At 40.6% G+C, this 72089-nt stretch overlaps 4 protein-coding genes across 19 annotated transcripts in view; 2 read left to right on the plus strand and 2 right to left on the minus strand.

The window, feature by feature from the left end:
- The window catches only part of Mondo (MLX interacting protein mondo), a 174964-nt gene extending 162371 nt beyond the window's left edge, over positions 1–12593 (plus strand). For all 5 annotated transcript variants that reach the window (XM_076202282.1, XM_076202284.1, XM_076202285.1 and 2 more), the window contains 3 exons: positions 1687–1814; positions 3536–3789; positions 3940–12593. In XM_076202282.1, the coding sequence (XP_076058397.1) occupies positions 1687–1814; positions 3536–3789; positions 3940–4103 (546 nt within the window). In that variant the 3' untranslated portion in view covers positions 4104–12593. The remainder of the gene's footprint in view (positions 1–1686; positions 1815–3535; positions 3790–3939) is intronic.
- A 14039-nt stretch (positions 12594–26632) lies between these two features.
- On the plus strand, positions 26633–41803 carry Art8 (Arginine methyltransferase 8). 6 transcript variants are annotated; one of them, XM_076202291.1, is made up of 4 exons: positions 26633–26713; positions 29452–29578; positions 38273–38387; positions 40499–41803. In XM_076202291.1, exons 1-4 carry the CDS (start codon positions 26691–26693, stop codon positions 41557–41559), a joined length of 1326 nt encoding a protein of 441 aa, XP_076058406.1. In that variant the 5' UTR covers positions 26633–26690; the 3' UTR covers positions 41560–41803. The 6 variants fall into 6 exon arrangements, with proteins under 6 accessions (XP_076058406.1, XP_076058409.1, XP_076058408.1 ...); XM_076202294.1 differs by having other exon boundaries at positions 26676–26704; XM_076202293.1 differs by lacking the exon at positions 26633–26713 and adding an exon at positions 27009–27040.
- On the minus strand, positions 41617–55772 carry Arpc3A (Actin-related protein 2/3 complex, subunit 3A). Its single transcript, XM_076202298.1, has 4 exons — positions 55626–55772; positions 53390–53566; positions 42156–42351; positions 41617–42036 (listed from the first exon to the last, which is right to left on the minus strand). The coding sequence occupies exons 1-4, from the start codon at positions 55629–55631 to the stop codon at positions 41879–41881; spliced, it is 537 nt and encodes a 178-aa protein (XP_076058413.1). The 5' UTR covers positions 55632–55772; the 3' UTR covers positions 41617–41878.
- A 14159-nt stretch (positions 55773–69931) lies between these two features.
- LOC143035337 (BUB3-interacting and GLEBS motif-containing protein ZNF207-like) overlaps positions 69932–72089 on the minus strand; it is a 62905-nt gene continuing 60747 nt past the window's right edge. For all 7 annotated transcript variants that reach the window (XM_076202303.1, XM_076202305.1, XM_076202304.1 and 4 more), the window contains one exon: positions 69932–72089. This exon is cut by the window's right edge and continues 519 nt beyond it. The gene's annotated coding sequence lies outside the window, so the exon portion shown is untranslated.

Genomic DNA, 72089 nt, shown 5'->3' on the forward strand with positions numbered 1-72089 from the left:
TCGCTCTTTTCAGTCTTTGTTCTTCTCTCATTTTTTTCATTAGCTTCATTTTTTAGTGTCTTTTCTCTTTCCTCGTCGCTCATTTCCTTTTTTATCCATAGATTTTTGTAGTTTTCACTTTTTGCCAACTTTGCTGTTTTTACTACTACTGCTATTATTTGTGACCCTAGTTTAATTTTTAGAGATCTATTCCTTTCTTTAAAGTATTGTCCCATTCTATACAATTCAATTTCTTTTTCCATCTCTTGCCCCTTTTCTTGTACCTCGTACAGAATTTCTTTTCCTATTTCTTTCTCCTCTCTCTTAAGTACCTAGCTACGTTGTGCTTTTCTTTAGTACTATATACCACTATGCACTTTTTATCTACTGTGTCCCTGACCCAATTTTCTTTCTCTTTGAGTACTTTAATAACTGTTTCCTTTGCATTTTCTTCCACTTTTACAATTTCTTTAAAAGCTTTTTTCTCTTCCTGATCTAATTTTCATTGGTTTTTGGTTTCTTGAAGATCTGTCAACTTTATGCTATCTTCAGCTTTCTTGGTCACCACTTTAATTTATTCTTTTACTTCTCTTTTCAAAGGCTCATTTTTCTTAGTATCTTCATTTTTCAATGTTTCATTTTAATTTTTTACTAAGCTCTCTTTTGGTTTCTGCATTTTTGTCGTTTCAACTTGTTTTTCTATACATTGCCCTGCATTCTGCTCTTAGATCTAGAATATCTTTCTCTAACTGTGTAATCTCTTGATTCCATGAAATTTTTACACTTCATCTCCCTTTCTAAATCTGTACCTTGCCTGGTCTTTACCTTCTCTTGCAAAGCCGGAAAATCCTAAATTTTCATCTTCATACCTTTGGTTTCATTGTGGCATCTCAATATTACAGCTTTTTGGGGGGATAATACCTAATGGCAATTCAACCTTGCTCACATCTGATCTTAGTTGGTTTGCCATATTTTTGTCTGCCTTCGCCATCCTCCGTATTTGTTTATATTTTACCCACTAGATTCACTCTATTAATTCATTTTGGGCACTTGTTAATCTTCCCTTTCCCATATAAATACCACACCAGGTGTTCGTTTCCTCCAACTTAATAAAAAAGTGATACTCTAGAGCTCGTTCTAGATGTCTGTTCCATTTGGGGTTCATCGGGATGTATATTATGTGCTAACAGTGGTCCTGAAAGATGGACAGTAGTAAGAATTGTCTCCTTACCATCTGTCTTCAAACCGCATACCATCTGGAGATACAGCCCAAAGGGACTAGACCCAAGATATCTCTAACAACTCAAGTTGTATTTCCTCAACCATTTCATATAAAGAGGGCTGACAGGTACCAGTTGCTGCTCACATCATAGCGTAAGTTGGTGACAGAGAAACAGCCCCACTCTTAAATAACATAGACAACAGTCTAGAGTTTCTTCCCAGAGAAATCTACAGGAGACACAGAGAAGCACTGTGAGCATATGTTGGACTACAAGTTTCCAGTCAGTGAAACTTAAGGCAACAATTATTATAATTATTGTTATTATTATTATAAAAGGGATTATTTTTGTTTAACTTAAAATCTATCCACATGTATGCATTTCCTACGGCTTCAGTGTAGCCAGTGATGGATGTACCAGATATTCCTGTATAATCTTTCATTCTTAGTAGAAGCACTGTGACTTCAAGTAAATATTTCTGTTGCAGATAAGCAAAGCTGCTATGTTGCAAAAGGGGGCTGAATATATTCACCAGCTGAAACAGGAGCGTCAGCAGCTGACAGAGCAGGCAGATAAATTAAAATCTCAAATTGAGTACCTGGGCCATGAAATAAGGTAAATCATTTACTTCTATTATCTCATCCTTGTGGGTAAAAGTAAGGTGATGAGATGTACAAGGGAAGAGAATGGCAGTAAATTGGAAGTGAGTATTAAGGGAGAGAGGCTGGAGGAAGTGGATAGCTTTAGATATTTGGAGGCAAATGTGGTGGGAAGTGGAAGAGTGGAGGTGGAATGTACAGTAGATTGAGAGAAGCAAGTAAATGCCTTGGGGAATTAAAAAGTGTCATGAGAAATAGACATATGGGAATGGATGCTAAGAGGAGATTGTATGAAGGGGTGACTGTGCTGACAGCACTGTATGGGGCAGAAACGTGGAACATACAAGAGGAAGAAAGAGTTTAAATGTGTTTGAGATGAAATGTCTTACAAGTATGGTGGGAGAAACCAGCCTGGATAGAGTGAGAAACAAGGAGGTAAGGAGGAGAGCGGGGATGGAAAAGGAGTTGAGAGATAGGGTTGATGGAGTATTGGGATGGTTTGGACACATGGAAAGAATGAGTGAGGAAAGATAAGTGAAAGAGGTGTGGAAGGCAGAGGTGGAGGGAGTGAACATGAGTGGGCAACCAATGAAATGGATGGATAGGGTAAAAGGGGCAATGGGAAAGAGGGGAATGTCTGTTGAGAAAGGAAGGGAGAAGACAGAAGATAGGGGTGAATGGAGAATGGTTGTGTATGGAAATAGTTGGTGGGTGATGGGGGGGGGGGGGTAGGGAGTATATGTGAGTGATATTTTAAAGCAGCCCAAAGGAATTTCTACCTGTCTTCTCTTTTTCTGCATGAGAGGACACAGATTGTGGGGGGGTTGCTAGCAAGACACAGTTTGTAAAGGGGAAAAAGCCCTTGGTATATATATGTATCTCATCCTAAGTCTTTACTCCTCCAAGTTGGTATTATATGTCATAGAATGTGGTCCAGTTAATGCCAAAGATAATTTTGTTTATCTAGCTGAAAGAATGTGGACTGAATGGGGTATTTATTTATTGGGTATTTCAAGAGGCCATCACACAGTAGTTGTTTGGTATTTATTTGAACTAGCTCTTTGATTTAAAGGAATGGAAAAAATATTGAATAGTTGGAATTATTCATATACTCTATTCTAACTGGGTAGATTTTCTTCACTAGTCGAGTTGATTTATTTTAGTTATTATATATATATATATATATATATTTTTTTTTTTGGGGGGGGGGTTTACAGAGAGTAGGATGTTTAGTCCTATCCCTGTCCTTCTTTTTTTTTTTTTTTTTTCCCACCTTTTATGAGTATTGTCCCCTACCACAGGGTATGGCAAAAGAGGAAATGAATATTCAGAGAAGAGGTACGGGGAACAGAATAATGGAGGGACAATCTCAAGTATAATAAAGTATCATCATGTCTCTATGAATAGAGATTTCTTTTATCACAAACAAAATGATGTGTGGCTATGATCCATTGGGGTACCCCATATAGACCTTAAAGTATCAGCTGCATGTTGCTGGGCAGCTTTTAACCCCACAGTAACATTCAGCCAATATCCTCGATGGGGTAACAATATATGATATTAAGTGAATCACATTTTTTCATAATTTTGTGTTCTCTTCATAATTGTCTTCACTTCACCAAGCGTGTTACTTTAATGGCAAAATTTTTAATTTGTTTAATGAATAGACTGTGCAACATGGTGTATCATTCATTCTGATATTTATTTATTTATTTGTTTTTTCCCGTTCCTAAACAGCAATGCACAAGCCCTCCTACCTGCCACAGGTGTGCCAATGAGTCAGTCTCGCCACAGTAAACTGCGTGAGATGTTTGATGCCTATGTACGGGACAGAACACTCACCAATTGGAAGTTCTGGATCTTTTCCCTTATCATAGAGTCCTTGTTAGAATCGTATACCACAAGTGTGTCAACGAGTAATGTGGAGGACTTGTGTCGTACTTGTTTTGCTTGGTTGGATCAACACTGTTCGCTCAACATTCTTCGCCCAGGTTGGTAGAAGCACATCTATCCCCTATGGTTGTATGTACAGTACTGTGGAGAAAAGTAGAAATGAGGGGGAAAGCAGCTTTTAGTATGTATATATTATCATTATACCTGTCTTCATTTTTAAACACTTTTATTTATTTGTTCAATTTCAGTTGTATCCACTTCTATGCGCAAACTAAGCACAACAACCAATGTGCTATCAGACCCCAAGGGACTTCCTGAGGAAATACACATGCGAGTCACTAAGCAAGAGCATGAAAATAGACACCTTCAACGCCACCACCATCACCACCAGCAGCACCAACACCCGCGGTGATGATGGTCTAGTCATGGGTCCTGATGAGTAAGCTCTTGGTACAGCCTTCACAGGGATTTGGCTCGGTGAACAGTGGCCAGACCAAGTTACCCATAAGTACCCAGTAATGGCACCGGTAACGATTAGCCAGCAGGGTGGGAATTATCGATAGTAATAGATACAATGTCGATTCTACGTCCTCTTGCAGAAGAATGTTCATGGTTCAGTTAGTACATAGCTTGTGTGGGCCTGTCATAATAAATTCCATATATCAAGTCCCTAAAGATAATGGTGAATTACCGTACAAGGTAGCCCTGCAAGTTCAGTCAACAATATAGATATAATTTTTCTAGTTTCTCTCTCCTCTCTCTCTCTCTCTCTCTCTCTCTCTCTCTCTCTCTCTCTCTCTCACTTTCTTGGTTACTGTCTTTCCATGTGTAAATCCATTAAGCAAAAATGTACATTCACTGGAAATGCAATGTCAAAGCATATATGCATAATTTATGGAATCATTTGCTTTCAATTTTTATTTGCTAGTATATGTATTGGGTTGACACAAAAGTAAAGCCTATATTTCAGTCAATGAATGGGGCCCAACAACAGCAACAATAATAATATTAGTAATTGTTGCTCCAAGTTTCACTGATTGGAAATGACAGAATGGCTGACAGTGGTCCTCTGGTCCTCCTGTAGATCTCTTCAGGAAAAAAAGTTGGACTGTTATATGTGTTGTGTTAGTGTGGCACTGTTTCTATGTTACCAGCTGCAAGCAGTAGAAGGAAGGGAGCAGTCGACAGTTGTCAACTCTCTTTATGTGAGAAGGGGAAGGAAATAGACTTGAACTTGTGTGAAAGAGATCTTGGGCGTGGTCCAGAGACTAAGTGTTAGCTTCATTGATCTTCACCTCCAGATGGAGGTAAGGGAATTAACGAGTTTTGAAAATGGGTGGCAGGGAAATGATTCTTTCTGCCCTCTGTCTTCCATCATTGCAAGTACCCATCACTGGTCCCTATGGGGCTGAAATAGATGAGAAAGTATGCAGGTGTGTGTGTGGATGGATAATAAGATATGTTTATTCATTTATACTGTTATGTACATAAATATAATGAGAGACAAATAACAGATGAATATTGTTTATGTAAAGATATATGTGTTGGATGATATGAATAATTGATATTGAGAATATATACATAAATGACTACATATAATCATTCATATATTTTCATGGAAATTATATGAATGTATATATATAAATGTACAGTAGATCTACTTTAATTCATGGTTAAGTTTGTATGACTTTCGCTATGAATCAGTGAACTTTGATTTAAGATTTTATTCATATAAATGTAATTGTTATAATTGGTTCTGTTTCTAGGTTACATGGCACATATTTATATATTCCTTGAATGGTATTAATTTCATGACAAATATCACATTTAATCATAATAATAAGAGATAAAACATGGGGTACTCCTTGTTTAAGGAAGTTTGAATGGAGTTAAAAGGACTGAACACTGAAAAGTAGCATGTGTCGAGTTTTGCATGTTTTAATGCATTATTTGATTGGTAAGATTAAAATTCAACTCTGTGCTATTCTGGATGAAAATATACTGTGTCAGTTTATTCATATTATTATTGATTTCTACCATGCTTTGCCATCTGTTTGAAATAATGTTTCCAGCCAGGTGCTGTAATGAACAATCATGTTAGAAATTATCATTATAGGCACCAACTAGCATTGTACAGTACTATCAATGCTTTTTCATTTTCTGAAGATCAAATAATACCTAATACACATCTGTCACCTAAGAGTGATATAGCCGAATTCAAACAAGGAAATGAGGGTAAGCTGTTGATTTAAGAAATTTTAATAATTAAAAAAATGAATTAAAGGGAGTCCACTGATTTTATGTGTATATATAATGGGTAGCAGTAAATGAGTGTGGAAATGTACCTATGACAGTTACAAGTGGGATGAATGGATGGGTTCTGATCCTGTATCTGGCATCAAGTGACATGGTCACAGTTTACAAGCAATGAGGAGTGAGTGATTGAATCCAGAACATATGTACAGTTCTTTGTGTGCTTTACCAAAGATTATATTTGCAAAGAGACTAGTTCCAGCTAACTATATCCCTGTGAGCAGTAAAAAGCAATTCGCCTTTAAGGGGATGTGAGTGGGAAGAGGAAATACAGGAGTCTTAGTCTGAGTTTATTCTTGACTAGTTTTGCATTGAGAAAGCTTATTGTGAAGCTAGTTGGGAATACATACATATACTGAGGGCATTTTCCCTCTTACAAGGATGGTAGCCAAAGTCTAAAAGCATAAATCTACTACCATTTCATCCCCACATACTCCATTCCCATTCAACACCCCTCCCTCCCTCTTTTCCTGGCTCCTGGATGATGGGTCATCCCTGCATCTTAATCACAGTGGTCAGGAATAAACTCTGATTAAAGCTATTGTGTTTCCTATGTGCATCTACATCAAATTCATGTCACAACATTATATATATATATAGTGAGGGATCCTCAGTTATAACAGATCTTCGGATATAGCAACAGACCCCTGTCCCCAGATTATCCATTATATCGAGGGTTTACTGTAATTTCTAATCCTACTAATTTCTAATACTGGACAAACTTTATGATATAACAGATCTGTCTGGTATTTCCATCGGATATAACAGATCCTCAGTTATAACGGATTTTTGGATATAACAGTAGACCTCTGTCCCCATATCGTCCATTATATTGAGGGTTTACTGTATACAGGCACTCCTCCAGTCCTCCGTCACTCTACCCTCTCTCCAGCAAACATTAAATAACCTCACCAGCCAGTCCACCATCACTGTACCTCCATTTTCAGACATTCTGCATGACATCTATCCAACCCAGGTGCCTTACCTGCTCTCATCATCATAACAACTGCCTTCATTTCATCTTTCCTTGTTTCTCCTCCATTTTCCTCATTCATCACTCATTTTCTTAGCGCTTCCCACTGCAACTACCTTTCCCTCCCTATCCTTCTTCACATTTAGCAACTACCTAAAATACTCTGCCCATCTTCCTCTTACAGCTGTCTCTTTCATTATCATCTCTCCACCTGCACCCTTTACCTTTTCTTCTTCATGTATATATAGGGTGGCCACTGAAAGACTGAATGATAAAAAACAAGAATAATTTTTACAAACACTTTATATATAATAATGTGTTTTTTTTGTGAGCAGGAAAATAGTGATCATTTGAGTGTTCTTTTTCACACATACTGAAACAAAAAATTATATTAAAAAAGCTTAAAGGTTATTTTTCTTTTACATCATCTTTCAGTGGCTACCCTCTCTCTCTCTCTCTCTCTCTCTCTCTCTCTCTCTATATATATATATATATATATATATATATATATATATATATAAAACACACTCATCCCATGTAAGCACTATCAGCTAATGGAAAAAAACAGTATATTATTCAAGCAGATACAACCACCTATCACAATACATCCCCTCAAAAACACATCATCACCTGGACCACCAAACAAGCCCACCAAAACAGACCACCAAACTCAGTATTCCACCAACAACCCCCAGACATCAGCCCCACAGAAAAATTCTTCTCAAAAGAAGTAAGAATCAAATTGGTACACATGAATTCAGGACACAGTTGAGCATTAAAACAATATTAACACAGAATCACACAAAAGACACAGAATACCTCGTCCTACAGTACCCCACAGTAAAAATTCATAGAAGTTACACAATATCAATTCTCTGAGTAAATTATAGGCCTGCCCAGTGGCTGTAACCAATTGCCTGGAAAATGTGGGTCTTCTGCAGAAGAGACCTGGAGCAACATACATACATACATTCTATCTTTATACCAAAAGGTTTCTTCCTCTAATAAGGGAGGTAGCCAGCCAAGGCATGTACCCATCCCCCACTCACCCAATACATATTTGTTTTCCATTTATCTTAGTTACTTGTGGATGAAGAATCATCCCTGCCTCTCACCCAGTGCTCAGGTTAGAAGCAGTGCACTAGAACACATACATATATACACATATGTCCATGCATATGCCAAGGGCTTTTCCCCCTTAAAAGAGAGGTAGCCAAGTCATATACAGGGGATCCTCAAATTACAAAGGAGTTCTGTTTCTATGCAACATCGTAAACCAAATTTTGGCATAGGTTGGAACCGGCCTAGGTAAGGACCTTCCATGGTGATTGTTTTCTTTTTCTTCAGTGCACTGCCATCAGAAGAGTAATTTATGCTCAGGAGCCATAATGAAGGGCAAACAGCCACCCACCCCTAAAAAAAAAAAAAAAGGCTAATGATGAAAAGTATCCAAAATTGTGCTTCCTTCCTTGGTCTATCATCACACATTGATTTATGCCTCCTCTGTACATACCAACTAAATCTTTGTTTTATAAAAGTAAAAGCATTAGCAAAAGGTAATGCACTGGGACAAGCATTCCCAGTGTTGTAACCATGAAACAGCAGAAGTCAAGACCGTCATAAACTGAGGACTCCCAGTACATATATATATATATATTATACACATATATCTATCTACCAATATAACAAGGGCTCTTTCCCCCTTACAAGGGAGGAAGGCAAGTATCCACTCCCACCCATTTCACTCCTATCCATGACTTTTCCTCCCTCTCATCTTAGATCCTCATAGATAATGGATCATCCTTGTATTATGCCCACTGCCCTGGGTCAGAAATAGTGTGGCAAGACACGGCACATCCACAGCAAGGCCTCTTCGCTTAATTGGTGACCCCTCTCCTCACTTTTTCCTCAGAGAAGACAGGAAGAAATCCCTTCAGGCTGCATCAAAATATTCATGTGTAACCATTCCCTACGCCACAACCCCTCCCTTCCTTGCATTACTTCATCATCTATACACAGCCATTCTCCACTCACCCCTATCTCTTGCCATCTCCTTTCCTTGCTCAACAGACATTCCCCTCTTTCCCAATGCCCCTTTCACCCCATCCATCCACCTCATCCTCAGTTGTCCCCCTCAATTTCACCCCATCTACCTTTGCCTTCCACACCTCTTTTACTAATCTTTCTTCACTCATTTTTTCCATGTGTCTAAATTATCCCAATACTCCTTCATCAGCCCTATCTGCCATCTCCTTTTCCTCCCCAACTCTCCTCCTCACCTCATTTCTCACTCAATCCAACCTTGTAATCCATACCACACTTCTCAGACATTTCAACTCAAGCATATTTAAACTCCTCCTCCCTGCCCCATACAGTGCCATCAGCACAATCACCTCTTCATATAGTCTCCTCTTTGCATCCATTACAAAGTGCCTAATTCTCATGACACTTTTTAATCCCCTGAGGCATGTGAGTAAACACATATATTTTAAAAACAGAAATCACATTATGTCAAAACTAACAAATTCACCGTTTTTCTTTCAATTAGACATCCAGATTCACCTTGTTGATGTCAGTACAAGTTGTATATTGAGTGCTACCTGAAACTTCATAAGGCAGGGAGGCCCCTCCCATTTTAACATGCAAGTACCACAGATGGAACACCAATTCAGTTAAAAGACTTATGCTCTTTGCCCTACTGCCCTTCTCCTCAGTTGAAAAGTCAACAGTGAAGCCTCACTTAGTCCTAGACCCTCTTATGCCTTTACTTTTTTTAGGAATGTCCCCAGTGGGGCTACAGGGAGAAGGATGCCTAGTCCCAATCCCTGTCCCATTTTTCTCACCTCTTACGATCCAAGTGGGAGTACTTGGTGGCAGCATTCTTTTCCCCCACCAAAGGGTAGACGAAATAAGGAAATGAATATTCAGGGAAATGATACAGGACAGCAACAAGGGGTTGGGGGACAGCATAATGGAGGGACAGTAGCAGTATAATAAAGGTGTCATCATTTCTCTGTGAGCAGAGTCCTCCTCTATCACAGGAAATGGCCAAATTGAGGGCAATGCAGTACAGCACATTGTTTCCACAGCAGGGTTCAAAAACCTGAATTGATTTATTTCCAAAACGTTATTGTATGACAACCCCACCTCCAACCTTACCTTATCCATTCAAAATTATTTATGGAGCTGAAGAAGACCGTCTTTTTGTTCATACCATCCTTTTATCTATTTATAATGTTCTCCATATGTGGTTATTCATGAATACATTGAGACAAGTAATGCACTGAAAATTTTTAAGGGAGATGTTAGTACAAGTTTATTAATTTACTCCTACATAAACTCTCAATGTGTCTACCTTAAACATCATATATATATGACCCAGGGCAGTGGACAGGATGCAGGGATGACCCGTCATCCAGGAGGTGCCAAGATAGGAAGGAGGGTGGAGGGGAGTGGAATATATGGGAAATGAAATGGGTGGGAGTGATTTATATTCTTTTTAGGCTACTCCCCCCATGTAAGGGGGAAAAAGCCTTTGATATATGTATGTGTGTGTATATATATATATACATATATATATATACATACATATATATATATATATACATATCTATATAAAAACCAGCCCTATGTAGTTCAATCCATGAGTCACTCAAAAAAAATAATAATAACTGGAGTGAGTGGTGAGCAGCACAGTATATTGTGTGTAAGTTGCATTTAGGACCCTTGGTATTTGTTGCAAGTTGATACTCTTTCAATGGAGATTGGTGACCTGAATGTAGGCATGCCAGTTTAATGTTTGTTTGGTTTGGGAATGATTTCTCTGCTGGGGAGATTGGTGGTATGTTAAGGAGTGTTTGTTTTGTGATCTGTGTGTGTATGATGATTTTGTATGGAAGTTTTGTGAGGTACTGGGGATGGGTCAGAGTGAAATGATGCTCACGTTGCTTTCCATCTTGTATTTGATTGGCAGTTTGTGTGATGTGATGTAAGATATGGGCATGTTTCAGGGCTCTTCTATAGAATGGTGTGTCTACAGTTCACATGTGCTACTCCATGTGGAAGAGAAGATTTTGATTGTGCATGTGTGTATGTGTGTGTATTTACTGAATTATATTTACCTGATTGTAGTATACAGGAAAGGAGCAGTACTGAAGTGGTCATGTCTTGTACTCTCCAGTTATCATACATAGATTTTTGTGTGCATTCACTGTGTGTGCACACATATCTATACATCTCGTATGTAAATCTTTATTGATTTATGTATATACAGTATGAATTGTGAGTGCATGCATCAAATGACATGCTCATACCTACAGGCAGGTTTACAATCATACTTGCAGGGACAGAAGAATACTAATATATCTTTACTTTTGCTTTATATACTTCCCACTTCATTTTTGTGGCTATAACATGACTTGTTTGCCCATCCATTTAGGGGCTTTGGGGTTTTCTCACACATTGCAGACAAATTTAGCATTTTATATTCTCCAATCATTTAATAGCAGTTGAATGAGAGAAGACATGTACATAGGAACCACTTTTTGTTATTCAAGATTAAAATGTATATTTACTTTTTTAAGTTTATGAATGTATGGATGGTTTCATTATTTATTATCAATATGTTTCTTTTATAGAATAGGTTTTATAAAAATTTGTCAGAATGTACCTGTAAATTAATGCTTAGGACTACAAATTTTGTTGTTCTGAAAAGTACGATAATGTTATAATTGATGATGATGATGACAATGATGATGACAGCCAAATATTGTGCCATGAAGACAGGAGGAATAACACATATTGTATATGTGACAAAACTTGCTTTTTTCCAACTGTTGTGGCGCAGATCTACATGATGGCACATACCATCACAGTCCAACTGTAGATATGTGAAACCTCACAGTGGCATGTTGCAGGGAGACTTGTCACACATGCAGATGGTGGTGTTTGCAACTGGGAGACAAATGTACATAGCAGTATTGATACACACCGCAAGTTTTGTTGCAGGCAAGGCTTGTGCTATTTTTGTATATCAAATGGACAGTTGGTTTGCAGATTTGCTACTTGGTATTCAGCTGCTCTTTTCCATCAAGGGTTTGCTCAACTTAGAACAGTTTTAATCCAATGCTGTCCTGTTATATCCCAGCCATCCGGAGGTGACATGGAACCTCACTGCATGCGTGTGTGTTGACTTTCCACTACCTGTGAAATGTTTCCCCTCCTGAGAAATACAAAGACACACAGAATGCGCACCCCCTTCCCACCCAACCCTCGTACCATCCCATTGGCATCGGAGTAGGGAAGGTTTTACATAACATGGACATTCTTCCAACCTGTAGTATGACACTTTCTTATCCCATGTAACCTGTTTATCATCTTAAACACATCTGTTTGTCATCATCCTCTCTTCAACATTTTTTTTTCTTGATATCACCTACTTGCGATGTTCATGGGCCTCTTGTGCTGAGGGTAAGTGGGGAAGAGCATTGGTAGGTGGGTGAAGGGAAGAACCGAGATGTTCTCCTTCAGAATTTCTCAGTTACAAGAATTTGATGATGATACTGAATGTTTGTGATGGTATTTCCTGTTTGACTTTGAATGAAATATACCCTTACATTTCTCATCTTTTATTTACCTAGGGGAAAGAGAATTTGATTACAATAAAAATTTGAGGAATCAAAGCCATTTCTGTATCATTTATACAACAGAAGTTTTATATATTGTGATTATCCAATGAAGAATTGTAAGTTTTAACCATATGATGTATATTTACCCCTTTTGTGTATTTTGGGCTATGCTCTGTCATTTAATGAAACACCGGTTAGTAGACTATTAATTTCTGTGCTTTGGATCTGATGCACCAGGAAAAGTTAAAAGTGTTTAAACTCATTACCTTTTGGTATTACGGAAAAGAAGAGCATCATGATGAGGTGTATTCAGGATAACACTAGATCTTTAAATTCACCAAACCAATAATGATGACTTTTACTGTTGTATGGATAAATAAGTTCATCAGAATGATGTTTAGAACTATTTGATCAATTTTTGTACAGATTTAAGTTTCCTTAATAACCCTAGCATTCAAAAACTTTGAGTATTTGAGTACATCCAAGGAAAAACAGGGGAAAGAGGAACACATACAGCTTGAGCATAAGGTCTTTCTCCAATTATAAAAAATCATATCTCCAAGACCATTCTAAATAGAATCATGAATACTGTAGTATGACCAAAAAAAAAACCAAATGGTACCCATGGATTTTGCCGAAAATAAGGTTGATTTGGCCCAGACTTGCCTCAGAGAAGTCATGCACAAGTTACATATGAGGAATCTGGAACCAAGGGCATATGCATGGAGACCATCCAAAGTTTAGCCCTTTTTTCTGCATTTTCAGATTTCCTCCTCTGGCGCACGCACCTTTGGGCTGAATGGTGTCCAAATGAAATTTTCAGGCAGCCTGGTGAACCACGACCTGTTGGTGAGGTGGTGGCCCAATCTGAGAGAGTAACCAAAATTACCCCTCTCCCTAAAAAGAAGAGTGGGTGGGGTCAACCCATGGATTTTGCCAAAAATCGTCATGTTTTGGCCCAAATTTGCCCTGTAGCTTGACTCAGGCAGTGATTCTCAGAGGGTTAACTGAGGCACATGGTAATAATTGGAGAGATGTTTTATTCTCAAGCTTGTCGGAAGCAGTCGTCACCAAAATTTGCGAGGAAATGCGACCAGTTAACTGAAATATTCAATAAATCGGTAGACACTGGTTCTGTTCCTACTGCTTGGAGGCAGGCAAACGTTGTTCCTGTTTTTAAGAAGGGAGATAGATCGTCTATATGCAACTACAGGCCAATCAGTTTGACATCGGTTATAGGAAAAATGCTTGAATCAATAATAGTAAATAGACTCGGAGAACACATTGAAGGGCATAATTTAATTCGTGTTTCACAGCATAGTTTCTCCAAGGGTAAGTCATGTGTGACTAATCTTCTATCCCTTTACACTAAGGTATATAAGGCAGCAGACAACAATGAAAATTATGATGTTATTTACCTTGACTTTAGCAAAGCGTTCGACAAAGTGCCACACCAGAGACTACTAAATAAAATCAAAGCCCATGGCATAGGAGGAAAAGTGTTAGAATGGATTAGAGCTTGGATTAGTAATAGAAAACAGCGGGTCACCATAAATGGAATAAAATCTAGGTGGGGCAATGTTACTAGCGGGGTCCCCCAGGGCTCGGTTTTGGGTCCCTTGTTGTTCATTATGTATATAAACGACTTAGACGAAGGGTTAAATAGTGATGTTAGTAAATTTGCGGACGACACTAAAATAGGACGCCTAATTAGGTCAGGAGACGACGCCCAGATTCTGCAGGATGACCTAAATAAGCTGTTAACATGGTCGGTGAAATGGCAAATGAACTTCAATATCTCTAAGTGTAGCGTGTTAAACGTAGGGCTACACAACCCCGAAAATAGATACAACTTAGATAACACATTTTTAGAAAAATCTGAGTGCGAGAGGGACTTGGGAGTTCTGGTGAGTCCGGACCTTAAAACCAGGAAGCAGTGTATTAGCGCCAGAAATAAAGCTAACAGAGCATTAGGCTTCATTGCTAGGACGGTAACGAATAGAAGTGCAGAGGTAATTATTAAACTCTATCTAGCGATAGTTAGACCCATCCTTGACTATGCGGTACAGTTTTGGTCTCCGTCCTACAGAATGGACGTAAATTCACTAGAATCAGTACAGAGAAGAATTACCAAAATGATACAAGTACTCGGAAATTTGCCTTACGAAGAGAGGCTTAGGCACCTAAACTTACACTCTCTGGAAAGACGCAGAGTGCGGGGTGATCTAATAGAAGTGTTCAAGTGGATCAAAGGCTATAACAAGGGTGATGCAAACAAGGTCATCATAATAAAACAACAGGGCAGGACTCGCAGTAATGGGTATAAACTGGACAAATTTAGATTTAAGAAGGAAATAGGCAAGAATTGGTTTACTAATAGGGTGGTCGATGAATGGAATAAACTTAGTAACCATGTAGTAAGCGCTGAAACTATCAGTTGTTTTAAAAAACGATTAGACAACTTTATGGATGGGGATGACAGGTGGTGATGGATACAGAGCTGCCTAGTGTAGGCCTTATGGTCTTTTGCAGTCTCCTTTATTTCTTATGTTCTTCTTATGACGTGGGCGAGGATCAGGTGCAATGATCTGGCTGGGGAGTGACACTACGGTTGCATTCCTCTCGTTGATTTTTTTTTTTTTCTTTACCTCAACTTCTTTGCCATTGTCAATGCAGCTGCTGTCTGCCAGCACTCCTCACTTTCTTCATGGGGTTGTCTAATTCCACCCTGTTGCAGACATTTAATTAGAATATTAGTGGGCACTTGTATCGGCTCCGGGCACGCCCAGTGGTCACATCTCACGGGATAGGACATTCTCTCCACAGTCATCATGGGGGTTAAGGCAGACCTTGGCCACAATGACCTCGACAGCAAAGGAACCAATACCCTGATCAACAATGTCATGCAAGTAATCCACTGCCGACGGGCGCAGCACACACATGCGCGAGCAAGCTCACCCCCCTCTACCCAACAGCACAAAACAAAATCACGAAAACCCCGACAGCGCGATAACCTTACCTCGGCCCGCTCCGACAACCCTGCCACCGCCTCACCCACCGAGATGCTCGCTGCTGACCCTGCTGAGCTTTCCCTCCCCCCCCCCTCCATGGGAAGACCGACGACGACAGCTGTCTCCTCGGCCTCAACCACTTCCGGTGCCACTTCCGGGGCGACGGAAGTGACACAGAGGTTACCGATGCTGCCTCCCTTCAATAAGACGGAACTTCGCATTCTCCACTAGAACATCAACGGGCTCCTCAGTAAGAGATCGTATCCCCTGGCTATCGTTCAGCAATACGATTTCGATATAATTCTTCTACAGGGAGCTCTACTAAGGGAGGAGGTGCGATTCCCGGATCATCGCACTTTCTCCTTACCGCGCAGTGACACCACGAGAGGCTGCATGGCCCTCGTCAAGGACAGCCTACCCTGCAGCGAAGACACCAACCCCATATAATGGTGATGGCGTGGAGGCTCATGCGGTTCTCGTACAACGAGGCCACGAGACCTTCGCCATCTACAACTTGTACAGGGGCCGTCACGCGGCCCTGGACCTTGGAGAAGTGAACACCCTTGCTGGGGACAGACTCATCATCATCGAAGGGGATTTGAACGCTCACCACCCATCTCTGTCATCCACACAAGGCCCCAATGCTGCTGGGAATCATCTACACCTCACATTGAACTCCTCCCCCGACGTCGGCCTCCTGAACGACGGGTCTCCGACCCACGTGCGGACAGACAGGCTCGACTTAACCCTTGTGACTGCCACTCCCTCCTCCCGCGCGAGATGGGAGATACATCCCGTTGCCGCTAATGATTACTTTGCCGGGCAACGCTGAGATCTAGTAAACAATTTAGCATCGGAGACAGTATTTGTCACCTCTCGGCCCAAGCAAGGAATAGCGAGGAAATTACAACCTCTGCACCACGACCTGTACAGGGTGATCAAAAGGATTAGTGACATGGTATGCAAAAATTCACACCCACACGGATAGGATAAGACACGAAGGATCTATCAGCATGCGAGAACAAGGTAAGCTGGCCAGTCCCCAACCACGAGGAAGAAGTCGCAGATATACTGGACGTCGGACGAACAGGTGAGGCGACAGGAATTAACTAAGTGACAAGACATGTTATGTGCATGGTAAATTATTGTTTAGCCACATGCTAATTTTAGAACTAATTCTCCCAGCTCAGGTTAAGGTTCTTTTGGATAAGTAAGGCATGCGAGGGTTAACAAACAAAGAGCACATTTTTTTTTAACTTGTGTATATAGATGCTGCAGCTGCATCCCTATGCTTTCCAGTTTGGTCTTTCACCCATGACTGGATCATGATCTGTCGGGCCGGCAGCAGCGTCGATGTGATCAGAAGCAGGATTGGCAACACTATCAACATCAATAATGAGAAAATATTGTGTTGTTTATTTTGTCTCTCTCTCTCTCTCTCTCTTTTTTTTTTCCTCTCCATAACGGAATACCTGTATTGGTGAGGGGGACAAAGTCGCTGGTCTGGCCACTTCCCACATGAGAACCCAATTTTTTTCCTTTCTATGGGATGCAGTCTTCAAATACGAGAGGGAGGGGTATGGTGACACGGCGCTGGGGATGGGGTGACGCGGGTTTGTTGCCGCGTCTTTTTTTTTTTTTTTTTTTTTTTTTTTGGGGGGGGGGGGTTAAATGTCACTGCCACGGGCTTTGTTTGAGCCCGTGCGGTGGTGTTTATGGAAGACACACCTTGCAGAGATAAAGTGGGATGGTGTAGCATGGAGGGGGGGCAATGGAATAGAGAGGCTACAGCTGTTAGAGCGGCGGCGGACACTACTAGCTGACGGAGCTCATAGGGGATTTAAAGGCGGCAGAGGCGGCTCACAAGACCTTCAGGGGGCGTCTGTGGTCCCCGTCTGAGGAAAGAGGTGGCGGGGCAGTCACTTAGGTCCTGCAGGAGGTCGGCATTTTTGGCACGGTAGTGGTTGCACCGGCGGTCCTCCTCGGTGCACCGGGGATTCAGTTGCCAGAAGCACCGATTCTCGAGACGCAGCCTGAAGATTAGCTTTTCTACCCGCCTGGGAGTGGAGCGGGGGTGCACTAGGGGTTCATATGCTGTCACCCTCTTGTACCACCTCGCCCGTTGTGAAACCTCTGCCCCCAGACTGTGTTGGAGGTGCCACTGCGTGCATGCTAATTCCCTAGTTTGGAGTTTGAGCTGGCTTCTGCTGGGGGGACCTAGATGTCGACCCTGGGGTACTGGCGAGCAACCGCGGCTGCCGCGTCAGCGAGGTCGTTGCCATGGATACCGACGTGAATTGGCACCCAGTTGATAATGACGTGCCGTCCTTCACGGTGTAATTTGTACAGGAGCGCAAGGATATTGGTGAGAAGGTGGACATTGTCTCCGGGCTCTGCGTGTTGTAAGCAGTTCATCAGGTTCAGAGAATCGGTGTGGATAACCACGGAATTGGAGTAGGATACGAGGGCGTGTTCTAGGGCACCCTGCATCGCCTCGGCTTGGAAAGAGGACTGACTCTCCTACTAAAGATGCATCCATCAGTTACGAAGGCAGCTCCGGCTGCGTGTGGGCTGTTGGTTTCCACCAATCCGTCAGGTCACGTCAGTGCTCGGATTCCGTTGTCTGCCGACACTCGTGCACTGTCTAGATGGCATGCGCCCTTCTTCCCTGTTGTAACATCGCTGCCTCCCAGCAATGTTTCGCCCAGTGTTTCATATTCGTTTTCCATGTTTAACAGGTTTGAGAAATATTTCTGCTATCTATATAAGAATGTCTCCGTTTTGGTCTTTTATCATTGCTAACTCACCAACATCTTTCCTTGTTTCATTTCTTGCCTTCGCTACTCTGTATATAATCTTCTCTCCTTCTGGTGTCTCCAGTTTCTCATACCAATCTCTGTACGCACTTCTCTTTGCTATGGGAACTGGTCTTTTTGTCTTCTTTTTGGCTTGTCTGTAGTTTTCTTTCGTATTGTCATTCTCGTTGTCTTTCATCTGTTTCAGTGCTAGTTTCTTAGCTTTTATTGCACTTTGAACCTCTTCATTCCACCACCATGTATCTTTCTCTACTTTTGGTTTTCCACTAGTTTTTCCACAGACTTCTGTTGCTTTTGTTACTAATATATCCTTCATATCTGTCCACATCTCTTCTGCTGTTTCTGGAAAGTTGTCAGTTCCATATCTTTCCCTGAACCTTCCTTCCACTTTGTTTCTAAACTCAATCTTCTTTTCAACTATAAGTTCCCACACTCTAATCTTCCTCTTTCATCTTTCATTCTAAAATCAGCTACTACTAGTGCATGCTGCGCTACTACTGGTTCTCCAGGTATAACTTTGCAATCTATTACCAGACATCTATTTTCTTTTCTAACCATTATGTAATCAATCTGCGTCTCATTTTGTCCAAACCTAACCTAGTCTAACCTAACCAAACTTAAAATAACCTAACCTAACTCAACCTACCCTAGCCCAACCTAACTTAACCTCATCTAACCGAACCTAACCTAACCCCACCTGACCTAACATAACCCACTTTCATTCAACCCAACTTAACCTAGCTTAACCAAACCCATCCTAACCCAACCAAACCTAACACAACCTAACCTGACACAATTTAACCTAATCTACAAAAGTTGGTCATGTGTAACTAATATTTTACTTTTTTAAACTAATGCCTACATTACTTCAGATTACAACGATGGTTACGGTGTTATTTACTTTGACTTTAGCAAAGTGCTCGGCAAGGTGCCCCGCCAGAGACTACTAAATGGTGTAAAATCCAAATGGGGGAGTGTTACTTGTGGAGTTCCCAATTAGGAAAGAGGGGAATATGTGTTGAAGGAAGGGAGAAGACAGAAGATAGGGGTGAGTAGAGAATGGTTGTGTATGGATGATTTTGTGATGCATGGGAGTGGGTGGGGGATGGGGGAGTATGAATGTTATTTTGACGGAATCCGAAGGGATTTCTCCCCGTCTTCTCTTTTTCTGCTTGAGGGAACGAAGAGGCGGGGGGGGGGGGCGATAAAGTGAAGCGACCTTGCTGTGGATGTGCTCTGTTTTGCCACATTGTTTTTGACCCAGGGCAGTAGGCGAGATGTAGGGATAATCCGTTATCCAGGAGGAGCCAAGATAAGAGGGAGGGAGGGGTGTGCGAATAGGAGTGGTGTATGTGGGAATGAAATGGGTGGGAGTGGATTTTATGTTTTTGTTTCTTAGCTACCTCCCTTGTAAGGGGGAAAAAGCCGTTGGTATATGTACGTATATATGTTCGTAAAGAGCTGGAGTCCAGGAGCCATGTTATCGGAAAAATTCTCAAAACACTGGACTCAGAGTAACAGAATTTATTACCGACGTTTCGAACCCTGAGGACGAATCCCGGACAGGGTTCGAAACGTCGGTAATAAATTCTGTTACTCTGAGTCCAGTGTTTTGAGAATTTTTCCTATAGTACGTATATATGTATGTATGTATGTCTGTATATAGACGACTTGGACAATGGTATTATTTGTGATGTTAGTGAGTTTGCGGACAACACTAAAATAGGACGCCTAATTAGGTCATGGGAAGACGCCAGAATACCGCAGAAAGACACAAATTGTTCGTACGGTCGGTTAAATTGCAAATTAACTTAAATATCTCAAAGTTAGTGTGTTAACGTAGGATTACACAACCCAGAAAGCATATACAGCTTAGGCAACACCATTTTAAAGAAAAATGAATGCGAAAGAGACTTGGGAGTGCTAGTGACTCCTAACCTTAAATCCATGATACAGGGCATTAGCGCCAGGAATAGAGATAACAGAGCATTTGGTTTCACTGCTAGGACGGTTACAAATAAAAGTGCAGAGGTAGTTATCAAACTGACGTTAGTTAGGCCCATCCTCGACTATACGTTACAGCTTTGGTCTTCGTCCTATAGAATGGATATCAATTCATTAGAATCGGTACAGAAGAGAATGACTAAAATTATACATGAACTCAGAAATTTACCTTGCGAGTACAGGCTTAGGCACCTTAACTTACACTCTCCGGAAAGACGTACAATACGGGTTGATCTAATAGAGGTGTTCAAGGGGTTTAACAAGGGTGATACAGACAAGGTCATCATATTAAGACAACAGAGTAAATAGGAAAGAACTGGTTAACCAATAGAGTAGTTAACGAATGGAATAGACTTAGTAATCATGTAGTGAGCGCTGAAACTATCGGTTTGTTTAAGAGATTATGTCTTCTGATGGGAAAGGTTGTTTACTTACTTGTTTTCTGTAGAAATCCCGTCCTGTGGTTACGTGTGTGGCAGTACTTAATCCTCCTTGGATACACACCACACGGTCCCTAAGCTAATTTTCGTACCGACTAACTTCTAACACAACCCCCCTCTCGCCGTCTCCCACCTTCGTTCCACTCATGCACACGTGCACCCGCCCGGGGCACCAACACCGACGCGCGGGCATTTCCACCTATGGGGGTCACCAATTCCGCGTCCGTTCAGCTCCTTATGTACACGGGCAGGTCATGACCCGTGCTTCTAATTGCCGCGAAGTCAAGTGTGAGGCGAGGAAAGTAGGAGGTAAAACGTTCTGACGCCGGTAACTCCGAAGACAGAGGGTAGGCGTTCCTCAGTGGACCCGTGTTCTGCCACGTGCTGGCCGAGGTAGTCATCGCTAAGGCTGGTGAGCTACACGTGTCTCCTGAAGGAGGTTCTGTGTGACGGTCACGCGGCAGACCCCAGGGCTGGTTAGTCATCCCGGAGCCCTACGCGCGAGTCCCTCAAGGAGGCTTTGTTCCATCCGTGGGCCTCAAGGAAGCTCCGGGTCGCGTTGTAGCTAGGTAAATGCGAGTGTGTCCCATGGGTCCACTTGGGGGTCAAAAGGTCGTGAGACGCCGAGTAGAGGTGAGGAGAAGGGGTGACGACCGGTCTTGATGACTACTCCTAACACACACACACAAATATATATATATATATATATATATATATATATATATATATATATATATATACATGCGCACACATACACACACACACACATATATATGTATATATATATGTATATATATATATATGTATATATATATATATATATATATATATATATATACACGTGGAGTTAAAAACGACAGCATTGTTGTAGTTCAGTTTTTTCTTCGTATTCTCGATTTTCCTGATAAGAGATTTTCCATTAACTGGGTGAATTGAAACTAGGTCTCTATATTCTTCCATTTGTTCTTATTTGACATCGACGTTTCGTCTTAAACAAGACATTATCAAGATATAACTGAAATAACAAAAATTACATGGTAACAGTAAAGGTACTAGACAATATCAAGATATAACTGAAATAAAAAAAATTACATGGTAACAGTAAAGGTACTAGACAATATCAAGATACAACTGAAATAACAAAAAATTACATGGTAACAGTAATAATAAAGGTGACAAATTTGTAAAAATAAATACGAAGACTTACATACAGGTATTTAAAGAGAGGAAGAAGGGTGTGATAATCCAGAGATGACAGAAGTATATATACCTAAGATCAGGTCAGACGAAGGGGGGAGGGGGAGGGACAGACAATAAGAACCTCAGAGGTCAAGGGTAAGGGGGGTTGGGGTGGGGGGGCGGGTTAGGCGGGTGCGGTCACCGAGGGTGGGGGAGGAGGTGGAGGTGAAGGGAGATATATATATATATATATATATTTATATATATATATATATATATATAAATTGTGTGTGTATGTATAGATATATACGAGGTCTGTTAAAAAAAATATGAGGACTGACGTCATAAAGCAAAATGTACTTTATTTAAAAGTTACAGATCTGGGTCCCCTTCAAAGTACTTTCCTCCCCAACGCACACACTTATCCCAACGGTGTTTCCACTTGTTGAAACAGATTTTGTACGCTTCTTTTGTGATGTCCTTCAGGTCCATCGTCGCATTTGCCTTAATCTCGGGAACGTCTCAAATCTTTTTCCTTTCAAGGGTCTTTTGAGTTTGGGAAACAAGAAAAATCGCAAGGAGCAAGGTCAGGTGAGTAGGGGGGGGGAGAACAGTGATCGAGTGTTTGGCCAAAAACTCACGAATTCTGAGGGCTGAATGGTCTGGAGCGTTGTCGTGATGGAAAAACCAGTCGCCACTCCTCCACATTTCTGGTCTTTTGCGATGGATGGCGTCCCTCAGACGTTTCAGAACCTCAGTGTAGTAAGTCTGGTTCACTGTGGAGCCATCTGGAAGGTACTCGTGGTGAACAATACCCTTAGCATCGAAGAAAACTGTCAGCATCACCTTGACCTTGGATCAAACTTGGCGAACTTTTTTGGGTCTGGGGGATATTTCACTCATCCACTGGGACGATTGAGCCTTCGTTTCAATGTCACCATAAACCCACGATTCATCACCTGTTATGATCCTGGACAAGAAGTTTTCATATGAACGATCAAGCAGTTCCTGACAAACATGGACGCGATGGGCTTTTTGTTCGTCCGTTAACAGGCGTGGCACAAATTTCGCAGCAACGCGGTGCATCTTCAATCTTTTTGTCAAAATCTCGTAACAAGATCCAACTGATATCCCACACTCTTCAGCAAGCTCCCTGGCAGTCAGACGTCGATTTGTCCGCACCAAGGTGTTGATTTTGTCGACGTGGAAGGACACCCAGGACGCTCATCATCTTCAATGGACTGTCGACCATCCTTAAAACGCTCATGCCGTACGCTTCATAGCAACATCACCGTAAGCCGTGTTAAGCATAGCAAAAGTTTCAGTCGCAGATTTTCCAAGTTTAACACAAAATTTCACAGCAAGTCGTTGCTCCTTCACTTCATTCTGAAATCTGCCAAACTAAAAAATCGCACTTCACTAAAAACCGCATAGCTAATACACAAATAAAGATATCTGCAATCGGGAAATGGCGTCGTATTCAGCTGTGCTGTGTGAACCTAACGACACCAAGCGGATTCCCGTGGAACCAATTGGAACCGCGCAGTTCAAACAGTCCGCGTATTTTTTAACAGACCTCGAACACACACACACACACACACACACACACACACACACACACACACACACACACACACACACACACACACACACACACACACACACACATACACACACACACATATATATATATATATATATATATATATGTGTGTGTGTGTGTGTGTGTGTGTGTGTGTGTGTGTGTGTGTGTGTGTGTGTGATTCACCAAGTTTTTGGATCACGTGTTGAACTCGTGATCGACAGTTATTGTCCCGGATGAGAGCTCAAAGCTCATATATGCAGGATCTGTGACCGTACACACCCAACTCCCTACCCACGAGAGTTGGGGTGCCGCCTCGTAGCGCAGCAATACTGAAATTATTTCAGCCCTAGGCGAGATACAAACCGTTGTAGACGCAGGTGCGAACGCTGCCACTGCGCCGTCGAGCGTAAATGTATGTTTTTATGGGTGTGTGTGCGTTTACCTAATTGTAGTACAAAGGAAAGGAGTAACGCTCATGGGGTCCCGTCTCCTATTATCTAGTCTGTTATCACAACCTCGAATTCATGTACAGTTTCAACTTGATTCCCGATATTCATATTTAGATCTGAACTCGCGTATTGTTTGAGTTGAGTTCTGTTGCTACCCTTTGCATTCTCTCGATCTTGCTTATACCCTCCACTCTGTGTGGGAACCATACTACTGACGCATATTCCAGTCTTAGGCGGATTATGGTTTCGATGAGCTTTTCATCTTTTCATTTATAAAGAGAAATGTCACTTTGATATACAATAGTCCTTATGTGTCTCCCACAATCCTGCTGATATGTATTTACCCAACTGTAGCTTACAGGAAAGAAGCAACGCCCGCTGTGTCCCGTCTCCTTTTCTCTAATTTTCTTACATACCTAGACTCAAATTCATGCACAGTTCCAACTTAACCTATATACTTAATTTCCAATTATTATATCTAGATTTGAACTCATGTATTTTGTGAGCTTGGGCTATATCATCTAAACTATTCCACATATTTATGCATCTATATGGAAAAATATTTCTTCACGTCTTTTTGACACGTGGTATTTCTTAAATTGCTCCCATGACCTCTTAAATCCCTCCCATCTTTAATCAGAAGATCTTCTGTTAATTCAGTCTATCCCCTTTAGTGACCTTAATACTGCAATCATATCACCTCTTTCTCTTCGATCTTTCAAAGTTGGAAGACCCAGTACTTTTAGTCTCTCCTCATATGGTTTATCTGCCAGGCTGGGGACCTGTTTGGTTGCAGCCTTTTGTATTCTCTCAATCTTGCTTATATCTTTCACACTATCTGGGGACCATACAACTGACGCATATTCCAGTCATGGACGTATTAAAATTTCGATGAGTTTTTTCATCACCTCTTCATCCATATAATGGAACGCCACTTTAATTTCCTGCAGTAGTCCGTATGTTTCTCCCACAATCCTGCTGACGTGTCTGTCAGGTGACAGGTTGTCTTGTGTTAACACTCCAAAGTTTCTCTCTTCTTTGGCGTTTTTAATGGGTTCAGTTCCCAAGGAATAGTTTAAGGATGACTCTTTACCGATATTACCCATTTCCAGTACTTTGCTTTTTTTTTTTTTTTTTTTTTTAACTTAATTTACTATTCTTGGCTCCTTGCAAAAACTGTATATATATATATATATATATATATATATATATATATATATATATATATATATATATATATATATATATATATATATATATATATATATATAGTCTACCATCCTCGTTCTCACTTTTCTAATAATTTTTGCGTCATCTGCAAACGTATTGGCATAGCTTGTTGTTCCTTCAATCATGCCATTGACAGACAAGAATCCTTATTGGTGCAAGCACTGAACCTTGTGGAACTCCGCTTGTTACTGCTCTTCAAATTGACATCTTACCCTTTACTAATGTCCTCATGTATCTTTCTTTCCAAAAGTCTTTCATCCATTCTAGTAGTTTGCCACCCAGTCCCCCAACGTGCTCCACACATGTAGACTGTGAGGTACTTTAACAAATGCCTTCTCTAGATCGAGGTATACTCAGTCCACCCACCTCTTTCTCTTTTGCAGCGCATCAATCACTCTCGAATAAAAGCTTAAAAGGTTCGACATACATGACCTTCCAGAGCTGAAGCCAAACTGTCAGAATATTCATCACTTCAAGCTATTTGGCCCATCGATCTTTCACAATACTTTCACATAATTTTACTTTTGTGCAGGTTAGTGATTTAGTGATGTCTCCTTGTTTCCACCTTCTTTAACTGGCACCATGTTCGCCTTTTTCCAATCAAGCGACATAATGTCCTTAAGTGAACATGTAATAAAACTGTGTAGTTGTTACCTACAATATTTAAGTATCCAGTTTGAGATCCCGTCAGGTCCTGAAGCTTTTGCCACATCCAATTATCCCAAGAGATTAAGTACTTCCCTCAGTTATATCTGTTAAACCGGGCCTATTGCTCCCCTCGTCTTTCAAAATTTGCGCTCTGTTGTGAAGACCGATTGGAAACTTTCATTCATTATTTCTCAATTTACCATATATAAACATGTAAAACAGTTTTGGTTCATTGCATTTATCTACTATACCTCTTTCAGATTTGTTTTCTTCCCCCCTTCGAATTACTATATAGTCATCCCTGGCCTTTTTTGCAATCTCACACTTTTTGTTAAACCAATCCTATTTCTGCTTCTTTTTTTCTCTAGTCTTTGGCACATATTTGTTCACTTCCCCGTTGTAAATGTAAAGAAAGATTCCCATATGTGTGTATATGTATGTGTGTATGTATTCTATATAATTCATATGGTTTTACACATTGCATGCAATGTGCACGAACGAATTCGGTGTTGAAGTCAATATTTTTCATTGTTCAGTATATTTATAACATTTCAGATTATTGAATAGGTAGGTGGTAATTCATCATAATAAATAAAATGTGATGAAATGTAATAACTCCACATTATCTTTATTTTATTTTATTTTTTTATTTTTTAGTTCCGAAAACTCGTCGTCCGTGGGTTAACTTGGTGGCAAAGTTTGTTTATAAAAGTGAGGTTGGAGTATGAGTCAAGCACGGTGTGGAGGGTAAACATTTGTTTGTTGTTATTTATAACTTTTCGTCAGTGAAAATACGTATGACATTCTCAAATGTTAATTCATGTAATATTTGGTGATATAAAGATGAATTGATATATGACTTGATGTATAAGGCGGGAAAGAATGCTTTTCATGTGTAATGTAACTCAAAGGAATCGACAGATATAGTTGGGTTACTAAGTCTAAGGTATGCAGTATGTCAGCAAAAATTAATCCTTGTACTTTTCCTTATGTACATTAATAATTGTACGTAATACATCATCGTGGACAGTGGATAGAAATTAAAGGACGAAGGTTTATGCACACTGACACTGAGTTGAGTAGTAGGTTTTATATTATTTCAACTCTGGGAATTGTGTATAAACTAGTCACGCATTTGACGTGTAGCCTGTGTAATTGCTGACCAAAGCTCTTCCCTTTGCCTTGTATTTTTGTGACTGCTGGAGTGAGGAACTGTTGACTAGTATTGTATTATATATTTTTTTTTTAAGTGAACACCTACATGATAATAGCATTAGAAAATTAGATATTAATTTTCAAATTATAATACATCAGTGTAATAAATATTTTTCTTGGTGGAAATCAATAACAGCAAATGTTGTTAAAAACTATGCACAAACGAATGAAGTCACGTCGACTCCTTTAGATCCCATCATTGTTTTGATAGATTTGAAGGTTGATGACGAATAAAATTATAGGTACAGCATTACTAAATACAGGTTGTATTAGACAAATTTATCATACTTTGATTTTGGTATTTTTTTTTTTAGAAGTGCACACTTACGAGATGTAGTAATAGAAAACTAAATGATAATTTTTTAAATCATAATACATCAACATAATATATGTTATTCTTGGCAGAAATCAATAATAGAAAGTTACTAAAAGCTATAAACGAATGAAGTTGCATAGTCTCCTTTAGATGCCATCTTTGTTTTGATAAATTCAGAGGTAGGAGACAGTGACAATGGCCTCATGACCTCTAGAATTATAGGTACTGCATAACTAAATGCAGGTTAGGTTAGGCAGGCAGGGTTTGTTAGGTTAGGTTGGGTTAGAATATATGAATTTAGCATAATTTAATTTCGTCGACCTCTGCCTCTACTAAAACAAACATGGCGTCTCAAGTAGTCAGAGTGGCTATATGATTTCTGCCAAGAATAATGTATTGTTATTTAATTTTCTATTACTATATCGCATAGGTGTGCATTTATAGAAAATTACCTTAATTTCTTTGACCTTCGCATCTACCAAAACAAAGATGGCATTTCAAGCAGTCGAAGTGGCAATGTTTATTTGTGTATAGCTTTTAGCAATTTTTACATTGATGTATTATAATTTACAAAATTATTATTTAATTTTCTATTGCATGGGTGTGCACTTCTAAACATTTACCCCAAATTTTTATGAAAAATAAGTTTTGCATTTTACTGATAACCATGACTGATGTTTATTTGAGGTCCCATAATAGTGATGATTGTCTGCAACACTATGAAATGGATGTTAGGGCGAATTGTCTTCTCCCACTGTCTGTCTCAAAAGTGAATCAACACCTTTTCACTTGGAAATTCAGTCCAGATAGGTTGGCATTTGGTATCTCAACTGAGCCCAAGATCCTTCACAGATGTTCCACACAATTTTTACAAAATCTTCACATAAGAAAAAAAAAAAAGGGGTGGGGCAACAATTAATATTTTCCTTTCTCCTCCTCCTCCTCCTCCTCTTCCTCTTCCTCTTCCTCCTCCTCCCACCACCATTATTAGCCAGTGACAGAAACAAGCTTGCACTCACATGCCATAGAAATCTGAGGGTGCTTGGGAACCCTTGCTAGATGTGGATTTTTTTTTTTTTTTTTTTTCAATTTGGTATTATTTTATATTAAAGACTGTCAGGCAGTTGTAAGTAGGTTAATGTCATCTCAGTAGTATTTGAATAAGGGCTTTTCCTTTCATTGAGCAATCAGAATAAGATTTGATTAATTAATTTCAGATTTATTTCTATTTTGATAGCACTTTCTAGCAAAACAATTATAATAATGATAAATGAATTAATAGATAAATGAAGAACAAATAAGTGATAGTGGTACTCCCCAAGGCAGACGTAGCTCCTCTTGGGGATCGGTGCCACTTGCGTAGAGCCGGTGGCCAGGGCTGGTTGCCACCGTTTGGCCCCCCAACTCTTGGGGTTGGGAGGGTGGTCCCATGACGTAGACGTTGCGGCTCCAGGACCACTTCTAAGCTACCAGAAGAGGCTGGATGACCGCATTGTGAACAGCTGCCCAGGATGTAACACTTCACCCCATACCATACAACACATAATGGAAGACTGCATTATACACAATCATGCACACAAACAACACAACATACACTCTATAAAGGATTTGTGGGAAAACCCAGTTTCGGCTGTGGCATTCCTTGGGGAGACGTGACTGCTCGGACAGACAGTCTAGGGAACAACAACAACAACAACAAATAAGTGATTATAAGATTTACCTCTTTTCTGTCAACAACAAAGCGACTATTGGATTAGTCTCACTGTGGGTAAAAAATTGCAAAATTTTGGATGTCCCAATTGAAAGTTGGTATCCATTCTTTGCTCTTAATCTCCCAATTTGTCCCTGACTTATAAATTGTTTTATTTATGATTCTATGCAATTGGAATCTAATCTGATATCTAAGATGTGATATATATAAATAATGTTTATTAATACACCATTACTTTCTCAGGAACATGGCAGATGCCAGTGGTGGTGCATCAAGCCCCGACGGCGAAGGTGCAGCAGCTAATGCACAGCCATCGCAAGGTGCAACAGCGGCTGATCAGGAATACTATAAAAGCTACGAAGATGTAGAGGTAAGAAGTGCAATGACAAAGTTTGGATTTTTGACTATGGAGATATAATTCTCTTTGCTAAATGAACTTATTTGAAGTTGTCTTCAAATTTAGTATCATTTAGATGTAAAGAGTACAGTATGATAGTTCTAAAAGAAAAAATATACAAATATTTGTATTTTATCACTGGAAAGCAACATTTCTATCTGGGGGGTGGATAATGTTATGCAGAGGAGGTGGAATCATAAGGTAATGCAGGAGAAATTTAAAAAGGGTAATTCATGTGTGGTTATCTGTGTGTGTGTGTGTGTGTGTGTGTGCACATGCCAAAGGCCTTTTCTCCCTTGTAAGAGGGGTAACCAAGTCAAAACACTTGCCAACATCATTTAACCTAAACATTACTTCAGTCAAATCTCCCATCTCAACACCTTAAGAATGAAGAGTCTCTCTGTGCTCCCTTGAGTGACTTGTGTACCAGTCCAGTGGTCGCTGCCAAATACATGAGAACCATGAGTTTTCTGCAGGAGAGATCAGAGGCAATAGATTGATTGATAACATTCCTCACACTTCAGCACCTTCATGGGCAAATAGTCACACCAGTTCCTTACCACACTACTTGAGTTGAAGGCAATGCAGTGAGACAGTATTTCCATAGTAAGGCCCTACAGTCATGGCCAATTTCCCTCAGCCCATCTCCTCATCCACGCAAAGAATTTAACAAAACAGATGATAACATCCCTTTGGTTCACATCATCTATTCATCTACCCACAATCTTCCTCCATATGTGGCTGTATTTTGAATTCTATCTTGCATTCTTGATCTTCCTCTCAAGTTCTTTCCATCAACTTCTGGTTTCCATGTACATTTTAATTGTGATAATAATTGTTGCCTCAAGTTTGGCTGACATTGGTTCTCAAGCTCTCCCATATACTTCTCTGGACTGTTGGCTGTGTTGTATTAGTGTTGGACAGTTTCCATATCACTGGAAGAAATGTATAGAATGAGGAACAGTTGGTAGTTGTCAGCTCCCCATAAGAATGAAGTACAGTTGAAGTTGATAGAGATCTAGGGTCCAATCCAGAGACCAAGTCTCAACACTGCTGGACTGCACCTCCAGATGTAGTTGAAAAGGTTCACAGGTTTTGAAAATGGTCAATCATTCAATCTGTTGCCCCTGGTCTCTCTTGCAGAAGACCTGCAGCCATCATGTAACTGGCAACAGCCTCAGGGTGGGGCCCACAAGTTATCCAGTGAAAATATATTGTGTTGTTGTCTAGGGATTGTTAGTGTGGGGTATTTGTAGTACATTGTGGTCTGTGTTCTCTTGGGTAGCTTGAATCTGTGTCCAGGCCTATTCTGTGTTGGATAGTGTCCTGAATAATTTTTTTTTTTTTTTTTTTTTGTGTGTGTGTGTGTGTATTCACCTCGGATCTGCTGCAGTCTCTGTCGAGACAGCCAGACACCACCCTACGGCAGTGAGCTCAGAGCTCATTATTTGCCGATCTCTGGGTAGGTCTGAGACCACTCACACACCACACACCAGGACAGCAAGGTCACAACTCCTTGACTAACGTCCCATACCTACTCACTGCTAGGTGAACAGGGGTTACACGTGAAAGGAGACAAACCCAACTTATCTCCGCCCGGCCGGGGAATCGAACCCCGGTTCTCTGGCTTGTGAGGCCAGTGCTTTACCAATCCGCCACCGAGCCGTGTGTGTGTGTGTGTGTTTATTTACCTAGTTGTTCCATGTATCTATTATTCTGTGTGGAAAGCTGTCTTTTTTCATATCTCTCCCATAGTGACGCTGCATATTCTAATTTTAGTCTTGCCAGTATAAACAGTATCTTCTTGACCATTTCCTCATCCACGTAGACAAAGGCCACTTTCATTGATCTTGTTAAATTATAAGTTTCTCCAACTATTTTGTTTACATGTTTGTCTGGTGTCATGTCGTTTGAGATAATTACTCCTAGGTCCCTCTCTGAGTTTACTTTTGTAACTTTCTTTGTACCAATTTTGTATTGACCCAATATTCTATTCTTGCTTTTTCCAAATTCCATTATACTGTATTTCTTAATGTTGAAATTCACTTCGTTCTTTATACTCCATTTCCAGACTTTGTCCGGGTCTTCTTGAAAAGATGTGCAAACTTCTTCTGTACTTACTCTCTTCAATACTTTTGCCTTCATCAATGTCATTTATATAAACAGGAAACATTATCAGAGCCAATACAGAGCCTTGGGGGACTCCGCTTATCATATTTACCCAATTTGAGTACCACTCACATATTTCTTCCATTCAAGAAGTCTTTCATCCATTCCAATAATTTTCCTTGTATTCCACCTATTGTTTCAATTTTTCTTTGTAGCTTTTTGTGTGGTACTTTGTCAAAAGTCTTTTGTAAGTCCAAGAAGGCACAGTCTGCCCAACCATCTCTTTCTCGTATTATTTCTATTAATCTTAAGTAAAAGCATATTAAGTTTGTAATACATGATCTTCCACTTCTAAATCCAAATTGGTTGGGGTTTAGTATGTTGTTCTCTTCCAAGTGTTTAGTTAATTTATTTTTAATAACTCTTTCACATATTTTTGCAGTTGTGCTTGCAAGGGATACCAGTCTATAGTTTGTTGGATTTTCTTTATCTCCTCCCTTGTGTATTGGTACAATGTTTGCATTTTTCCAATCTTGTGGTACTTTTCCTTCTTTGAGTGAGAAGTCAATTATCTTTGTATTTTATCTGTAAGTTCATCTATACATTCTTTTAATTTTAAGTTTGCTATTCTGTCGGGTCCATATGACTTTCTGACGTCAAGTTTCTATATTTGGTCCTGTATTTCTTTCCATGTCACCATTATTTCTTTCATTTTGGGGGATCCTTCTCACTGTCATTCATCCCACATTTGTGAGATTCAAGTGTGAATACAGACCTAAAGTGTCTGGTCAGCCATTTCTACATCTTCTATACATTCTTTGTTTCCTTCATGCAGTTTCACTATTTCATGTTTGTCTTTTAGTTTATCATTTACATATCTGTAGAATAGTTTAGGCTGGTCTTTGCATTTGTCTATTATATCTTTTTCATAGTTTCTTTTACTTCTCTGCTTATATCTACATATTAATTTCTTAGTTTGATGTATGTTTGCCATTTAGTCACTTTTTTTTAGGCTTTGCCTCTTCTATCTTTAGCATTGCTACACTTTTTATTAAACCAACACTTGATGTAAACCCTTTTTTGTTTCTGCTTATGTGCATTTTTATCTTTTCCCTCCTTTTATATATACATACATACATATACCAAGGCTTTTTCCCCCTTCCAAGGGAGGTAGCCACAAAGGGAAAGGCATAAAAACACTCCCACCCATTTCATCCCTAAATACACTCCACACCCCTCCCACCCTTCCTCTCATCTGAGCACCTCCTGGATGACGGGTCATCCCTGAACCCTGCCCACCGCCCTGGGTCAGAAGCAGTGTCGCAAGACACAGTACATATATATATATATATATATATATATATATTTAAATGTTTCATTTCCTTCCGTCTTTGTTTCATCATTTGCAAATTTTTTCTAACTAGCGTTTTGAATTTTTTTTCCAACTTTTACAAAGTCAATTTTGTTGTACATTAATCTTGCTTTTCTATGTTTCTCGTTTCTTCTTACAACATTTTGTTCCTTAAGTTCAAACTCTATTAGTATGTGGTCACTCTTACCAGTTGGTGTCTTATAATTTATTTCTTCTACAATTTCAGGCTCAGAAGTGAATGTCAAATCTAGTCTTGAGGGTTCTTCGTTGTGTCTATATCTAGTGATTTCTTTGACTCAATGAGTCAATATATAATCAATGGTCAGATCCAGTTGGATGTTGCCCCAGAGTTCCTCTCCACCTTTTATTGTCAATTTTTTCCCAATTTATTTCCTTTGTGTGTGTGTGTGTGTGTTTGTTTGTTTGTTTGTTTTGGTGGAATATTGAGTTTGGCAGTCTTTTTTGAAGGATCTGCTGCAAAGCCCTCTGTGAGGGGCACCGTCCTAGCCTCCTGATAGGGGGGAGTGTGTGACGTTAAACCATATCATGTTTTGAAAATGAGTACATGGAAAATGACTCTGTTGTCCATTTTGCAGGGCCACCACAGGTAGGTACCTGTCATTGGTCCCTCGTGAAATGAAATTGTTAATGAGTAATTAATTTATTCTCAATTTTGTAGATTTTCACACATTGCCATGTATTCACCCATGCCCCCTCATAATACATTTATTGAATCCCTTTCATTATTGTGTGTTAGATTAATTGGGATGTGATTTAGAGTACACCTGAATGTTACACAAACATGAGTCCCCGTGCCTTTTCTTTCATTAAATAAACAACTTCACAAGTGGAGAATAACATAAACATTCTTCCCAGATTGAATGATGGTTGTAAATCATATATTTTTACAATTATTTTATCATATCTTCACCAGTCTTTACACTCAGCAGGTTTATACTTCAGGAGGAGTATTCGAAATAGTTCCCAAGAACTCTGCTTCCATGCTGAATCCCTGCATAGGCAAGTTCCTGTATCTCTGCCTGTCATCCTCCATGTACCCTTTTGTGTTTGCTGTACTTATGCTTACACCCTGTAGTTTTCACACGTTATCCAAAGGTGTCCACTTTATCCTGGGAAAACTTGTCGTAAGACACATTTCGATTGTGACTTTTCCCTCCCTACTGAGTTCTTTTTCTTTCCCTGAAGAATTTTGGCTAGACCTATGTCGATTTGTTCATGGGTGTATTGTAGTAGTGGAAAGTGTTGTGTATTCTCTCCTGTTGTACACATGTAACCTTTTGTGTGGTTCTTGCTCTTTATCTAATGTAATACTGACACGTACACTCCAAACTTCTTTGGGCTTCCCATTAGATAATAAGAATTATTCTATCAATATACCATAAAGGAGGTAGCCCAGTCAAAGGCATGTCACTTGCTCCCACCCAATCCACTCCCATCAACCACTCTTTTCCCCCTCTCATCTCAACTTCTCATAGATGATGGACCATCCCTACACCCCACCCACTGCCCTGGGTCAGAAGTTGCATGAAGACAGCACTTCCAGAGCAAGGCCACCCCAACCAATCGATGACTCTGCCCCCCTCACACAGAAAAAGAGAAGACGGGGAGAAACCCTTTCAGGCTGCATCAAAACATCATTCACACTCAAACCCCCCCCCCATCACCTGCATAACAGCACCACCCATACACAGCCACCCTCCACCTATCCCCATCACCTGCCCTTTCCCTTCCTAGCCCAACAGACAACCCATCCATCCATCTCGTCCTCAGTTGTCCCCTCAAGTTCTCCACTTCCACCTCCCATACTTCCCTCACTAATCTTTCATCACTCCTTCCATGTGTCCAAACCACCCAAACAATCCTTCACCAGCCCTATCTACTGTCTCCCCCTCCACTCCCACTCTCCTCATTTCTCACTCAGTCCAACCTAGTAACCCCTACCATACTTCTCAGACATTTCGTTTCAAATATACTTAAACTTTTCCTGTCTACCTCTCTTAAATTCCAAGTCTCTGTCCCATAGTGCCATTGGCACAATCACCCCTTCATACAATCTCCTTTTTGCATCAATTACTGGGCGACTAATTCTTGTAACACGTTAATTTTCCGAGGCATTTACATGCTTCTCTCAATTTATAACTTACCTCCACCACTACTGTGACCCCAAATATTTAAAGCTATCCACTTCATCCAACCTCTTTCTGTTTGGATTTACCTCCAACTCACTGCCATTCTCTACCCATGTGCATCACATCACCTTACTTTTTCCCACATTTACCTTCAACTTTCTCCTATCACATACCTTCCCAATATTGTATATCATTCTGTTAACATTATACATAAAATTACAACATAAAAGTGATGCGTCATTGTGTGTATGTGCATACGTATAGCAAGCATGAATGTTCCAGAACATTACAAATAAAATAATAATTAATCATGTAAACAGAAATGGCAGTTTGTAAAGTTCTGGAAGATTCATGCTTGCTATACGTACGCACATACACACAATGACACATCACTTTTACATTGTAATTTTATGTATAATGTATATATCATTGTTAACATTATACATAAAATTACAACATAAAAGTGATGCATCATTTCTTTCCATGTCACCATTATTTCTTTCATTGTGGGGTCTTCTTGTTTTGCTGCTGTTCCTCCTCCTCTGGTTCGAAAAATAACGTATAATGTTAACAGAATGATATACAATACCAAGGTCCATCAGTAACTCCCTTAATCTTTCGATCCTGCCATAAGTGCAGTGTCATCAACAAACAACAACTGGCTCACCTCGAACTTTCCTCCACTTTCTTTAACCCTCTCCAGTCCCCTGACCATTACCCTCACATTTACCTCCCTTACCATCCCATCCATGTATACATTGAACAGCCAAGGCAACATGACACATCCCTGAGGCAGTTCCACCTTTTCCTCAAACCACTCTCTCTCCATTTCCCATTTTGACACAGGGTCTACTACTCTCATAAAAACTCGTGATTGCCCTAAACAACTTTCCCCCAATCCCATATATCTGCAAAACCTCCCACAGTGCCTTCCTATCTACCCTGTCATAAGCCTTTTCCAAATCATTAAAGGCCCCAAAAAATCCTTACCTTTTCTTAAAGCTACACTGTTCCTCAACAATTACTCCCTCTGTTCCTCTCCTAATCCTCTCAATTTAAAACCCTCCCTTAAGCCTTCCCAACCACACTAACAAACTGATCCCTCTGAAATTTCTACACTCACATTTGTCCCCTTTTCCCAAGATTGACTGGAAACTCCCACCCCCACAACATCTGACAACACTCCCAAGGCCCTCCTGTAGATCTCCTCAGAGAAGAAACATTGGGGTGTTTTCTGTGCTGTGCACAAGGAGTTAAGATGAAACAAATAGGAGGGGGTGGGTGGAGGCTGGGTGCATGCCCTAGCTGGCAACCCCCCTTATATGGGGGAAGAGATCATTGGTATATGGATTAATAATTTTATTTCCCAAGGATGGCAGGACCAACATTTGTGAGAATATGTTTTCAGTCCTTGTTTCTTAAGTAATCCATACAACAAGAACATCATATTTTGTAATGCAGATTATCTCAAGAACATTGAACTTTTGTCGTGACGGTGGGAGTCTTAAAAGGGAGGTGGAGGGAGCTTCTGTCCTCAATAAATTCTTCTGCAGAGCAACAGTCTTCCCTCATCTTATTTCATGTGTGTGTGTGTGTGTGTGTGTATATATATATATATATATATATATATATATATATATATATATATATTGGAAAACTGTAAACATCAGACTCCATTGAAGGGTTTCTTTGCCCGACGTTTTGATTCCCGTCCAGGAATCGTCTTCAGGGTGTATAATGGTTACAAGATGGTGAACTACTTATAAATTGTCAGAGTGGTAAACCTGGGAAAGGTTCACACTCAATCACATGTACAAGCATACCTCTTTATAATATTAAATACACTACAATTAAAATTAAATATTGGTTCCAAATAAAATAGAAATAAAAATTTACATGGCTGTGTACGTAAGTGTAGAAAAAGCATCAGAATGTAACACAGCAATGTAAATTTTTATTTTTATTTTATTTGGTACCAATATTTCATTTTAATTGTAGTGTAGGGAGGGAGACAGGAGGAAGTGGATAGCTTTAGATACTTGCAAATGTGGCAGGAAAGGGAACGGAGGTAGAATGTAGTTTGAGAGAAGCAAGTAAATCCCTTGGGGGATTAAAAAGTGTAATGAGAAATAGACATTTGGGAATGGATACTAAGAGGAGATTGTATGGATTGATAATGCCAACAGCACTGTATGGGGCAGAAACATGGAATATAAGGGAGGAGGAATTTTAATGTGTTTGAGATGAAATGTCTGAGAAGTATTGTAGGGGTTATGAGGCTGGATAGAGTGAGAAATGAGGAGGTGAGGAGGAGAACAGGGGTGGAAAGGGAGTTGAGAGATAAGGTTGATGAAGGAATATTGGGATGGTTTGGACACATGGAAAGAATGGATGAAGAAAGATTAGTGAAGAGGTGGAAGGAGTGAACATGAGGGAGTGACCAAGGATGAGATAGATGTATGGGGTAAAAGGGGCATTGGGGTTTGGTGGGGGTGAGGGAGTATGTGTGAATGATATTTTGACTGTCCAAAGGGAAGGTTGTCAATTAATTGAAGTGGCCTTGCTATGGATGTGTTGTGTGTTGCTACATTGCTTCTGACCCAGGGCAGTGGGCGAGATGCAGGGATGACCTGTCATCCAGGAGGAGCCAAGAGTGGGGAGGGGGGTGAATGGGAGTGGAGTATGTGAAGATGGAACTGGTGGGAGTGGATTTTATGGCTGTTTTTGGCTACCTCCCTTGTAACGGGGAAAAATCCTTTTGTATATGTATGTATGTATAAATTTATGTAGTCATTAACCAAGTATTAGGATCAGGGATAGCTCTTCATCCACAAGGAGCAAAAAAAAAAAAAAAAAGAGAACAAATGGTGATGGCTGGGTGTGAGATGGACAAAATGTTGGGTGCATGGTTTGGCTGGTCATCTCCCTTGTAAGGAGGAACCATCCATTTGGTATATTTAAATATTTTTAGTTTTGCTGTTGATATCTATCAAAACAATGTAAAGCAGTCCAAGTTACAATAGATCTTTATTCTAGATACACCGACTGATGATTCAAGATGGTCCACGGACTGACACTTACCGGAAGGCAATCATGGAAAACAAGCACCTGTTTAAAGACAAGATAGTTATGGATGTAGGGGCAGGAACAGGTTTGTATATCTGCCTTTAGTAATCAGGATTATGAAACGTTATTACTATTTTCTCTCTCCCTTTTTTGGAGGGTTCCAATGGAGAAGTAATGCAGAAATGATATCTTTTGGTATGGTTTTGATGAACTCAAAATTGATCCGCACATACCCATTTCTTCCCATGCTTTTATGATGTTTTTCCACAACTTTGTTCCCTTTTGTATATGTGCTGACTGCCATTAGTCCTGCAGGTCTCATTTCTGGACCCCCAAGATCTAAGATTCCATTTGGAGAGGTGGAGATATTGTAGGAGTGCTCGGCTTCAGACATGTCTCACACACATGGCCTTTTCAGCATAAGGGGAAGTTCCCCCAGGACTCCATTACATTGGGGGAACATATGCATTAAAACCTAATACTTTGCATAGAATTATATAACCTTGGACTCTTAACTAATCTATGTACCTATATACCAAGGGCACACATTCACTTCCATCTACCACCCTTGTCACCCTCTCATCTTAGTTCCTTATGGATGAAGAGTCATCCCTATTCCTTAACTGATAGGTTGCTATATTCTTGCAATACCCTTGTTCCCATGTTATGCATGTTTGTTATTTGTTAGAATCAGAAGTGGAGTGAATGGTTTGAGATAAAGGTGGAACTTCACCAGGGATGTGTTATTTCGCCTTGGCTGTTCAATTTATACATGGATTGGGTGGTGTGAGAGGTAAACGCAAGGGTAATGAGTCAGGGATTGGAGATGGTTAAAAAGATGGAGAAAAATGAGAGATAAGCCAGTTGTTGTTGATGACACTGTGCTTGTGGCAGGGTCAGAGAAGGGATTGAGGAAGTTAGTGACAGAGTTTGGGAAGATGTGCAAAAGAAGAAAGTTGAAAGATAAATGTTGGTAAAAGTAAGGTGATGAGATGTACCAGGGGAGAAAGTGGCAGGAGACTGGAAATGAGTATTAAGGGAGAGAGGCTGGAGGAAGTGGATAGTTTTAGATACTTGGGTGCAAATGTGACGGGAAAAGGTGTGGATGTAGAATGTAGGTTGAGAGAAGGAAGTAAATGACTTGGGGGATTAAAAACTGTAATGAGAAATAGACATTTGAGAATGGATACTAAGAGGAGATTGTATGAAGGAGTGATTGTGCTGACAGCACTGTATGGGGCAGAAACATGGAACATAAGAGAAGAGTTTAGATGTGAGATGAGGTGCCTGAGAAGTATGATAGGGGTTACTAGGTTGGATAGAGTGAGAAACAAGGAGGTGAGGAGGAGAGTGGGGGTGAAAAGGGAGTTGGGAAATTAGGTTGATGAAAGAATATTGGGATGGTTTGGACACATGGAAAGAATGAGTGAAGAAATATTAATAAAAGAGGTGTGGAAGGCAGAGGTGGAGTGAACACGAGGGGGCAACCAAGGATGAGATGGATGGATGAGGGTAAAGGGACATTGGGAAAGAGGGGAATGTCTGTTGAGGAAAGACGGGAGAAGACAGATGATAGGGGCGAATGGAGAATGGTTTTGTATGGATGATGCTGTGAGGGTGTATGTGTGAAAAATAATTTGATGCAGACCAAAGGGATTTCTCCCCATCTTCTCTTTTTCTGCATGAGGGCACAGAGAGGGGGGTTGCCAATTCAATGAAGTGGGCTTGCTGTGGATGTGCTGTCTTGTGACACTGCTTCTGACCCAGGGCATTGGACGAGATACAGGGATGACCTGTCATCCAGGAGGTGCCAAGATAAGAGGGTGGAGGGGAGTGGAATATGTAGGGTTGGAATGGGTGGGGGTGGCTTTTATGCCCATGTTTTCTTGGCTACCTCCCTTGTAAAGGGGAGCCTGTGGTAAATGTATGTGATTTGTGGATGAGGAGTGGGGGTAGAGGTTGCTATATGCAGTAGTAAGGGCAAACCAGCTTCTGCTGTACAGGCAGTGCTGTGCCTTGTTGCATGGCCTGCAACCCAGGTCAAAGGGAGTACAGTTAGGTGCAGTACTTTCACAGCATGGCACAAAAAGGGCTTTTTGATATATGTATGTATATGTGTATGGACATATGATCAATGTGTTGAAACTGGTATATGATTTATATTCTGTCTAATTGGGTCAAAACCTTTGCACACAGGAATCCTCTCACTGTTTATGGCAGCTGCTGGAGCTCGGAAGGTTTATGCAGTGGAGGCCAGCGGCCTTGCAGAAGTCGCAAAACAAATTGCCATTGACAATAATTTTGGCAACATCATCGAGGTCATCCATGGCAGGGTTGAAGATGTAACTTTGCCAGAAGGAGTAGAAATAGATGTCATGGTGTCAGAGTGGATGGGGTTCTACCTTCTGCATGAGTCTATGTTAAACTCCGTCATCAAGGCAAGAGACAAATTCCTTTCAGAAGATGGAATCTTGTTTCCTTCGGAAGCCAGGTTATATGTGTGTCCGTGCAGTCTTGAACCTCTCTTTAAAGATCAGATTGATTTTTGGGACTCTGTGTATGGTTTCAACATGAATGCAGTTAAGAAACAGGCTATCTTGGCCAAGATGTCAAAGCCAGAAGTGTGTTTAGTTCCAGAGTCGGATCTTTTGGCAGAACCAGTTTGTGTAAAAACATTCAATTTGCGATGGGTGACTGAAGAAGAGGCTTTTGAATTTAGTGAGACCACCTTCGTCGACACAATAACATCTGGTAAATACCATGGTTTATGCCTCTGGTTTGAGTGTGATTTTGATGGTCGTGATTATGATGAAGATGGTGTGGAATTCGGCTCTTTGGTTACCTTGTCTACAGCTCCATCTGTGCCGCCCACACACTGGAAACAAACTGTTGTAGTGTTCGGCAATGCATTTGAAACTCAGAGTGAGGGCAAGAATATAAATGGCATTGAAGATGATTCAGAAATGGTTTCTGCACAGGGAGGAGAACAGGCCTGCAGTTTGGGCAGAGATGAGAAAGTGCAAGAAAATTCATGGGAATTGGAAGAAGGGGATATCATTGGTTGGAAGCTAAGTATCACCAAGAATGCAGACAATCCACGGCACATAAACATGATGGTGGAGATGCTAGATCCTGAGACAGAAGAGCACCCAATACCATGTGGGTGCCCAATGGCACGCTGCCTAGTCATCAAAACTATGATAGAGCGTGAAGATGAAATAGCAAATCAACCAGAATATAATGTGCTATCAAAATAAATTGTAAATATTTGAAATAGTTTTATATACAATTTAAAAATGGTGATTTATACAGACTTAGGTTTTCATATGACTTTATTAAAACTTACAGGCTAGGGCTGTGATACATAACAATATAGCTTTTGCCTTAATAAAATTTTTTTTACTGTAAAATTAAAGGAAATAAAGCTATTTAGTTGACATTTTAGAAATGATTGGGTTACCACTTATTACCCATTAAATTCTGTAAATTATTTTACCTAGTGAAACATGATTTTGTATTGATAAGAACAGCAATCTTGGCAACAGATTTTCATACATTTCTGCAGACAAACGAAGACTATGCACTTGGTGCTAAAAGTGACTTGTCCATGAATTTCTTCTTCGTGAAACACAACCACCACTTGGAAGGTTTCCCATCAGTGGTACTAAACACCCGCTCACACACACGAGTTCCCGTCTCTTGCCGTACTTGCTGCAAGTATTGCTGCATCAACTCTGTAAAGAAAATAAATGTGCACTTACAAAAATAATCAGTAAGATATGCCATCAGTACACTTTATTTCTATTTCTTTGAAAGTAAATGTCACAATACAATAAATAAACCCTCTGTTTACCTAGTTCTTGTTCATTCTTTGGCTTGGCATAGACTGCATTGAGGGGGAAAGTCGGATCCCCTGGGATGGGGAATTTGGAAACGGCCAAAGAGTACATCTCGTTAGCCCCTTGGTTCTTATCCTTACACTTTGCTAGTTTCTTTAAACATTCAGTGATGTACAAGGTGATGTAAATGAGTGTTCTGTCAGTTTCTCCCTGAAGAAAAAGATTTGTTTACAACTATGTAAAATTTATTATATAAATCAAAGGTCTCTTCCCCCTTGTTAGGGATGGTCAAATTAAACCACAAACCCACTTCATACACATTAAAACAAATTTATTACTCCTACTGTCCTTGCACTTTGTGGATGACAGGTCATCCACATACTCTTCCTAACCTCGGCACAACAACCAGGTCTTGAACACATGTTTGACCTTGCATGCAACTGGCAGCTATGCATAGTACCAATAAGCCAGAGCAGGATCTAATCTTTTTATTTTTGATGGGAGAAGTTACCACTCAAGGAATGGGGGACCATTACCCACAGTGACCCACTTGGTTGTTTTCCACAAAGCAACTAAGCAAGGGAATACAGTTGCAGAACATCTGTTGAGACCCAAAGAACTATACAATGGAGTCCCCCAAGAGGCAGCATGGCCCCCATTGCGCTACACTGTCACTGATGTTAACCTATTCATGTATGGCCTTGACTCAGTAACTTGATGCAGCCCAAAGGGATTTCTCCTGGTCTTCTCTATTTACTCATGAAGGGAAAATGAGCAAAGGTAGCAATGTCAATGAAGTGATGGGGATCAACCAGCTCATGCTGCTATGGAGGTACTCTTATCTTCCTGGGTGGGAAGCAGGGATGGCCCTTCATCCACAAGGAAATAAGAGATTTTTAAAAGGGAAACAAACAGATGTGGGATGGGTAGAGGTTGGGTGTATGTTGGCTGGCTACTTTCTTGATAAATAGGTATAGATAGAAAAGCAACACCTCTCACACCTAACCCAGATCACATCAATTTTTTTACTTTCGGTCTACAAAACACCAAGGGCCTTTTACCCCTTATAAGGGAGGTAGCCAATGTCAAATGCATAAATCCATTCCCTACCATTTCATCTCCACATACTCCACTCCCATTCACCACCCCTCCCTCTTTTCTTGGCTCCTCCTGGATGACAGGTCATCCCTACATTTTGCCCACTGCCCTGGGTCAGAAGTAAAGCAGCAAAACACAGCACATCCACAGCTAGGCTGCTTCATTTAATTGGCAGCCCCCCTCTCCATACCCTCATGCAGAAAAAGAGAAGACAGGGAGAAATCACTTTGGGCTGCATCAAAATATCATTCACACATACTCTCTCATCCCCGCCCACTCCCATGCATCACAGCATCATCCATATACAACCAAAATATTATTCACACATACTCCCTTATCTTCCCACCCATTCCCATGCATGCATTAAAGCATCATCCATATACAACCATTCTCCACTCACTCAATCTTCTGTCTTCTCCCTTCCTTCCTCAACAGACCCCTCTTACCCAATGCCCCTTTTACCCCATCCATCCATCTCATCCTTGGTTGCCCCCTCATGTTTGCTCCTTCCACCTCTGCCTTCCACACTTCTTTTGATAACCTTTCTTCATTCATTCTTTCCATGTGTCCAAACCATCCCAATACTCTTTCATCAACCCTATCTCCCAATTCCCTTTCCAACCCCACTCTCCTCCTCACCTCCTCATTTCTCACTCTATCAAGTCTACTAACACCTACCAAACATCTCAAGCATTTTATCTCAAACACAAACTTCCTCTCTACAAAATAGCTGCTAAAAACACACAGATTCATCTTAACAAACTAGAAGTTCTCAGTAATGTTACCTATCATGAACCCAGAACCACCCAATAGTTAAAATAACTGGCCACCTCCTCCCATTCCAGAGAAACCCTAAAATACCGAGCCTCTCACGTTTGACACACATATACACGACCTTAATCCTATACATTAAAGACCTCTCAGTGAAAACTAATATGAGCTTACTTAGAACAGGTTCTGGACATCAGAAAGAAACACTTACTACTGTATAAAAACAACCCTTAAGAACTATATTTAATGCTGTCACAGCATGTTATCCAATAATTAAGAAAACAAAGACATCACACAAGAAACACAAAATAATGCATTAAAAATAATAACATTCATCCACCAAAAGACTCTCTCCCTTATAAGGGGGGGGGGGGGTTCAACCTAGTTAAGTTATACACACACCTTTCTCCTATCCCACAACAATCCAATCCCTTCCAGTTGAGCACTTTGTGGATGAAGGGTTATCCCTGCCCCCTGTCACATTGTTCAGGTCAGAAGCAAATGCATTTAGGAAGACTATATGTTTACAGGAAGTAAAGAATTATTTTTCCATATTTATATACCAAGAGCTTTTTCCTCCTTACCAGGGAGGTAGCCAAAGTCACCCATTCCACTCCCATCCACAGAGGGAGGGAGGGGTAGACAGATGATGGGTCATCCCTGCATCTTGCACACTGCCCAGGGTCAGAAGCAATGCAGCAAGGCCACTTCATTTAATTAGTGACCCCCTCTCTGTCCATTCATGCAGAAAAAAAGTGAAGAAATCCCTTCAGGGTGCATCAAAATATCTTTCACACTTAACCCCTAACCCCCCCCCCCTTTCATGCATCACAGCATCATCCATACACAACCATTCTCCACTCACTCCTATCTTCTCCTTTCCTCAACACCCCTTTCACCCCATCCATCTCATCCTCTGTCGATCCCTCCTATTTAATGCATCCACCTCCTTCCACATTTCTTTTTTTAATTTTTCTTCACTCATTCTATCCATGTGTTGAAACTGTGTGTATTTACCTAGTTGTATTTTACGGGAAGGGGAGCTATGCTCGTGGGGTCCCGTCTTCATATCTCATTTTATCTAAACTATTTTTAAATTCATGTATTGTTTTTGCACACACCACTTTCTCATCTAACTTGTTCCAACTGTCTATTACTCTGTGAGGAAAGCTGTTCTTTTTCAAATCTCTTCTATAGCTGTCTTTTTTTATTTTCTTTCCGTGTCCTCTTGTATTTCTGTCATCCCATTTTATCAGATTCTCTCTATCAGTAATTTCTATGCCTTTCATGATTCTGTAAATAGCTATCAAATCTCCTCTCTCTTCTTTGCTCTAGTGTCTGTAGTTCAAGTTTTGCTAGTCTCTCTTCATATGATAGTTTTGAGAGTGTTGGTGCCAATTTTGTAATTGCTCTTTGTATTCTTTCAAGTTTTTTTATACATTTTTTTGTACTTGGTGACCATATCGTTGCTGCATATTCCAATCTTGGTCTTATCAGGGTGATTAGGATTTTCTTCACCATTTCTTCATCCAGGTATGTAAATGCAACTTTGATTGTTCTTATTAAATTATAAGTTTCTCCAAAAATCTTATTTATATGTTTCTCAGGTGACATATTATTCATAACAATGACTCCCAGGTCCTTCTCATTTTCTACTTTTTTTATTTCTTCTTCTCCCAATTTATATGCTCTTGTTATTCTGTTTTTGCTTTTTCCAAATTCCATTACACTACACTTTTTTGTATTGAACTCCATCTCCCACTTCCTACTCCATTCCTGTACTTTATTTAGATCTCTCTGTAGTGACTCACAATCTTCAGTTTTCACTCTTTTCAGTAGTTTTGCATCATCTGCAAAGAAGCTCATATAGCTTTCAATTCCTTCATCCATATCATTAATATATATAACAAACATTATTGGGGCCAGAACTGTTCCCTGCAGAACACCGCTTATTACTTCATCCCATTTTGAGTGCTGGTTTCTTATCACTACTCTCATTTTTCTTTCTTGCAAAAAGTCTTCCATCCAATTTAGTAGTTTGCCCTGTATTCCTCCTTCAGTTTCTAATTTCTTAAGCAACTTCTTATGTGGTACTTTGTCAATTGCTTTCTTTAGGTCTAAAAATGCACAGTCCGCCCATCCATCTCTTTCTTGTATTATATCTATTAGCCTTGAATAGAAACATATTAAATTGGTGACGCATGATCGTCCTTGTCTGAATCCAAATTGCCTTGGATTTAACCACTTCAATACGGTGCCGCACACGTAGGCGTCATGGACTTAGATCTCGGTGGCAGCAGCCAATGCCAGCCGTACGACGTGTCGTAATAATACTCGCATCATAAAATATAGTCACCGCTTATATCGATCGATCTCTCTTCACCCGTGAATTTTGATAACCATAGAAAATGCGATTACAAAAGAATTAGAAAGAATGTCATTATGGAGGGGCGACTACAATAAATATAATCAAGACGCCGATATGGCAGCCTCGCGAATACACTCGCTCCCCATGACGCCTATGTGTGCGGCACCGTAGGTAAGGGGTTAACACTTTGTTTTTTTCTAAATATTTTACCCATCTACTTTTGATAATTCTTTCACAAATTTTTGCTATTGTACTTGTTAGAGAGACTGGTCTATAGTTGGTAGGTTCTTCTTTATTTCCTCCTTTATATATAGGTACTATATTTGCTTTTTTCCAATCTTCTGGAACTTTTCCTTCTTTCAAGGAACTATTTAGTATGCTATGTATTTTGTCTGCCAGTTCATTCCTGCATTCTTTCAGTATCCAGTTTGCTATTTCATCTGGTCCATGCGATTTTCTGACATCAAGATTACTCAAGTGTGTTAATATTTCATTCTTTGTTCCTTCTATTTCTTCCATACTTTTCCACTCCTTTTTTGTAAATTTTTGTCAAAGTATTCCATTTCTCTTCTACTGTTGTTTCTTCTTTGTATATTTCTTCCCTGTTTTCCTTTTGAAAGAATTCTCTTATTTTATCAAAGTTTGTTTTTTCATACATCATTCTTCCTTTTCTATATTGTTCATTTCTTTTCATATATTTTTCTTCATTAAGTTCCAGTTCAATCAATATGTGGTCACTTTTACTTATTGGTGTTTTATATTCAATTTTGTCCACTATTCTAGGTTCGGATGTAATTATTAGGTCTAGTCTCGATGGCTCTTCTTCATTTCTATACCTAGTGTTCTACTGTATCCATTGTGTCATTGTATGGTCAGTAACCATCTCGAGTAGAGCGTTTCCCCATGAGCCGTCTCCACCCTTTAATGTCATTTCTTCCCAGCAGATTTCTTTGCAATTAAAGTCACCCATCATAACTATTTTTCCTCCCTCTTCCATTATCTTGTTTAATGTTATCTTTGTGTCCTCTAACATACTTTTATGTTCACTCTCTTCCCATGAGGCTGTTTTCGGGGGCACATAATTTATCACAAACTTTCTGCTCTTCTTATCTCTGTTTTCTACTTCCATCATTATCATCTCTACTGTATTCTTTCCATATGTGACACACTTCACGTTTATATCCTTCTTAGTCAGGAACATAACTCCACCCCCTTCCTTTTTCACTCTGTTTCTAATCCAATAATTATATGCATCATGTCCTACACTGTTGGGTGGTAGTGGACCTTTTAATTTTGTTTCTACAATTCCCATTATGTCTGGTTCTTTTTCTTTCAAATAATCATTCAGCTCATTCAATCCTGTTATTAATCCATCTATATTTGTGTAAGACACTCTTAGTTTTCTGCCACTTCCATTGTGTTCTCTGTTTCCCTTTTGTTTTTCTCTTGTATGTCGACTTTCTTTAGTTTCATATTCACTACTCTCCAATAGAATCTCTCTTTTTCTGACTCCGTTCTTATCTCGTTTTTTTCCTTAGCTTCAAGTCTTTTCTGTTTTTCTTCCTCTCTTTCCTCTTTATTCATTTCCCTTTTTATCCATACCTTTTTATATTGTTCACTTGTTGCTAGTTTCCCTGTTTTGGATAAGATATTCTCAGCCGTAGTTTGTGACCTGAATTTAACCCCTTCCATACGGTGCCGCACACGTAGGCGTCATGGACTTAGATCTCGGTGGCAGCAGCCAATGCCAGCCGTACGACGTGTCGTAATAATACTCGCATCATAAAATATAGTCACCGCTTATATCGATCGTTCTCTCTTCACCCGTGAATTTTGATAACCATAGAAAATGCGATTACAAAAGAATTAGAAAGAATGTCATTATGGAGGGGCGACTACAATAAATATAATCAAGACGCCGATATGGCAGCCTCGCGAATACACTCGCTCCCCATGACGCCTACGTGTGCGGCACCGTATGGAAGGGGTTAATTTTAATTGGTCTGGTCTTGTCTGTACTATATTTCCCGAGCCTGAATTTCTCTTCGATTTGTCTCATTATTTCTGGTTCATCTTCCTGAACTAATTCTAGTAAATTTTTTACTTTTTCATTTTCCTCTTTGATTCTTGTGGTTCTATCTGGGTTATGTTTCTCTTCCATTCCTAATATAATTATACATTTCTTTCTGTCTGCTAAGTCTCTTACTATATTCTCCTTCTGTCTCATCACTTTAATAACTGAGTTTTCAGTTTGTTCATTCATTTGCTGTCTGATTATGTCAGTGAATGCAACTTTGCTATTTTCTTGGATTTTTTTCCAACCCTTCTTGTTCTCCTTATTATTCTCCTTTAAGACTTTATTCTCTTCTTTTACTTCTTTTAACTGATTTTTTAATTCTTCAATTTCCTTAGTTAAGTTTTTGTTCGCCTTCTCTAGTTCTTCCAATTTTTCAACCCTCCGTATAATGTTGTTAACATGACCGAACCTACGCTCCAAGTCCTCGATCATCTTATCGACCTTCTCTTCTAGTCTTGTCAGTCGGGGGGGGATTTGTGTCCCCCCACCCTCTTTAAATCCCTGGAAAATATTCTCATCACTTTCTACTGTATTGCTCTTATCTATACTTCTAATCTTTACATTTTTATTAGACATTTCATCGTCGCTCAGCTGGTCGGGGGGCCGTTTGTTTACCTTTCGCCTGTCTGCCTGGGCCAAGTCCTCTCCTTCCTCATTTCCTTCCATTTCCCTCAGCAATCCCTCCCCTTCTCCTCTTTCCCTACTTTCCTACTACCCCACAAGCAATTTCCCCCCACCCTGTAAATACAATAGGCACTTCTCTTTGCGTTGGGATCCACGAAACTTCAATTTTCTTCAGAACGTCTTCTAAGCCGTCCGTTCGTTGAAGTGTGTGTGTGTGTGTGTGTATATATATATATATATATATATATATATATATATATATATATATATATATATATATATATATATATATATATATATATATATTCTGTTAAAAACGACAGCAAAAGAATTATTGATTAGTTTTTTCCGTGAGCTCTCAAGCTTGCGAAAAGTAGATTTTTGGTAGGGGGAAAGGGAGTAAATCAGATTTCCAAAATTCATAGGAAACACAAAAGTTATAATAGACACAAAAGTATAGTACACAATAAACACAATACAAGAAATTAATACAAGAAATACAGCAAAAAACAAAATACAAGCACAACAAAATAGTTATCAAGACGTTTCGCAGATCTTTCTGCATATGGATAAAGGAGCTGCAACCTGCCATTAATAGGCAGGTAAATGATTTCGCCCTCCTCCCTAGCATGAAACCTGTTCGGAGGAGCCAGATGGACAATCCCAAGACATCGGGCTCTCCTTCCCAGAGGCTCCCCATTCCCCGCGAAAGGGAAGAACTTCCTACCATACGTCGTTCCCAAAGACTGAGAAGCAGATTGGCGCCGAACCCGGGAGTGACCTCCCCGAGTACCATTTCCGCCAACTTGTGATCTCTCCCAGTGTTTGTGGTCCTGCGTGTGACTTCCCCCAGTTGCAACACGGTGACTTCTCCCCGTGCTTCCCATTTAATTTAAAATATGCTCCCTTTCCCTTTTTTTTTCTCTTCAACTGAGGATGCAGAAAGATCTGCGAAACGTCTTGATAACTATTTTGTTGTGCTTGTATTTTGTTTTTTGCTGTATTTCTTGTATTAATTTCTTGTATTGTGTTTATTGTGTACTATACTTTTGTGTCTATTATAACTTTTGTGTTTCCTATGAATTTTGGAAATCTGATTTACTCCCTTTCCCCCTACCAAAAATCTACTTTTCGCAAGCTTGAGAGCTCACGGAAAAAACTAATCAATAATTCTTTTGCTGTCGTTTTTAACAGAATATGTCTCAGAGAGAATCTCCTGCCACGCTTCACCAATGTTAGACTTTACGACAAGGCAGTCAAGAATAATGCTACGACCCAGGAGTACAGGAGGACCCTGGTCGCTGATGAACTGGAAAGGAAGAAGACCATTGTTTCACATCTATACCGCAAGGTACAGGACTTACAAGAAAAATGGGACGGCGAGGTTATCAATACCTCCCATAAAGAAAGGATCAATGCCATGCTGGAGTCTTCCCTTTCTGCATACACAAATGCAGTAGAGAGGAAGGGGATACGGAAACTAAGCACCATGAATGGTGGACAAATAAAAGTCCCTCAGCCTTTGGAGAGCTACGTCAACCTAACCAACATTGATCTTGACTCTGATCAAAAAGAGCTCCTCGACATGGGACTAAACTGTCATGTCCTCTCCAAACCTAGGCCACACCAAAAGAGAGTTGAAATAGAGGTCCTCATAGAAAGCATCCTCAAACTCGCTAAGGAGGGTATTTTAGATGTTAGCCAACGCTTGCAGCCTGAGCTTGTTGCTGAAGCCGGCAAGCAGCGTGGAACCTTTACTAGTTCTGTTTTACAGAGGAGACATTTTGAAGCCGCCCAACGACTACGAAACAACCAAGAAGTAACCATAAGACGTGCTGACAAGGCATCAATATTCGTTCTCATTTCTACCTCCGAATACCTGGAGAAAATTGACTCCATTCTAGAGGATAGGACTAAGTTCCAGCCCATCCAGAAGAACACTATCCAGGATCTTACCTCGAAGGTCAACAAGATAATAGATGTCAACAACGCGGTTGCAGGTTGTATAAAATTCTGTAAATTGTCCGGCGAGTATAAACCTGGTTATTGTTATGGCAATGTTAAGACGCATAAACCCAACAACCCTCTTAGACCCATTATCAGCCAGATACCTACTCCTACATATCAGTTAGCGAAAAAACTTAATGAACTTTTAACCCCTTTTGTCCCCAGCAGATTCAGCCTGGCATCTTCTCACCAGTTCATAGAACTGGTGAAAGACGCTCCCAGCCAGGGATTCATAGCTTCGCTGGATGCTGAATCTCTGTTCACCAATGTCCCTGTGGATAGAACGATAGATTTCATATGCGACAAAGTTTACAGAAGCGGACCAGCCCCCGGACTTAACATACTTGAAGAACACCTACGGACCCTGCTTCAATTTTGCACCAAAGAAGCCCCATTCCGCTCTCCCCGTGGGACACTCTACCGCCAAATTGATGGAGTTGCCATGGGATCCCCCCTTGGTGTTCTGTTTGCCAATTTTTTCATGGGAACTGTAGAGGAATTTATTTTTAGTCAAATTGAAAAACCTAGCCTTTATTGCAGATATATAGATGATATATTTGTAAAAACTGACTCCCTTTCTGAAATTGATCAATTGAGGGGGAAGTTCATGGAGGTGTCGGGACTTAACTTCACCGTAGAGCACAGTGAAGGGGGTTCCCTCCCCTTCCTGGACGTCCTACTCAAGCAGACTAATTGTCCTTCTTTTTCTTATAGTGTCTACGTCAAAGAAACCAATCCCGGACTGTGCATGAATGGAGAGAGCGAGTGTCCTCAGAGGTACAAAGACGCCACCATTAGCGCCTTTTTCAGAAGAGCCCTCAGCCACTGTTCTTCTTGGAGTGACACTCAAAAAGAGTTTGATCGGGTCCACCAACTCCTTATCAACAATGGTTACACGAATCACGAGGTCCAAGCCAATCTTCGCAGAGTGATCGACAATTGGTATAAACAAACACGACCGACTACAGTAGGACACGAAGGGACCGCAATTAAGGTGTTCTACAAAGCTTGCATGTCTACCAAATACAAGGAGGATGAAAAGATTATAAAGAACATAATCTATAGAAATGTTGTCCCCAAAAAAGAAAGTGATAAATTGTCCTTCACAATCTTTTACAAAAGTAGAAAGACCTCTTCTCTACTTTTAAGGAACAACCCCGCTCCAGAACCCCAGGAGGTTCGTCAATCCCACGTAGTATATAAATACACATGCCCAGAGGAGGACTGCACGCCCCTTTCTGTCTACGTGGGAAGGACGACCACCACATTATCTAGAAGAATCACCATGCACTTGCAACACGGAGGACCCAAGCAACACCACTGGACCCAGCATCGACGCCACCTCGATAGGGAGACTATGGTAAAAAACACCGAAGTTGTGGCAAAAGAAGAGGACCCTCAGCGCTTGGCTATCTTGGAAGCCATATGGATAAAGGAGCTGCAACCTGCCATTAATAGGCAGGTAAATGATTTCGCCCTCCTCCCTAGCATGAAACCTGTTCGGAGGAGCCAGATGGACAATCCCAAGACATCGGGCTCTCCTTCCCAGAGGCTCCCCATTCCCCGCGAAAGGGAAGAACTTCCTACCATACGTCGTTCCCAAAGACTGAGAAGCAGATTGGCGCCGAACCCGGGAGTGACCTCCCCGAGTACCATTTCCGCCAACTTGTGATCTCTCCCAGTGTTTGTGGTCCTGCGTGTGACTTCCCCCAGTTGCAACACGGTGACTTCTCCCCGTGCTTCCCATTTCATTTAAAATATGCTCCCTTTCCCTTTCTTTTCACTTCAACTGAGGATGCAGAAAGATCTGCGAAACGTCTTGATAACTATTTTGTTGTGCTTGTATTTTGTTTTTTGCTGTATTTCTTGTATTAATTTCTTGTATTGTGTTTATTGTGTACTATACTTTTGTGTCTATTATAACTTTTGTGTTTCCTATGAATTTTGGAAATCTGATTTACTCCCTTTCCCCCTACCAAAAATCTACTTTTCGCAAGCTTGAGAGCTCACGGAAAAAACTAATCAATAATTCTTTTGCTGTCGTTTTTAACAGAATATGTCTCAGAGAGAATCTCCTGCCACGCTTCACCAATATATATATATATATATATATAAAAGCAAAACAGGTTAAGGTGTCACTACTTGTTGTGGAGGTCTGACCAGGGTTGAAAAGCTGGCAAGGGAATGGTTAATTAAATTCCATGCTACAAAGCCCTCTAGAAGTGCCACTCTAGCCTCCTAATAGGGGGAATTTTCAGATGTTAAACCAAATCACATGTATAAAAGAAAGTAAGTGTAGTTACCTTAACTTCATAAGTACGGAAGAAAACATTAGCCTTGAAATATAGAAGTCCTTCATCAATAATATCTATCCCATCACCTGCCATGAGTGGTGCTGGGCCACGGTGCTTTGTGCGTAAAGGCAGCATGGCCATATTTCCCACCACACTACCGGGATGGGCCATGTTGGAATGGTAAGCCTGAAACAAATTAATTTTAATACTAAAGGTGAAGATACAAACAAATACTATTACCACCCACCAAAAGGAAAGGAAAGAATATATATATTTTATATATATAAAGGGCTCTTTCCTCCAGGCAAAGAAGGTATCCAAAATCAACACTCCCTCTCATCTTGGCTCCTCATGAATAATGGATCATCCCTGCATCTTGCCCATCACTCTGGGACAGAAGCAATGCAGCAAGACATAGCACATCCAGATCAAGACCACTTCATTTAATTGGTGACCTCACTCTCCATACCCCATTGTATTAACATTGAAAACGGGGAGAAATCCCATTGGGCTGCATCAAAATATCATTCTCACATAACCATTCCCTAACCTCCCCTCCCCCTAATCCAGCACCCATTCCCTTCCATGCATCACAGTATCATCCATACACAGCCATTCTGGAGACAGACACTATGTGTTGGCCAGGTGGGTTGGTAAACCCACCTAGCCAAATCAAGTAAGTAAATTCTCCACTCATCCCTATCTTCTGCCTTCTCCCTTCCTTACTCAACAGACATCTGCCTCTTGCCCAATGCCCCTTTCATCCTATCCATCCATCTCATCCTCAATCGTCCTCTCAAGTACATCCACCTCTGCCTTCCACACTTCTTTTACTAATCTTTCTCCCATGTGTCCAAACCATCCCCATACTGTACTTGTTCATCAACCTTGTAAACCCTACCATACTTCATTTCATCTCAAACACATTTAAACTCTTCCTCTATTATAATAATATTAATAACAATAATAATAACATAAACCCTGTAGTAGATGGAAAAAGAATACTGCACACCTACACGACACAGCAATAGAAAATTAATTATTTTGTAAATTATAATAGATCAACATTATATGCAATATTCTTGGCAGAAATCATTAACAAAAAAGTTACTAAAACCTATTTACTATCGAACGAAGTCGCAGCAGTTAAATGATACGCCATGTTTGTTTTGATAGCTGCCGAGGTCAAAGAAATGAAAGGATTATAAATTAGTCTATTCTAACCTAACCAATATTTAGTGATTCAGTACCTCAAATTCTAAAGATCATCCAGGATGTCATTGTCGTCACAGATGCTGATGGCCTGATGATTATTACACCTCGGTCAATTAACAGACAACAGTAGAACCCCAAGTCATCTCATAAAGTCCAAGGGAGTCCTATGTCTTTGTAACAGCACTTATTAACTTCACCTGGAGTTGGAGAACATCCAGTCCACAACGTGAAAGCCATGGTCTGATAGTGACTAGACTGGAATGGCATCTGGACCATAATGTAGTGGCTTCGTTCATTAGTAAATTTGCTTATAGTAAGGTTTTTTATTTTTTATTTCCAGCACGAAAATCACATATTACATTCATGTATTATGATTTACAAAATTAATATTTCATTTTCTGTTATATCGCTTAGGTGTGCACAATGTTTAATTCTCTAATGTTATACTGTGTAGGTGTGCACTTCTAAAAAAAAACTTGATTTCTGCCAAGAAAAATGTATATTACGTTAATATATTATAACTTACAAAATTAATATTTAATTTTCTATTGTTATATCACAAGTGTGCACTTCTGAAAATAATAACCAAAAAGGTTAGCAAAAAAAATTATTTTCGTGTTACTGGAACAGAACCCTAGTTCAGGAATCTCAGTAGCAATGCATAAGTCTTAGGTGATGTAATTACCACAGATAAACTCAACATTTAATCAGTGAATTGACCGAACTGGATACACACATCAGGATTAGCCGACTAGGATTATTTATACACCTCTAAATTATAATTGTCTCACTTAACACTGAGATAACATGAACAATATGTTGTTCAATGCCTTCCCATTGGAACTCGAGTAGTGTAAGTATGAAAATATATACCATAAATGCATTTCCTGTCATTTGAATCACCCACTCTATATTAAAAATAATTATAACCCTCTCTTTGCGATTTTAAAATCAACTCAATACTTGTTTACTTAGACTATAATACAGATATCGTAATTCTATGTCCTGAATGATGTAAAATTGCACTTACAGGCATTTTTACGGAAGTATCTACTCCTCCCTCTTATCTGATGTGGTAGGCTGTCAGCCTCGACATTGGTTAGTCTTGATAGTCCAATGTTTACGTTTCCTCCCTCCGGTAAGCCATCTTTGAAATCTAAAATATTATTAAATTTGACTTAGTTTCTACGATCATAGATAAATATTGAAATAGAAATATCCAATTAATTTAGCTGTAATAATTACAATTTATAATTATGGATACAATAACTAGAATTTGATTAGCAAATACATTGTGAAAACGTACTAGCCTTAGAAATGAATCACTTATTCAGTAAACTCTCACATATATTTATGGTTAGTTTCTTGTCATCATTCGAAAGGCATACATTTGCTAAACAAATTAAACAGCCGCTCCTTCTTATTCACGCTCACGAATTTTACAAAGGTTTTGCCATTTATAAGTAATCTATATACAAAGGCTCTCATCCTCCATAAAATGGGTGTGACAATCAAACCAAACATCCATTCACCCAAAGTATTCTCTACCAGCAGTCCAGTTTGTGGAAGCGAGGCAGAGAGGGAAGAATATATTTGGGGGTATTTGTCTATTTATTTATTTATATATTGATTTATTTTTATTTATTCGTTTGTTTGTGTGTGTTAGGCTGGTCGCAGGCATTCTCTGGTGTAGAGAATATTTGTTTATTTCCCAGGTGAAAAAATGGGCGCCAATGAAAATAGGGCTCGCTCTAAATGCGAGAATAATGAGGGGGGGGGGGAGGCATGACGGCGAGGGAGGTGACGACTGTGAATTTCAAGTCGTGCCCCAAGGCGGTTTGCTTGCGGGTGGAAGGGGAAGAGCGAGGAAATAACGGAGGCAGCGAGCTAGGCTCACAGTGTGATGTTCCGAGGACATCTGAATTCTGAATTCTGAGTTCCTAGGAAAGACCAACCGCTTGCGCGGGATCGGTTTTTGTGGGAGGGGAAGAATGTCTGTAAGAAAATGAAAATATAGTAGTGTATAAAAGAAGGTTATTGCCACCGGGCGATTTAGCGAGCGATTAGGAGCTGTTGGACATCTGAATCTTCGGCGTTCCGTCCAACTTATATACACGGGTCAGGTCATGGACCCGTACCCTTAAATGGCGCAAGAGCAAAGTCGATGCCCAGGAAGTTGGACGCAAAACGTTCTCACGCTGCTGAGTCACAAAGTATGGGGCGTGCGTTACTCAAAGAATAAATCGTGCATCTTCACGTAGCTGGCCGAGGTGCAGGATAGTCATCGAGGTCCGAACTCTTAGGTCGCTGGCCTGACCACGTGCATTTCCTCGTAGAGGCTTTGTCCCACCCGTGGGCCTCAAGGAAGCTTTGGTCGATCCGACGCAGACGGGTGGGCACAAGCGTGTCCTCTTTGCGAATCGGCAAGGTCGTGGGACGGGCCAGTAGAGGAGGTGAGAAAGTGAGGACAACTTCCTAACAGTGTTGTCCCGAAACCCCTGGACAGTGGAAGGAGGAAGGGGTGGTTGAGGGGCATGAGAATTCTCATACACTGGGAAATCGGTGGAGGATGATAGCTGCAATTGAGAGCCAAAGTTCAGGAAATTTGTGACGCCGGCCGAGACCACGCACGTTCCATTTAAGCTGAGCGTCTAATTTCGAAGGACCAGAGAAATGTTTCTCAAAGACAGGAGTCAAAGGGGTGAGGGGTGACAAGCACGTAAATCAGTCCTAGGCTAATTAAACAGAACTTACCACATCGATTTTATTATGATTAAGATGTCTCCACAATCACCATGCAATAGATATCCAACAGTTATGTCCTAAATAAATGTATACTACAACATGAATGTATTTCACAATTATTTATTCATCAACTAACTGGCAAGATACAACATACGTATATGGTTGAAGACATCCTACCTGGTTAGCCCTGCGCGCTCTAAGACCTAGCTAAAATGACATGGTGCCTCGTTACGGGTCCCTTTTTTTTCTCCTGTGATAGTGCACTGATTGGGAGCGTCTTCAAATGAGTGAATGCCCTTGGGTGAACAGGATGTCCTCGATATTTGTCGATTCGTTCGTCTCTGCCGAGCCAGCGGGGACCCAAGCCCGTACTTCGTCGATGGCACCGAACACCTTGTGGGGAAAGGGACTCAAGGTCGAGGGTTTCATTTCCTCGATTTCGTCGATCTCTCCCTGCTTAGATCACGCTCTAGAAGTCGATTTTCCTGAGCACGCAAATTCATCGTACTGAATCACTGGAGTCGGGGTGCCAAAGACCCCCGACTGAACTTAAGGATTTTATTTCAGCGTGAGTCATGGAACATTTTTTTTTTTTCTTCACATATTATACACCTTAAGTTTTCTGGACACACTATCACTTGCACTGAGTCACTGGAATGTGACTGGGGATGGCACTAGGGATGAAGCATAGTACGCTGATTTTTGACGGGCATTTTTCCAATCGTTAAATTGCGAGAGAAATGCGACGCAACGTCTGGGCAGAGGTTGAGGCAATTCCAATAGTCTTGTGAGATAGTGTAACAGGGATTGCTACATAAGAGGGGACTTAATGCTGGCGAGAAATACCTTGATGGTGATTTCTTCGTTTTATTAAGAATATGATCTGGCGATTACAGGTTGTACAATTAGGTCCTCGACCTAACACTCCTCGTGCCGGGCCTTGACCTCGGCACTGCCTCCTGCCAGGTACGTGACCTGGGGAGTCTTCTCTGCCATGTTTGAGACCTGGGCAGTCCTCTGCCAGGTTCGAGACCTGGGCAGTCCCCTGCCAGGTTCGTGACCTGGGCAGTCCTCCGTCCTCGGCGGCACAGCCGTCCGATAATAAAGGGGGTTAGTGGGTTGCCGTATGTGAGACGTGTTAATTATCAATTATGGGCATAGATGTTAGTTCCGTTATATAGGGGTTAGTTGTATGGTTGGTGGGTGTGGTTAGATATGGTGTATATACATTACGTTATGGTAATGTAATTTGGGGTAGGTACGAGAAAGGGTCCAATGGGCCCGTCTGGTGACATTAGGCATCTTGTGTTGTGACACTGTGGGGGCGTCGTTGTTTGTCTTACGCAGGTGTTTAGTCAGATGGGGAAATTTGTGAAGTCTGCAAGATTGTAGGTCTTGCCAAAGGCGAGAACCATGTTGCATGTGTGTGAATCACGTGCGTGGTTGGTGATGGTTAGTAATGGTTACAGTAGTTACTAGTTACGAGAAAGGGACACATGATCCTAACTAGCCTAATTAAAACTGGAATAGACGAGAAGTGGCAAATGCGCAGGTGGGGATATATAACGCAGCGGACACTCCAACCAAAACAACGAGAATAAAATAAAATGGTAATACACAGATAAAAGTGCGTCAATTTTAATCATAAAATACAAGGATACAAAAATATAATATGGTGATTTAGTTAAAACTAATTGAGAAGTTGAGACATTTCAATTTTAACGTTATAACACCTGTGATGACTTCGATCATGAGCATATGAAGACATCTTGGAAGATGAGGGTTGGGGGGGGGCGATTCCTGAGTAAAATGGAAAATACTTAGATTCGATAAGGTTCTGTAACCAATTAGCGCTAAAAGCTCACGACAATTGCTGGGGAGAAAGGGGAACAAAAACACCAAGAATTAGTTACTGGAGACGAAAGAAAATGGGAAGTACTAGGCAGTGTGTCACAACGCCAAACTTGTGACAAGTGGGTTTTTTTTTATCATCATCATCATCATCATTATTATTAATTATTATTATTATTATTATTACTATTATTATTATCATTATTATTGTCCAAATACTTTCGCTCAAGGGCCTAGCCGACGCGGGTTCCACATTTTTTCGTCTCCTTTCAGCCCTTTTCGGCTATCAATTTCCTCTACTCTTTGGAATTGCCGGAACTCTTAAGGCCTCTAGCAACTACTTCTTGATATTTTTCATTCTCCTTATCCTCATTAACTGTTGCGCCAATTTGGCAGTCAATTACAGTGCCTTAACGAATTTTAGAGAGACTTCTAATTGCTCAGGAAAACCCTCCCCCCTCCCTTTAGTTCCAGGTGTCTACATATGCCTGCGAGCAAAGACACGAATGTTTAAAATTAAGTGTGGGATTCCACAACCTCTCAGGTTCACTGTTCCTTCTTGCAGTTGTAAGTTGCTATTTTATGAATAGAATTAATGTATTACATCCAAGAGTTACCGTTCGAATTAGTTCTAACGGTTTCACCCCCCCCCCCTGCGCGCTTGTCATTTATTGTTTAGGCTAGTTTTAATTAGACTAGTTAGGATCATATCTTCCACTCTCGTGAGTAGTGACTACCCTCAAGGAACAATTAGAACTGATTCAACTTCCACATAAACGTGCACGGCGCTCCCTACGGTGTATGCCATACAGTGTATGGTCATAGGAAGTTGACCCGGCGGTGCCGGGCACTGGGCAGTCATCCCTCTGGGCCCCCACAGGGAGGTTGGGCCACTCGTATTCTCGGAAGTGCAAATGCACCCTACCCTCCCATACGGTGGCTATCGAGGATTTTCTCCTTAAAGTGACCCGTTTACGCACCGTCAGACCCTACACGAGTGATTCATGTGCCAACCCCAACCCCCCGGAGACTTATCGAATTGTGAACAGTGATGTGAGTGACGCCCGACCCTCGTGAGAACGGGTTTGAACGGTGTCGCGACGAGGTCAGCCTCCAGTGAACTCGACGAATTAGAGTGAACAGTTCCCCCCTTTACGGGACATCGTGACCGGAAAGGAACTGGCATAACTACGGAGAGACGCCTGTGGAATCGATCTCACCTCCCGCCGTGAAGTGCCACCCCACGAAGACAGTCAGTTCCCGCCGAGCTCAACCACAAAGGCATTCTCACACCCCAGACGCATCCTGCCGGAACGAGGGACCCGTGCGTATTTGAAGACATCCCCGCAACCAGCAGAAGCCCCCTAGAGAGGGTAGCAATTAACGATATTGGTGTTTTACTAAATAGGACCCCTAGATAGGCGCGCACTGTAGGAAGAATTTATTATGTTTTAGACCAACCTATATAGATTTGAGTTGCATGCCAACAATGTTTGATTGTAGAAATAATCTTGATCATTAAAACTCACAATAGGATGATCTATTTGATTAGCCTAGGACGGTCTACTTAATGAATTGTCCCACCCCCTTTGAGTTATATACACGCGCGCCGAGAAGGGGGCGCGCGTGGTCCCGGTCGGTGACTCAAATCTCCTGGACTTCGGCTTCCCACCGCGGCTATCCTTCCCCCTTCATCCCACCACCTTCTCCTTCTACTGTCCAGGGATTTTGTGACAATTATTATAATCTAAGTATAAATAAAAATAAATAAATAAATAAATCAAAACTGTCTCTAAATTTCCTCGGCCACGGTGGTGTTTTAGAAATACCCCGTGACTTTGCGGCAACGGGTACAACTGATTGCCCGAGAGTGGTGACGTCACGGCGACGGAGACGACTGATTGGCCGAGAGTGACGTCACAGCAACGGAGACGACTGATTGGCCGAGAACGCTGACGTCACGGCAACGGAGACGATTGATTGGCCGCGAGCGAGGGGCAGGGCGTGAAGCGCCCTCTCGCGAAACAGTCCAAGCGATACCAAGAGACGAAACGGCGAAGAAGCGTAGACAGAGGCGTAGACAGAAGCACCTATGGAAATGGCTAATGGCTACCAAGGGTATAACGAAGAAGACGTTCCAAGAAGATAAGGTGTTAGTAGCTAGACTAAGGGACGAACACAGTAAAACGTTCCCTAGGTTGTACGCTGATACCAAGACCTTCAAGGTGAAAGCGTCCATTCACGAATTCCAAAGGTGATCGCCTTCAAATAAACTCTAGAGAACTATATACAACTCGAATACAGTGACGACATGTTTGACAAATTAGAGTGTTCGGACAATATGATATCCGATGAGGATTGAGAGGCGTTCATGTGGCATTACTTCTCAGGATATAAGAAATTCGTTAAAAACGGTGCAAAGTCTGATCACAGGAACTTATAGATGCATTTCTCTTTCAAAATTATTCTGAAATGACCTCAATGGTGGCGGTGTTTGGGGAACACTTTCGTAAGGCTGACTGATTATACAATATCGACTACCGATACGATGCCAAGAGACGAAACGTAGACTACATTATATCGAAATGCATAATTTGTAACGACAGGCCATGGGTCCCCTTGAATTCATGGGATGGCTCCTTTGAGGGCCCCGTGGTTCCATTGGGCACCCGTGGCTCCTCTGAGGGCCCCTGCGGCTCCTCTGGGGGCCCCCGCTGCTCCTCTGGGAGCCCCCGCTGATCCTCTGGGGGCCCCCGCCGATCCTCTGGGGCCCCCCGACGCATATATGTCAATGTGTACATAAATATGTGTATAAGTATATATGTATATATGTGTGTGTAGGTGTATATGTGTATAGAAGAAATAGAAGAAGGAGAACGCGAAGAAGAAGAACGTGAAGTAGAAGAAGAAGAAGAAGAAGAAGAAGAAGAAGAAGAAGAAGAAGAGGAGGAGGAAGAAGAACAAGAACGCGAAGTAGAAGCAGAAAAAGAGGAAGAAGAAGACATCTTAACCAAGCTGAAGGAAGAGAATAGGGAATTGCGCGACAATTTGAAGGAAGAGAATAGGGAATTGCGCGAGAAGTTGGAAAGCATACTGACAGAGATCAAACGTATGAGTGATGAAGACACGGATGGCGGGCAGAAGACACCAAAACGTAAATCAATAAGCGTGGATAAATACGCTGACGGGACAGACGACGAAGAATGCAACCCTCCTGCGGCTAAGAAACGTAATATTACATGTGTGACTAAATAAAAACCATGTTTTGCATAAACTTCTTTTATTTACACATCTGGGTTAACAAAGGGGCGGAGCCCCAGGGCGCGAAGCGCCGCAGGCCAAGCAACCTGGCGTAGCCAGATGCGTCGAAGCCGCTGCTTGTCAAATAAACAAATAAATATGTGATTTGAATTTGCTGTAGCCCATACAATGTGCATTGCCATAGCTTACCATCAGCACCCCCTCCCCCCCGTAGACTGCAGCCTGTAGCCATTTAACTAAAATAAACACTGATAAAGTACGACATTGAAAGCCAACACTGCAATGACTGGGTAATGCGATATATGGAGAAACCAATTTGAAACAAAGCCTAGACATAGTAGAGAAAAGATCAGACCGGCCATATGATGCCGTGGACTGTACCTTTCCACAAGTCTTCCAAATTCCATTATGCTACACTTCTTGATATTGAATTCCATCTCCCACTTCCTAATCCATTGCCATACTTTATTGAGATCACTCTGCAGCGACTCACAATCTTCTAGTGTTCACTTTTTCAACAATTTTGCATCGTCCGCAAAGAATCTCATATAACTTTCAATTCCTTTATCAATACCATTAATATATATAGCAAACATTATTGGGGCCAGAACTGTTCCTTGTGGAACTCCACTAATCACTTCATCCCAATTAGAATGTTTGTCTCTTATCACCACTCTCATTTTTCTTTCATGCAAGAAGTCTTTCATCCACTTCAGCAGTTTGCCCTATATTCCTCCTGCAGTTTCTAATTTCTTTAGCAATTTTTTTTATGTGGCACCTTATCAAAAGCTTTTTTCAGGTCTAGAAATACACAATCAGCCCATCCATCTCTTTCTTGTATTACATCTATTAGCCTTGAATAGAAACACATTAAGTTTGTGACACATTATCGTCCTTGTCTAAATCCAAGCTGCCTTGGGTTTAGTATTTTGTTTCCAAATGCCTTACCCATCTAATTTTGATAATTCTTTCACAAATTTTAGCTACCGTACTTGTAAGAGAGACCGGTCTATAATTAGTAGGGTCTTCCTTGTTTCCCCCTTTATATATGGTACTATACTTGCTCTTTTCCAATATTTTTGGAACTTTTCCTTCTTTCAATGAACTGCTTATTTTGTCTGTTAGTCCGTTCCTGCATTCCTTCAAAATCCAGTTTGCAATTTCATCTGGCCCATGCGATTTTATGACATCGAGATTACTCAAGTGATTCATTATTTCTTTCCTTGTTTCTTCTATCTCTTTCATAGGGGGGGGGGACTTTCTCCTCACACTCGACATCTGTAATTTGTATGTTCTCCCTCGTAAACACTGATTTAAAATGCTTGTTCATAATTTCTGCCCTTTCTATTTCCTCTGTGTATTCAACTCCTCCTTGTCGTGGTTTCACTAATTCTTGTTTGTTTTTCATTTTGTTGTTTACAAATCTATAAAATAGTTTTGGTTGATCTTTACATTTTTCTATGACATCTTTTTCGTATTTTCTCTTTTCTTCTCTGTACACTTGTACACATAGATTCCTATAACTAGTATATATTATCGATTTTTCAAGTCTTTTGTCTTTCTTCCATTTTATCCAAGCTTTATCCCTTTTGTCTTTTAACTCCCTACATATTTTGTTGTACCAACACTTTACATATCCTTTTTCTTGTTTTTGTCTTGGAACATACTTTTCCACTCCTTTATAAATTTTTGTCAAAATATTCCATTTCTCTTCTACTGTTGTTTCCTCCTTGTGTATCCTTTCCCAGTCTGCTTTTTGAAAGAATTATCTTATTTTATCTTTTTTTCCATACATCAATCTTCCCTTTCTATATTGTTCGTTTTTTTCATGTATTTTTCCTCATTTAGTTCCAGTTCAACCAATATGTGGTCACTTTTACTTATTGGTGTCTTATATTCAATCTTGTCCACTATTTCAGGTTCTGATGTGATTATTAGGTCTAGTCTCGATGGTTCTTCCTCATTTCTATACCTAGTATTCTCTTGTATCCATTGCGTCATTGTATGTTCTATAATAATATTAAGTAGTACATTTCCCCATAGGTCGTCTCCACCCTTCACTGTCATCTCTTCCCAGCATATTTCTTTACAATTAAAGTCACCCATTATAACTATTCTTCCCCCATCGTCCATTATCTTATTTAGTGTTATCCTTGTGTCTTAACATATTTTTGTGTTCTCTCTCTTCCCACGAAGCCGTTTCAGGAGGCACACAATTTACCACAAACTTCCTGCTCTTCTTGTCCCTGTCCTCTATTTCCATCATAATCTCCACTCTATTCTTTCCATATGTAACATTCCTCACATTTACGAGTATATCCTTCTTAGTCAGGAACATAACTCCACCCCCTTGCTTTACTTCTCTATTTCTAATCCAATAATTATATGCGCCATGTCCTACATTGTTGGGTGGTAATGGACCTTTCAATTTTGTCTCTACACTTCCCATTATGTCCGGTTCTTTTTCCTTCAGGTAATCATTCAGTTCATTCAAGCCTGTTATTAAGCCATCTATATTTGTGAAAGACACTTTAAATTTTCTGTTACCTCCATCCTGTTTTCTGTTTCCCTTCCGTTTTTCTCTGCTATTAATCATTTCCTCACTTTCATATCCACTACTCCCCAATAGAATTTCTCTTTGACTCTGTTTTGTCCTTTTTTTCTTAGCTTCTATTCTTATTGTTTTCTCTTCCTCTGTATCCTCTTTATTCATCTCTCTCTTTATCCATACCTGTTTATATAGATCACTTTTTGCTAGTTTCCATGTTTTTGCTGTCGTTTGTGACCTGAATTTAACCTTAATTGGTCTGTTCTTATCTATATTGTATTTCCCTAGCCTATATATTTCTTCAATTTCTTTCCCTATGGTAACATGGGGAGGTAGTGAGGTCCACCCCATGTATAAAATGCCCACAGCCTGTTTGTACATTCCTTTGAAAAAGCATACCTGCGAAACTAGTCAGGAATAAACTCAAGACCAAGACTCCTGTGTTTCCTACTCCGCTTACGTCATATATATACATATATATATATATATATATATATATATATACAGTATATATATACATATATATACAGTATATATATACATATATATATATATATATATATATATATATATATATATATATATATATATATGTATATATATATATATTACAGGTCGGGGTGGAGTTCTAATTAGGATACCATCTCACCCAGAAATCAAGGGCCATCACGCCTCTTGTGGATTGCACTTGGACACCACTCAGGCCAAAGATACGGGCACCAGAGGAGGAAATGTGAAAAAAAAAGGCTCAACTTTGGCTGATCGCCGCGACACGCCCTTGGGTACAGCAAGGTCTAAATAAACAGGTCAGACCGTTTGAATTATTGTGCGCAGCTTCTGACGTCATTAGGCTGGGTCAATTTTCTCTTTGTGAAACACTGAAGAAAACTGTGAAACGCCAAGGAAGACAGGAACTATATTTTATATATTATACATATATATATTATATCATATATTCATATATATAGACAGGAACTATAATATTTTATATATATTTATATATATATTTTATATAATATTTGTCAGAATATAACTGCGTGGAGCGGTGCGAGCGAAGGCAACAACATACCCGAACGACGCACCAGCTTCAACTGACAGCTATAGGACCCGCGAACCCCACTTTGAACAGCCAGGTGACGTTCACGGGCCCGCTGCGCCAACTCCCTCGAAATTCGGTCGGAAGTGGTTAGACCTGTTATTCCTTAGATCTTGGGGTACAGGATCCTCAAGTCTACTTCGCAGTGCATCGTGCACAACTCCATCTGGGTTTGGGCCAAATCGGTGACCCGACTTTTTTTTTTTTTTTTTTGCAAATTCCATGGATGCCTTTGAGATTGCTTCGTTCTGGGGCCATTTTGGTCACTTGCTCCGTTTGGGGCACCATTTCACCTACAGGTCGAGGGACACCATTTGGCGAGGTTACTTTTCAGTAATGAGGTGATGGCATCAATAACAAACTTAGTTCTCTTCACGCAGATGCTATACAAAGTTTAGTTTTCGTAACCATTATTTTTATGAGACATAAAATCTTCGAATTTGCAAAGGTATTTTTTTCTATGTTAAAACCTGAAAATCATGTTCTAAAGTAATACTTGTATTTATTTCATCGATTAGTTCATTTACCAATCTTTATTTTAAACGCATTTAATAATTCAATTGGATGTGTTTGATGTATTATACATGTATAATTTAATTTTACACTATAGTTACTGTAGGGGTAATATTGAATGTGCATCTTCACACATCGAATCAGTTGGATAGTAATTGCATTACAAATGAATGACTTTAATAGCGTCAGTTATTTCGTTTAGGGCACTTTTCAAGGCAAGGACATTACTTGTCCGAGCCGACGAGTCTGGTAACGTGACACAGCTGTACAAGTTAAAGGTCAGGCAATAGTACATACCAAGGTCTAAATATACAGGTCAGACCGTTTACATTCTTCTGCGCAGCTTTTTACGTCATTTGGATGAGTCCATTTTCTCTTTGTGATACACTGAAGAAAACTGTGAAACGCCAAGGAAGACAGGAACTATAATATTTTATATATTATATATTCATATATATAGACAGGAACTATAATATTTTATATATTTGTCAGAATATAACTAATTGCGTGAAGCAGTGCGAGCGAAGGCGACGTCATTTTCGAACGACGGACCAGCTTCAACTGACAGCTATAGGACCCGCTAACCCCACTTTGAACAGCCAGGTGACGTTCACGGGCCCGCTGCGCCAACTCCCTCGAAATTCGGTCGGAAGTGGTTAGACCTTATGTACATTCGCCTTCAAAGCGGCAACATCGTTGTGTAGTGGTTCAAAACAGTTGGCAGTTGAAGTAGCGAAGTGGGCATGGATAGCACAGTACCTCAACTTCCTATCTTGGTAAGCTGCTGTGTAGGTTGGAAGTTTAAGGTGTCCTAAATTCGTTACATTCTTCTCATTTCGCTCGTCTTATTATTCTTTTCATTATTTGTTCACTATTCTTATTACTAGTATGTGTGGCCCCGTATAGGTGTTAAATGTTCCATATTGGGTTTGCATTAGGGTGATCGCCTTCGACTCATCAAACTGCACATTTGGTTATAGTTCTATTGTAAGGGTTTCTCCTTGGGGGCAACACATCACGTCTCATTTGTCTTCAAATTCATCGTATAGTTTCATGAAGCATTAATTATATTTACTCAGTCTACGTGGATTGGCCACTTCTCGTTATTTCTCTGGTTATTGCCTCATAAGTAGCAACTTTTCGATTGGTTGAGGAATTGTAAATAATGAAACATTGACGGAATCGTTCATAAAAGTTTATTGAGTTGAGAGGAAGTCATCCCCTTCTATGCCCAGAGGTAATGGAGGGTCCGCCTTTATGCCACTTGAAGTAGGGGGTGCCTTTAATACTTCCTGTTCTCGACGGCCCTGGATTGGGGATTAGTAATCGATTGTGCTGCTTGGGTTTGTTGATAACGCCAACAGTGGCTATTATTACACTGGTGAAGGTGGGCGATTGTCCTAGTGTTACCAAAATTGTAAACTTTTCTCGACACTGGGAGAAGGGGGGGGGGGCATTGCTTTTCGTTCCGTTCAAAGGGAGGTGTTGCAGGGAAGGTTGAGAATGAAAAAACCTCCTTTCCTAAACCAAATGTTCTTCCCAATTATTCCTGCCTTTGTTTCAATCATTGCTATCCCATATATCTTACAGACTGCCCCCTATAAAGCTAGTACACTCGCATTTATCCCATTTTCCTTACTGTAGTTGAACTGTACAAGTACTCCTCTGGAACACCTCCCTAAGGTAATGTTAATCAATCCACTATAACTACCCCTCCCTACACCAAACAATTAATGCGACACCCAACTAAGGTCACGGTGTCTTACCAGCTTTCATTATTATCTCATCTTTTCCTCTTGTCAGTAACTTCACTGTCTCTGCTACACTCAATCCACATTCAACAAATACTCCACCCTTGCTGTCAAAACTTCCATACCACCTGTCTTTTATCTAAGGTTCACTAAATCAGTTTTCACTTCTTTCCAAAACCTTGTTTTCAAATCTCTCAGATGAACGATAATTCTACTCTGCAGCCAGTCTTCATATGCTCACATCTTTTCCTTCGACATCCCATTTCCAACCTCTGCTATTCCCTCCCGTCCTCTACATACTCATGTACTTCAGTATTACCTCCTTGAAACATACACATTCCTCCTCTACTCCTGTTTGTTATATCCTTCACTACCTACCTCCCTCAATGTCTTGGTAATTTTCCTTTTTTCTATAATTTGCTCACCTTCAACACTTCATTTCCACTCAATAATGATCTGACAATCCCATTGTTTCACTTAAATACACAGAATTGATTTAGATGGAGAACATCCAGAATTCTTCCAGTACTCCCTTCGAGCTATGTGGTGGACATATCTCATACATGCCCTCTCAATCGTAAGGTGTCAATCCTTGCTGTAGAGGTACTGTCTAGCTGTATTTCCTCTTAACTTAATCAATAGCGAGATATTTGGGTTGAAAATTCATCCACAAAGAGCTAAGACAGAAAAGAAGTATATTTTGACTGGGTGTAGATGGGCAAAGGTCCAGTGCATGATTAGACTCTGCCACAGTCCTTATGGGCTAGGAATTTTTGTTATTATTATTATACAAGTTTGTCTACTGGCTAGTTTGAAGAAAGTAGCAGGGCCCGGTATAAGAACACCAAAAAAATGGATCAATGAAGTGGTGTTTAGGTCTTCCGTATATACTAAATTCCTTCCACTGATCTAAAAAATATTTATTGCTATTCATTCATCTTTATATTTACTTGTTCATTTTTAGTAGTCATGTAGTTTGTCTCAATGATACAGCCATTTTCAATCTTCTTTTGATTTATACATGTTTCCATTAAGGCCATTCCTCTTAAAAACAGATTTTTTTTTTTTTTTTTGTGAAAATACTACAAGTGGAAACTCCTCAAAGGCCATTTGATTAATTAAACAGCAGTCATGATTTTTTTTTCAACCATCTTCAAAGTAGGATAATTGAAACATATTTATTTTTCTCTTTTTTATTTCTTCCTTTAATTTACAAGTGGAAGGCATTGCAGGACAAAAAAAGAAATGAGAGGCCTGGCTGGTAATGATCCTACCCACTTCGTGCGTCATTCAGGAGAACCGGCGCCATATTGAAAATTTCCCCAGTGATTCCCACAAACTCTAAAAATGTACAACAAACACTTCAACCACTTGAAAGACGAGGTGGCTTAGTTTTGACACTTAACTTGTTGCACAGGTGTTCTGTGTGTGTCTGTGTTTGTGTGTGTCTGTGTGCTGTACATTTGTGTGTGGAAGTGCTGTATATGTTTTGTAAGTGTGTGTGTGTGTATGTGTGTGTGTGTGTGTGTGTACATTTGTGTGTGGAAGTGCTGTATATATGTTTTGTAAGAGTGAGTGTGTGTGTGTGTGTGTGTGTGTGTGTGTGTGTGTGTGTGTGTGTGTGTGTGTGTGTGTGTACCCAAGTGTAAGAATGTTTTGGTGTATGTGATTGTGAATGTGCGCACGCAAGCCCAAGCGGCGCAGAAATATATATTTATATATATAAACTAGGACTACAAATGGGTTTAGCATGTTCTGGGTTGTACTACCATGGTTTGCCCATCCTTCCCATCCCCCTCTCTGATGTGTCGGGTGCCCTGACTAGTCCCGTCCCATGCACTGACCTAGGGTGCCGGGTCTCCTGCCCTGCCACAGCTCCATTCAGCCGAGGGCACTCATCCCAAATGACTGGAGGGCAGGCAACCACGGGATTCTCCACATACATAGAAGGAAGCGTGGGAGGGAGCAAGGGAGGGAGAGCGGTTACCAAGACCTGGAGCTAGGCCAGGTCAGGTGAGGCCATTTCCACCTGTCCGGATTCCCTCTCCATCTGGGTGGTGGCCAAGACCAACACTATCTCCACTTGCCCCTCTTCCACAGCTGCTGCTTCTCACTTCTTCTCCACCTGCTCCTCCTTACTCCCACAGTGGTTTGGCCAAGTCCCTCCCCACAGTACACAAAGAGGAATTCACCGAGCCCAAGCACCACGCAGGGCCGGGCTGGGGACGATCAGGTCCAACAGCACCTATGGTCGGCTGTGACTAAATCACCAAACCGCAACAGGTTGGGGGACAGAGGCCCAACAGCCGAGGCCTGAGTGCTGTGAATTCAGCCTACCTGGCTGTCGTGCGGGCACCGCCGGCAGTTGCGACGGTGCTGCAAGGGAGTCCATACCCGCCGCCTGGTCATGCTTCCACTACACAGTAATACCAAAGCCCCATAGTCGTTATTAATAGCAACCAATCTCGTTGTTAATGTCAGCAGCTGGCAGGACCCCCTCGCCCGCCCCCCGCCGTGCACAGCCCCTCGACCCCAGGCAGCAGCAACGACAGGAGAGGCGCGCCATGCGGAGAGAAGACACGGCACCCGAAGAGGACAACCATCATATATGCCAATGCCCTTGGCCCTGAACCCCATGCTTGTGCTACTACATTATCCTCCCTTCCTGTTCTCCATTTCCTCCTCCTCCTCCTCCAGGCATTCTCATCAAGGTCATGAACCCCAGCCCTTTGGATCAAAACATGACCTGGCTTGATGTGGAGACTTGGCTCCACGACTTTCTTCCTTTGGGGCCTCCAAACCCTTGCCCTGCCTTGCCCTTCCCTTCCCTTCCCTGCCCCAAGACACTGGTGCAGCAATGTATGGTTGTCCCCTTGGGCTGGCTCACCTGGTTTTAAGCCTCACGTTGCTTCCCGCCTCTTTATCACTTTGGTACACAGTAGTCTGTCAAACAACAACATGATTGCCTGCTAACATAGTCCTCTAAACTTTATTATAAACCACAGTGCAAATACAATAAATGTAAAGCAAGCAACACCCTACCATTAAGACATCACTGCTCATAACAAAGTGGGAATGAAAAATTACAAAATTTCTTATTCAAATCAAACTTACATGATTTAGAAATAAAAATGTACTTACGGGTACTCAAGGACCTCCTGTATAGTAGAGCAACATTTGACATGAGCTTTGTACACAATTAGCTTTGGACAAACATAAACGACTAACAAACCTGAGACAGTTGGAGATAAACAAGTCCTCTCCAACTGTGCATCTGCAAGAACTACGACTTCTAACTAACCAATTCTTACCTTAAACAATGTTTACATGTATACAAATATCACTCAGATTGAAAATGATATTTCCTAGTTTACTATGGTACAAGTGCTTGTACATTCCAAAGAATAGGAGCCAAGCAAGAAAGTACAAACAATTAGGTGTCATATCCAAAAGCTGGTCACAGACACTGGCTGCTTGTTTTTTTTTTTTTTTTGTAATTTTTTTTTTTTTTTTTTTTTAATATCTTTTTAATCAACATTTTTCCCCTTTTTTTAAAACACTTTTTTGTTTTTTTTTTGTTTTTTTGTTTTAAGTGTCAAGCGTCATACCTTGCCGGCACACAGACAAAAGGTAGTTTGGGAAAGGTTCCCCCCATCCACAAACAAACTGATTAATTACAAACTATTTCATCTGATGGCAGAAATCACAACATAAACTGACGAGGCTGTT

This window comes from Oratosquilla oratoria, chromosome 18, assembly GCF_046742065.1.
Source record: "Oratosquilla oratoria isolate Oo_2021 chromosome 18, ASM4674206v1, whole genome shotgun sequence".
Taxonomy (NCBI): domain Eukaryota; kingdom Metazoa; phylum Arthropoda; class Malacostraca; order Stomatopoda; family Squillidae; genus Oratosquilla; species Oratosquilla oratoria.

Bases quoted from the DNA above. Each gene is read 5' to 3' on its own strand.
- Art8 (XM_076202291.1), top strand. From the start codon at position 26,691: ATGAGTCAAGCACGGTGTGGAGG. The intron at 26,714-29,451 runs GTAAACATTTGT...TTACTTTCTCAG, and splicing joins AGTCAAGCACGGTGTGGAGG to GAACATGGCAGATGCCAGTG. The intron at 38,388-40,498 runs GTTTGTATATCT...CTTTGCACACAG, and splicing joins GGATGTAGGGGCAGGAACAG to GAATCCTCTCACTGTTTATG.
- Arpc3A (XM_076202298.1), bottom strand. The intron at 42,352-53,389 runs GTAACTACACTT...CTTTTTCTTCAG, and splicing joins TCCGTACTTATGAAGTTAAG to GGAGAAACTGACAGAACACT. The intron at 42,037-42,155 runs GTAAACAGAGGG...TTTTCTTTACAG, and splicing joins AAAGAATGAACAAGAACTAG to AGTTGATGCAGCAATACTTG.